This window comes from Amblyomma mixtum, chromosome 9 (genome assembly GCF_055824585.1).
Source record: "Amblyomma mixtum isolate Tamu chromosome 9, ASM5582458v1, whole genome shotgun sequence".
Taxonomy (NCBI): domain Eukaryota; kingdom Metazoa; phylum Arthropoda; class Arachnida; order Ixodida; family Ixodidae; genus Amblyomma; species Amblyomma mixtum.
Genome location: NC_143020.1, coordinates 69,210,403 through 69,282,034, shown reverse-complemented (window position 1 = coordinate 69,282,034; position 71,632 = coordinate 69,210,403). Strand labels below are relative to the sequence as shown.

General features: G+C 48.5%; 2 protein-coding genes across 2 annotated transcripts; both read left to right on the top strand.

Moving 5' to 3' along the window:
• Positions 1 to 10,229: 10,229 nt before the first annotated feature.
• Positions 10,230 to 15,382, top strand: LOC149329569 (uncharacterized). The gene is made up of 2 exons (XM_089562299.1): positions 10,230 to 10,729; positions 14,150 to 15,382. Exons 1-2 carry the CDS (start codon positions 10,397 to 10,399, stop codon positions 15,212 to 15,214), a joined length of 1,398 nt encoding a protein of 465 aa, XP_089418425.1. The 5' UTR covers positions 10,230 to 10,396; the 3' UTR covers positions 15,215 to 15,382.
• Positions 15,383 to 28,284: 12,902 nt separating this feature from the next.
• On the top strand, positions 28,285 to 49,204 carry LOC149329568 (TNF receptor-associated factor 6-like). The gene is made up of 2 exons (XM_089560312.1): positions 28,285 to 28,594; positions 46,447 to 49,204. The coding sequence occupies exons 1-2, from the start codon at positions 28,307 to 28,309 to the stop codon at positions 47,554 to 47,556; spliced, it is 1,398 nt and encodes a 465-aa protein (XP_089416438.1). The 5' UTR covers positions 28,285 to 28,306; the 3' UTR covers positions 47,557 to 49,204.
• The last annotated feature ends 22,428 nt before the right edge of the window (positions 49,205 to 71,632 follow it).

Here is a 71,632-nt window from a genome sequence, read left to right as displayed (position 1 = left end):
CTGGCAGAGAAGGTGCTTGCATGAATTAGATGTATTCAAGGTGGAAACGAAAGAGCGTTTGATTGCAATTGGGGATATTATGCCGCGGATTTTAGGCCCCATAGATAGACTGCATAAACAGGAAGATGAGGTGGTGAAGGCAATGAGAGCGAACTTTGAGAAATTTCCCAGATTTCACGTAGCATCGAAGAGTCTAAGGAAGAAATGAAAGAAGGTAAAAAGACAGTTGATTACATGGGAAAAAATACTAAGGCAGACAGGACAGCCTGTATCGATGTGCGAGTTTCTTGTGACTGATGTGAGCTTACAGCGAGAGAAAGCTCTTCAACTTGGCTTGACTGTGTACGAAGGTGACAGAGCATATCTACGCGGATATTGCATGTCCCCTGGAGTCTACCTCAAAAAGGAAGATGGATTGGATTGGATTGGAAAACGTTTATTGTCAGCACTGAGCCCTAGTGGGCATTAAACAAGGTGGCTTCGAGCCCATGGCTCTTGGCGACCTTGTGAGCCCACTCAGTGGCCCCGACTTGCGTCAACGGGTCTGAGCTGGCCAGTATAGCCTCCCACCGCTCTAGAGAAGGGACTGGTAGTAGGTCCGCCGGTGGCGGCGCCTTTCTGCAGCTCCATAAAATGTGGTCATATCCGGCTATCTCGCCGCATTGTTTGCAAGTAGCGTTGTATTGTGTTGGATACATGTGTGCTAGTCTCGACGGGCTAAAGAAGGCTCGCGTGTGGAGCCGACGCCACGTTACCACCTGGCTTTTGTCGAGCTTTTTGTCTGGTGGCGGATAGATCCTCATTTCCAGTTTAAACTGATTGGTGTATTCGTGAAATGATATGAATGCATCTCTCGTGAAATTTGGGGACTCAACCCGGCTCACCGCTCGGCTGACATAACCTCGAGCTATAATGTGAGCCAACTCGTTTTCCCTGTTCCCCGAGTGTGCCGGCACCCATATTAGTTCCACCTCTCTTTGGTCCCAGTCTTTATCTCTTAGGATTCGTTCTGCCTCCTGGGAGATCATACCCCGCGCAAAATTGTTGATAGCCACCTTGGAGTCGCTAATTATGGTGACTGCTTTGGTGCTGGCCATTGCCATGGCGATAGCCGCCTCCTCCGCTGTCCCTGAGTTTTTTGTTTCGACCGAACCGGCCGTTAATGTTTCACCCGAGTCGTTCACGGCCACGACCACGAAGGAGTCGCCTCCTTCGTATTCCGCCGCGTCTACATAGATTGTGTATTCCGAGCCTTCGAGCTTGGCTTCAAGGGCGTTTGCTCTGGCTCTCCTCCTGCCTTCGTGAAAAGCAGGGTGCATGTTTTTTGGAAGTGGTTTAATAGTGAGTAATTTTCTAACTTTGGTCTGTAATTTTGCCTGCGCGTTTCTTTCCGGAATTCTATAATGTAATCCTAGGTTGCTCAGGATCTTTCTCCCCAGGGGTGAGGTCGCAAGCCTCCTGAATTGCGCAAATATATGTGCCTCGCATAGTTCCGTGGTGGTGTTGTAGATCCCCAGTTTAAGAAGTCTTTCCGTAGGAGTGCAGTGGGGCAGCACCAATGCTGCTTTATATGCCTGCCTTATGATCCCATCTATTTTGTTCTTTTCCGCCAGCCCTAGCTTGAGGTAGGGAACGGCGTAAACTATTCGGCTTATCACGAAAGCCTGAACCATTCGGCAGAGATCTTTCTCTTTGACTCCCCGTCTTTTGTTAGCTATTCGCCTTATGAGCCTGGCTGTCATGTTAATTGTGGACTTAAGCCTGTTTATTGTCTCTGTGTTCTTTCTATTGTCCTGTATTATAAGTCCTAGGACCCTGATTTTGTCAACTCTGGCTACCGGAGTCTCATTTACCAATACGTGAATGTCTCCTGCGTTGGTATCGCGTTTCCTAGCCCCCCGGATCACCAGAAGTTCGGATTTGCTTGGCGAGCATTTTAGTCCTGCCCATTCCGCGTAATCCTGGACAATATCGATCGCGTGTTGGAGATTTTGTTCTATTTCCCCATCGTTTCCTGTATGCGTCCATATTGTTATGTCATCCGCATATAGCGTATGGTTTATACCTTCGACAGTCTTCAATAGCGGCGGTAGGTTCTTCAACGCCAGGTTGAATAAGAAAGGAGAGAGCACTGAGCCCTGCGGAGTTCCCTTGTCTCCCAGCTTAATAGTTTCTGACTGGATGTCTCCTAGATTTATTGCTGCGGTTCTGCCGGTTAGAAAGTCCCTTACGTAATCGTAGCTCCGCTTTCCAGGGGCAATCTCCGCCACATTAGTTAGTATGACCTCGTGTTTGACGTTATCGAAGGCTTTATGTAGGTCTAGGCCCAGTATTGTTTTGGCGCCCCCTTTGTTCGGCGGGTCTATGATGTCTGCTCTGAGCTGGAGCATGACGTCCTGCGTGGACAACTTGCTCCTGAAGCCTAGCATCGTTTCAGGAAATGCCTCCCTTTCCTCTGCGTATTCCTGGAGTCTGTTTAATATGACATGTTCCATCAGCTTCCCCAGGCAGGACGTTAGCGATATCGGCCTGAGGTTGCACACTTCAAGTTTCTTCCCGGGTTTTGGAATAAAGATTACTTTGGCATGTTTCCATTGTGAAGGTAGACTACCTCGTTTCCATATCTCATTTAGGTAATCTGTGACTGCCGTGACCGAGACTAGATCTAGGTTCCTTAGCATTTTGTTGGTTACCCCATCTGCCCCCGTTGCCGACGTGGTTCTTAGTTGACTCATTGCTCTCCATACCTCCGCTATCGAGATGTCCTCATCTAGCTGTGTGTTCTCTGCTCCTTGGTAAGCTGGAGATGAACCCCCTTTGTCTGTGTTAAGGTACCTGCTCTTCAGTTCCTCTATTAGGTCCGCGGCTGTTCCCTGTTATTTGTGAATCAATCGTTTAAGCTGCCCTTGTGCCGCCGACTTTGTTTGTCCTGGGTCTAGTAAGTGGCGAAGAAGATGCCATCTGTTCTTGCACCCTAGCTTTCCATTCATTTCATCGCAAATTTGTCCCCAGTGTTGACGCTGAAGCTCGTTTGTGTAGTCTTCTATCTGTTTTTCGAGTGTCGATATTCTCTTCTTTAGCATTCTATTGTGTTTCTGTTTTTTCCACCTCTTCAAGAGGCTCTCGTGGGCTTCCCACATGTGGGCCAGCCTCGAGTCTGTGATGTCATGTTCGGTGGTTGGGGTCTGTCTAGTGTGACTGTTTACGTCTCTTTTGAGTGTCTCAACCCATTGATTTAGATCCGATATCTCCCTCGGAGCGGTTCTGTCCCGGACTTTTCGGAGGGTGTCCCAGTCTGTCAGCTTCGTTTAGCGCAGCTTCCCCTTCATCGGCCTGGTTTGTGTTTCAATCTCTATGATGTAGTGATCGCTACCCAAGGTGTGTCCTGTGTTTGACCATCTTTCACCCTCGAGGTCTTTGCCTAGCGTCAAGTCTGGGGACGTGTCTACGCTGACGCTATTGCCTATCCTCGTGGGGTCTTGCGGGTTGTTTAGTAGCGTCAGCCTTAAGTTTTGGATTTCTGTCCATAGTTTGTTTCCCTTAGGGGAGGCCGTTCGATATCCCCATGCCGGATGCGGGGCGTTGAAGTCCCCCGTGATTACTAATCCCTTCTTATAAGATAGTCTAATGGCTTTACGTAATAGGTCCGCCAGCCCTGTGCCCCGGTTTTTCGGTGAGTTGTATATATTCAGAATAAAGAGACTGTTGTCCCCTTTTCTGTTTGGGATTATTTCTAACATCACGTAGTCCTCGCTTGTGTTTTCGAGTGCGTGTTGCGTTGCCGTTAGATTTCTTTGCACTAGCGTGGCCGTGAACGACTTGGGTTTGTGCTCTTTTTGCACTTCTAGCGGGGTGTACGCGGCGTAGCCATTTAATTTGACCATGCCGCTTGCCTCCTGCAGCGTGATTACGTCCGGTGTGGTTATTTTTTTAATGTATGCCTGCAGGTTCCATCTTTTGGACTGGAAGCCTCTGCAGTTCCACTGCCAGGTTCTAATTTGTTGGCGAGGGGCCATGATGTCCTATAGAGGCTGCTGCTGCGGTTGCAGCGAGGGGAGGGTGTTGCCGGCAACAGGGCCGGCAACAGGGCCTGGCTTCTATGTTTGCTAGTTGTTCCAGAATTTGCTGGAAGCAACCCATGGTTCGTTCCCTGAACATGACGAATTCCGCCGTCAGATTGTCAGCACGTTCGGCTATTTTGTCTACCCTAGCGGTAAGGGCATCAATTCTAGCGTCTTGAGCGTCAACCTGCTTCAAGAGTGTGTTCATGTCTGACCTAACCTTGATGTGGGTTTTAGCCGATGCGTCCTCGTTAGGACTTTCTGCCGCCTTTTTGGGAGTACTGTCGTTTGTGTTTCCCTCTCTGGGTAGAGGTCTTTTCAAGGGGACTCTAGTGTCTGTGTCCATTGTGTTTTGAATGTCTCCCCCTTCATATGTGTCACGCGGGGGCGCCTGACTCGCGTTTTGTGATTGTTTCAAAGGTGGTTTTTCGACCACCTTCGGCTGTTTTGTGTTAGCGTTAATGAGTTTCCTCAGCTCCGCCATCTCCTTCTTTATGGTGTCTAGCTCTCTGTCTCTCTTAGCGAGCTGCTCTACCAGTTCCTTCTCCCGAGCGGTTTCCCAAGAAGAGGCCTTATCTGGCCAGCTCACCTTTTTGCCCGCGTCTCTGTCCTTGCTTGAGCCTCTTCCTCTGCTCGAGCTGCTCTCTCTGTCAGGACCCGAGCTGGCGCCTCCGGTCCCCGGTAATGGTGGGAAGGAGCTCGATCTGCTTCTCCCCCGGTGGCCTTGGCGGGTGCCGCTGTGGTCCCTGGTCTTCGGTCTTGGTTGGTGTGCGGAGTCAAGTTGCCCTAGGTCGTTCTTGGCTTTATAAGGTTCTTTCTTTGCCAGCCGATACTTGCAATTCCGGCTGCCGGTGTTGTGTGGCCCCCCGCATACGATGCATTCGGGCTTGCATGTCGGCAGTTCTCCCTCCGGTGGGTCCGGATGGTCTTCGCAGCATCTGCGGCAACGCTTTACCCATGGCTTATAGCACACATCCGTCCTGTGTCCCGTCTTCCTGCAGTTGTAGCAGGTCTCTACCCGCTCTCGGTACGGGTAGACGATGAACACTGATCCCCAGTAGAAGACTTGTCTGGGAAGCTTTTTCTCTCCAAAGGTGATGAGAATAGATCTCGACTTGCCAATTCTTCTGGCGTTGAGTACTACCAGGACAGCAGCTTGGGCATGTTGGTTATTCATTCTAGATGGAACAGCGCAAAACATCGGGACAAGAGACAAGCGCTGCGACATCGTGCATGCAGCGCTTGTCTCTTGTCCCGATGTTTTGCGCTGTTCCATCAAGTTGAGTACTACGATGTCCGGGTTGCGTTTGATGAATCCTTGGCGGACGTCTTCCGGTGTTCCGATATCATCGGCGTTGTATACCACACCCTTAATTGCGTCGTCGGGAGCCGCGACGTAGGGTGCCATGGCGAGGGTCTTCTCCTCGATAACTATCGTCGTTATCCTCGCGTAGGTGCTCGCGCGTTGACGATTCGGTGTGCTGATCGTGTACGTGTTGTTCACGCAGTTGATTCTTGAAGTGTCTTCGTCCAGGACATCTCCGTATGGTAGTTGCGCGGCCGCGCAGGTGGCCTGCAGTAGGTGACGTGGCACGTAATCGTTCAAGTTCCAGCCTCTGGGCCTGAAGATTATTTTATAGTCGCTCCCCGGGAGCTTCGGCATTGGTTCCCTTTTTCGGATGTTCGGGTCTTGCCTCTTTTTCTGAGTGGCAGTCGATTTCTTCTCCCCGGCGCCGTGATCGCCAGCGTTCCCGCCGAAATTCGCGGCGGCGTTCGTGCCAGCGTTTCCGCTGGCGTTTCCAGGCTTCCCGCCTTTTTTCATCATGCGGTCGTGCATGCTGAGAACGGTCTCCCACTCACCGTTCTCAAATTCCGAGGGTGCCAGTTCATCTCCGTCGACGGCGTTGATCATCGTGGTGGTCACGGGGCCGCCCCAGGGGCCGGCTCCCGTCGATGCACGGGTAGCTACGCTAGGTCTGGGCGTTAGGCCTAGCTAGCTCTCACGCGTCCGAGAGGTGAAAAGTGCCATGAAATGTGAAATAGTCCACCGTTTGCCCGAACTCCAGTGTCCCCTTGCACGGAGGGAGAATCTGGATCTGTTCGCGGTAGTTTCCGGCCCGCAGGCCCAAGTTGAACGCCGAAAAACAGCTGCTTGGCGGGAGCGCATGGAAGAGTTATGCTGCGTGCAAATTTCCGTCTGCACAAATGAGAGATGAATGATGTTGTTCAGTGGCCATTCAGTCAAACAATTAAACTGCATGTTCTTCATCCCAAAGGATGTTTAGAACGCGAGCTCAAAGAAAGCACACGTACATCTCTTGGTCCTTGTGCAAGGCCGAAGGTGTCAAGCAACAAAGAGTCGTTTGGTAGTAATGCCTCACTCAGTCTTGATGACCTAATCAGAGATGGCTACGTGCAAGACGACAAGCTCAGTGTGATGTTCCAGGTTCTACGGTGATTGAAGTCTGAAGGACAGCAGAGGCCCGGAGAGCCATCCAGCACGCATACACATTACTTCTTGATTTATTTTTATATGTGTTATCTGGGGATATGTTGAAGGCCTGACGGCATTTACTCCTCTTAACTTGCCTCGGAGACTGTTTCTTCGTAGCAGTGTTTGCCCATATATATGAACTCTGAACGGCGGGCAAAACTGGAAGTAGTGATACTCGGATAAAACAAGAATCCTTCCATTCTGGCCACTGTGTGTGCGTGTGCTTGTGCGTGCGCGTGCGCGTGCGCGCGTTTGGTTTGTGTGCTTGATTTATGGGTTCGGTTTATGGGGTTTTAACGTCCCAAAGCAACTGTGAGGGACGCCGTAGTTAAGAGCTCCGGAAATTTCTACCAACTGGGGTTCTTTAGCACTGACATCGCATAGTACAAGCACTGTAAGCAAAAATATACCCAAAAGGGAGTAAAAATGGTGGCGGCCACCCATTTTACTCCATTTGTGAAAACATTTACTCCATGAGTGGGGAGTAAAAAGGTGGACTGTCCTCCATTTTAATCCCATGAGGGAATAATGGAGTTTAAATGAGGATTTACCAGAATTTACTCCAGTCTAGAAAGGGAGTTAATTGCGCCAAATACTCCACCAGTGCCGAAATGGAGTAAAAAAACACCATTTTGTGCAATCCGCCCCGCCACCTAGCGCCTCGTCTGCTTCTGGTCAGTCATCTGATAATGGCGGTGAGTGAAGACCGCTTTGTTACCATCGTCGCTGGATCTCTGCTCACTTCTGCTCCTTTATGGACGCCTGCCGCGGTACAAGATATCGGCTTGTCGCCGTTTTCCGCTACAGTACGGTACATAATTGAATTGCTCCTTTGAAGCTTCCAGTGCTCTAACCATACCTAACTTTCCTTTGTTTGTGTCGCCACCCAGATACAGCCTTCGCTTAGGCCTAATTCTCACAGGCTTTTTTCAGTGTGGTCCTCGCAGTGTATTGCAGCAGATTATGTGGTTCATGAACGCGGAACTGTGATAGAACATAGTGTCAACCCTGAGCTCTTGATTGAGCTCATGAGGCTACATTTTTCCTCAGTCATATTGAAAAGCCAAGCCTTAATGAAGTGAATATGGAAGCAAACACTGCCATTCCAAACTACCATCAGGGATGTTTTCAACTTTTCTGCTCTGCTTTTTAGTCAAATACAGCGTGGTGCATGACCGTGAAAACTGCCCAGCGACTCCTTCTCAGTTTGGAACTGTTGATTATAATGTTACAGCCCTTTAACTACAAACACGGCCAACCAAACGAGCTCGTACAGCAAAGGGAGACGACAACCAGACGACTCCTGCCGCCTACGCCGCCGCTGGGCTTGCAGACAGCGAATAGAATGCGGGACGCGGAGTTACATTAGGGCAGCGCAGTTTCCCAAGTTGGGTTGCCGGCGGCCCGCAGAGCTACTGCCCGTTTCCACCGCTGTCACTGTAAGAGTGAGCCTGAATGAGGATATATAAACTATAAATATCGCGCCATTTTCGGGATCCATTTCTATAAGGGAGTAAAAAATTTACTCCCTTTTCACTCCTTAATAACTCCCTCATATAAGGGAAAAAATAAAAAACTCCATACATATGGAGTAAAAAAAACCTCCTTCAAACCTCCTTCAAAAGGAATCAAATCGCTCGAAACAGATGCGCTGGAATGCGCCTCTTCGGTCTACTGGAGCGAGCAGGTATACCTGTGTGGCTACTGCATGTCACCTGGGCGAAAGTTCGTAAAGAATGGCGCTTGTGTGCACATGATGGTGGCGCTCTTGATTAGGAAGGGTCACAATGACGACGCTGTTCTGTGGCCATTCCCGCTCAAGATACGGGTGGGCATAATACACCCACAAGAAAAGATGCCATCTGCCGTTGAAGGCAAGCCAGCATTCATTGGGACGCCATGCAAAAACCTAAAAACTCCAGTAACACAGGAATGAATTTCCTTCATCCGCTAATTAATATTAGCGCTCTACAGAAGTACGGCTTCGTATTGGAGGACAACCTTCGAATTATGTGGGAAGTGCTTCCATGAGTCGCACTTGCACAAAGCGTTGATCGAAAGCCATTTCCTTGTTCTGGCATCTTTTTGAGCACTTTGTTTTTAATGCTTAGGCTGCGCAGTATTCCGGAACTTATCCGCCTCGGCAATTTTTACTACAACTGCATTCACTATACACTTTTGTTCTTATATACTTGGGTTTAACTTGAAAAAATTGCCTTACTAGCAAGAAAAAGATGTACCGTAATATCCTAAGCACATGGTCTTTTTCCCCACCTTCATTGTTTCATTTGGTCAAGTTTGGGTAACTAGACATCTGAACTTGTCCGTGTGTCATCCATACCAGACCGCAAACAAGGAAACATTTGCCGAGGCTGACTATGAGGTCAGTAAGCATATTGCTGTGGGCAATGGTGTTATATTAAGCGGCTGTGGTGCTTCAAAACACGGCCTTTAGCTTAGGGTGGAAACTGGAGGAAGTAAACAGGTAATAAAAAGTAAGGTACCATTGTGTTATTTATTTTTTCACTGATTCGTGTACAGCCAATTTCAACGTCAAGTGAAGAAAAAAGCGCCATAGACAAGGACGTGACACGGCAACAAAGACATTGAACTAACAACTAGGGTTTATTGTCAGACAAGAATTGTTTATAGGTCACACAAAAAAGAGCAAAAGTGCGTCAGTCGGGCTACTATTAGCTGCGAAAGAACATAAAAGGTAACTTTGATGAGTCAGATGGCATATGAAAACGCCATCTGCCAAGTAAAAACAGTGAGCGAAAATAAAATTGACATTCATATCTAAAAAAGGGCGACCAACGAACAATGGCGAATCATGTTGCACACTAATAGTGCCGGAAGGGAATGAAAAATTGCCGCAGGCCTGGCTGCAAGTAATTGGAGGGCTTGGAGTCTTGAACAGTTTCACAAGGAACAAACAGTTTCCCAAGGAACAAACAAAGTTCATGGGTAACTTTCTTTAAATACCAGCAGAATGCCTGAAGGATTTTGTGAAATGTGTGGGGGAATACCCGAAGGCGAAGTAGATTTGAAAAATTGGAGTAATTATTCATTGACGTACAGCCAAGCGAAGCCATACGGCAACAAAATAAAGCTGCACAGCTTTCTCAGGAACGTCTTGGTTAAAGAAGAATGAAATAAATCCAAGAGGATTTATCAGGCGCTAGGTCCTAAACCAAGAAAAGCGTCGTAGCGCCGAAAAGAAACACACACTAAGTGAGATGGAAAAGGCGCTACAACCCTTTTCTGGAAATACGCACCAACTAGCCGCCCGACAAGTGTTACTCCTAAACCAAGGCTGTCGGTTTCTGAGTCGTTCGTTGGTGAAGGACACTATAAGAAACTGTTCCTAACACTAGTTTTTCAACGCAAACCGGGGTAGTTTTGCAAGGAAAGTTTGAGCTTCCGCTGGCGTCGAAACTCCGGCACGGACGGGATGCAAACCGCTAATCTCGAACGCGCGCAGCTCGGCGGCAATGTTGTAACCGTGAAATATTACTATTGAGTGTTACAACGCCATGACCACTCAGCGCCTGCAGCAATTCACATCGAGTATTCTCATTTTGTAAAGTGTTTCAAACTTTCAATTCTGCCATTAGGCAGGGAACAGAAATATATTATTCGCTTGATCCCTTCAGAAAGAAAGCCGCCTGAGTTAAAGCTACGTATTGGAGAGGTTGTAAATGCAGCCGAAGAGATAACGACAGCCAAACGGGAGCAGCAGGTAATACTTTTCGCGAGAGGTAGTGGATGCATGCCGCTCTGATAGTCGCCCTGACGACCAAACGAAATAGATAAGAGCCCGCACGGAGAGGGCGGAAAAATGCAGTTTTTCAGGCGGCGGGGCAGCGAGCGCACGCGAAGAGTGATGCCTCCTGCCGCTACCCAATATACCCTGGTCGGCTTCAGCCCGGACCTCGACTGGAGACCTCTGAATTTCGTGAAGACCATTCCGACGAACAGGGTGTGCAGTGCCTGCGGGCTGGTGCGCAAGAGGACCGCCTTGCTGTCCTGCATGCACGTGCTGTGCGACTGGTGCTACGAGCAATGCGCCCAGGAAGACATGCACGTCTGTCCGCTGGACGGCCACGAGTGGCACGACGAAGACGACGTCGAGTGGAGGGACTTTCCTCTAGATCAGCTGCTGAGGCGAGAGGTTAGTCACTCAACTTCCGCCTCCCCTCCTCCTTTTCTTTTAAAGCTAAAAACTATACTCCATTCCCCCTTAGCCTGAAGCTCAATTGGGTCTTTGATTTGACCTCTAATGGGAGGCGCGCCGCATGTCGAAAATCGCGAGCGGCCGGGGCCTCGATCTTCTTCTTCATCGTCGCCATAGCTTCGCGCTTGGCAGTCACGTCCACCGCGGCGCAGGCCGCTGCTCTGCCGCTCATTCTCCCCTGTGGCCGCACGTGAGAGTCACCTGACTCGCTCTTGAGCTTGGCGGTCACGTCCACCGCTGCCCCGACCGCCGCTCTGGACGCTTGATCTTGCACTTGTGGCACGTGGTTTGCGCTCGCTGAAGTCCTGAAAAAATACAGGTGAACCAAAGCTGGACAGTGTATAACCATGCTTAGGAACTCTCGCTCAGTTTATGCTGCCTGAGGTGAGTTGCGCCACAGCCACTTTTTGTCTGGAGCTGTCGATAACCTTCATTTGTTCCGGAAAAAAGCCTTCTACAAAAGAAATCAAAATGCAACACGCGGAACAAGAAGTGGACAGACGGAACCACTCGCTCTGACTGCTTAACAAAAAGTTGCACTCGGTTGTATTAGAACGCTCTATATCGGTATACCATTGCAGCCCGTGTCTTCGTGTGTTATTTTCTTCGGCCGTGTACTGCGCTTTGAATTGCCTGAGTACCAGCCTTAACTAACGATGCCAACGTCATTAAATAACCGTGCAATGAATAGAAACCAGTTTACGACAGGATGGTTTGCGGGATCATTCAAACGCGTATACCTCGGAATGATTTAAGTATGTCGTAACCTTAATACAACCGGAAGCAAGAAAGCGTCTGGAAATCTTCGCCACGAAGAAAGTCGTCGTGGTCTTTAATCAGGGATAGTTATGCCCCAAGTTAATCCTTTGTTTTCACTTCCACGCGAAACAATCCATTTTTTTGCCCTGTTTACCAACTTTGCCTACTCTTTATTATTCCTGCAAGCTCTGTTTCTCGTTCAGTGCGTTGGTATTTTTTTATGGTCTTTGTTGTTTGTGAGGAAAGCAGGTTTCGAAGAAAAGAAATCTTGCCACATCATGCAATAAGCCAGCGGTGATAAGCATTCTTAATTTCATCCGCCAACCTAACTTTCTGCCGCCCCCTGCTACGCTTGCTTTCTGTTGGAATCCACTCCGTTATCCTTAAGGACCAGCGGGTATCTTGCTTTGCATTAAATGCCTTGCCTAAGCCCATTCTTTCCTCTTGATTTCGACTAGGATGTCATTGACCCGCGTTTGAGGGTTGATGACTTCCAAATTAATGGTGGTTAATAAGAGAAGTTTACGTTGATGCAGCGGCCGCAGCTTGCAAAGGACAGGGGTTAATTGGAGAGACATGGGAGAGGTCTTTGCCTTGCAGTGGGCGCTGTTAGGCTGATGATGATGATAATCATTCGGAGTCTTGTATGCTTTCACTGTCCGATGACGCCGACAGTAGTAGTGGCGGGGCTTTGGGTGCATGTGTGAAGAGCTGTGAAGATGAGGCTGCCTAAAGCAACAGCTGATAAGACGCTGATGAACTTACTGTTCGACAGTGGCCGATACCGTTAACAATGGCTCTCTGACCTTGCATGCTCCTATGGGAATGTGTGTATGAATGCTGCTGTTATTTCCCGGGTATTTTGAATGCTGGATAAGCAGGATACACTAAAGAAGCAGTACTATGGAGCCGCACAGACGACTCAGATGTCTCGAAGCTTTTAAGAAAAGGACACGTATTTGTGCATTACTGAAGGCACTCTTAAATATGGGCCGAGTTCCCCCTTAATACTCTCGCATTCTGTCCGGCTCTCTGGATGTATGAGTAATGAAGACTGTGCGAAAAAAATATATTTAGCAGTTAAAGGTGATCGTCGTGCGTAGTGTTTTATCATATGTCATGGTATTTTGTATTGTTCCAAAAGAGAAAAAAAGCTATTGTTAATAAACATTCTTATCCGCGGAGGTTCCAGAGGCACCGAAGCAGCGCAGCTAATATGCCAAATATTATTGGCAAGGGTTGCTCCTACAACGGACCAAAATTAAACCATCCATTTCCAACGTTGGGCCGATTGATTATGTTGCTTGTGTGTAGTGTTATGCGATACCTTAATTGACAGTCACAGCTCGCTAATCTTAACAATTTCAATGCTAGATGAGGTAAAATAGACCGTGGACAACAAGCTCTTTCAGTCAGGTGCGCTCATGACTGAAAGGAAAGACCTCTATTCCTGCTTTTTCGCGACGAGGAGAGGCTTCAGTTTTTTTCATCTTTTTGCGGTCGTGGTCCACCGCAATACGGTACTGTGCGCAGTAGAGTGCGCCTTTTTGGCAAGAAACCAAAGCGACTCGCTTAGCGTGTCGCCGCTGCTGTCGCAAGCACGGTTTTGGTCATTCAACGCTTGTCTTTGAACAGCAACTGCCACTGCAGCTGAACAATTTCCCCAACAGTGGTATTTCTTTTGGTCCTAAGCGAAGGCAGATGAGCTGAACAGAACTAGCCGCGATATTTTTGCATAAGATTCAAAACTCGTATCTGACGCCGGGTTTCTCAAATAGTTAACATTCTTTATTGCTTCAAAGTATGAAAATCATTTCTTTTCCTTTTTCATGTATCGTATTCCGTGACCAACACGTAGTGCATTTAGCATGCGTAGCGAATGTCAAAGTTTATTTTTCAGAACACTAGCGTAAAAACCCTTGTTTTTCATGGTTTACTATTTATCATAAACTGACGTCTGGTGATCCAGTACGATGGCATGTTTATATAGAATTAACTACAATCAGTCATTCCTTCATGCGTTAGGAATTTCGACGTTGCGTTTCTCTGACTGCAGTTTCAAAATGTCCAGCTGCTTTACTATGTTGTCTCCGTCTACCACCCATCCAACAATTGCTACCCAGATTAACTGGAGAGCACGATATCCTATGATCCTACCTTGTCTGAACGCGGCCATAATGCGGCATGCGCACAAATTAACATAGGTGCTGTTTATTGTCGTTCTCTGCTGCTGCTTACTGCAATGTACGTCTGTACGTACGCAGGTGGTCGAAAATGAGGGCGCATGGGGAGAACTAAAATCGTGACAACGGGTACAGGAAGGTATACATATAACACTGTAATTTAGTTCACGTATTACACTAATATGAGTCAGAGTGAGGTTAGTGCAGAAGTGAAAATAGCACAGTGTCTTTGCACTTCATGTGTTGCAGGTATTTTGAAGAACAAACCTGTATAGCATCCTACTCTCCGTGTGCTCAACCAAGTGGTGACGTGAATTAACCGCAGGAATTAACCTAAAAACAAAAATTGAAAAAAAAATCCATCGTTGGAGAGGTAATAGGGATTTCAATAGATATACCCTTGTTCGCCTTGCAGGTCAAGTGCTGGAATGCCGAACGGGGTTGCCAGCACGTGACGCCTGCTTCCACGATCGCCCACCATTTCCAGCGGGAATGTCTGCACCATTCTACTTGCTGTCCAAAGTGTTCGATGAACGTCCTCTGCAGCGAAGTGTGCGCCCACCTCAGATCGGGAACTTGCGGCTCGTTGACTGACGCCTCGTTGGAATCCCAAAGCAATTGCGACCCCAAGAATGGCAATGCGTCTTTTGCTACTTTCAGCCAAGCATTTCAAAAGCAGGCGGATGAAATGAAGGGCTATCTCGAAAGAATCACTGCTGATAATAGCACGCACGGTGAATGGTTGAATGAAATTTCTCATGATATCAACGCATTCAAAGAAGCCTTAAGACAAGAAATCCTAGCGTCGAACGAGGAAATTAAAGAATATATGACCACACGCAGCGACGCCGTAAACAATCTTTCTGCAGGGGTAAACCGATTAGAAACAGCACTGACAGATCAGTTGGGTAATATGACAACGGCAACTGCAGGAATTATTTCCCAAATCACAGCTGCCCTGGAGCAAGCCACAACAGATGGGAGGGAGAATGGTCAGAAGACGTTGGAGCGCATCACAAAAGTGCACACACTGGCTCAGCTGCAAGCAACGCGGTGCGAGTTTTTTGTACAGGGTGTGAAACCCCTCGAAGAGAAAGCGCTGAAGGAAGGCTTTGCTAGCTATTACAACGAGAGGGTGTACTTGCGTGGTTACTGCATGTCACCAGGCCTATATTTCAGGAAAACAGGCGACTCCGTTACTGTGCATGCTTGCTTAACGCTGCACAAAGGCGACCTGGACGACGATGTTCTGTGGCCATTCGAGCAAAGAATCAAGCTGAGCGTCGTGCACCCGAAGGGAGGCGCCGAACGTAAGGTCGAGGTTAAAACAGTACGTTCTGAGAAGTATTACCAAAAGCCCGAAACTTCAAGCAATGTTGGTGTTTGTCTCCTGAAGACTTCGTTTCTCCTAGCGGATCTCCTGAATGACGGCTTTGTTGAGGACGACAAGCTTCGAGTCAAGTGGGAGCTCCTGCCTTGATTTCCTCTTCTAACGGCACAGGGACAGGGAAGTGGCGCGTGTGCACGGCGGGAACAAACTTTTTTTCGTGAGAACTTCTGGAGAATTAAAATTTGAAAAAAACCTCGTGGGCATTGCAATGTTTAATCTTTTTTGTTCAAAATAAATTCGCAGTTTAACTGCAATTTATTAAGGTTTGTTTTCGACGGCATTGCTGTTTTGCCCTACCAAACACTGCTTTTTAGCATCTTACAATTTCCGTTACCACACTCGCAAATTTTGTTTGGAAATGAAAGCTTTCACATCTGCTCATACCCAGCTTCACATCGATAGCTGCATATGTAATATTTCCGGGAATAAAAAAGCCTCCGTGTTCGTAATATTTTCCAAAAGAATACTGCGACGCTCATGTCAGAATAACCCCCCCCCCCCCCCCCCCACACACACACACACAATAACCCCGAATTCCCTCAAGAGCTGCAAAACATTCTGAACGAACTTACAAAACACCCTTACGCACTCGTGCTCCTTTTCGGAGATTTTAACTATCCTGACATCGATTGCAATTACCCTTATCAGCATATTTTTAGAGAGCATGAATCACAGGAGTTTGTGGACGTGTGCTTAAATTTTAATCTTACTCAATTAGTAACCCAGCCTGCACGCATCGCCGAGATACCGCTAACATTCTTGACGTTATACTATCGAGCCACCGCGAATGCCTCAACTCCATTACTTATCTCCGGGAAATTAGTGATCACAAAGTCATCCACGCGTCCTTTACCTTCACTCCAACACTAAAAGAAACTTCCAGAAGAACAATCACCCTTTATAACAAAGGTAACTATGAGGCTATAAACAGGGCGTTGGAAGCTTACTTCCCAGCTTTTAAGAACTCTTTCCTATAACAAACCATCCACGAAAATTGGTGGATGTTTATTCATAAAATGAACGAACCTACTAACAAATATATTCCCAAATGCAGCGTCCGCGCAACCAAACAGAAACCATGGTTTACCAAGGCTCTAGGAAGATTGGAAAAGAAAAAGAAACGTTTGTTCCGCAGTACCAAACGGACTGGAAATGACTGCGCATGGGAAAAATATTACACCGCCGAAAAGACATACCTGGCCGCAGTAAAAAATGCTAAAGGCTAATTTTATCATACTGACCTACCCAACATACTTAAGGGTAATCCGACTAAATTCTGGCAGCTTTTAAACCCGCCATCGATACGCACTATTACCTTCACTGATGATTCCGGGCGTGTTGTTTCCGATGTCGAGTGTGCTAGCATATCTAATTCTGCTTTCGCATCTGTATTCACTCATGAACAGGAAACCCCCCCCCCCCCCCCCTCATGACAGTAAATGACCGAAGATGTTTAATGCAAGCCGTTACTTTCTCTGAAGCCGGCATATAATGTCTTATAGATAAACTAAAACTGTCATCATCTGCCGGCTTTGACGAAATCAACACCAAGGCACTAAAAAACGTTAACCACACGTCTGCCAAGTTTTTATGCCTGCTGTTTTCACAATCTTTTTCTACAGGTGTCATACCCCATGACTGGAAAGTGGGGAAGGTCGTTCGGGGCCACAAGTCGGGTAAGAACGATTCACCACTTAATTACCGACCCATATCACTCACCAGCATATCATCTAAACTCATGGAACACGTCATTTACTCTTTAACGACGCATTTTCTGGATTTAAATAATTTTTTTCACTCATCGCAGCACGTATTTCGCAAATAATACTGTTTTGAAAGTAAGCTGGCACTTTTCATTAATGACTTGCATGCCAACCTTGATGCTAACCTCCAAACTGACGCAAGTTTTCTCGACTTCGCTAAGGCATTTGATAAGGTACCTCATAACCGTTTTTTTCTGAAAGTCTCTCGCCTAAACTTGCATCCCGACATACTAGCATGGATAAAATAATTCTTAACTCACCGCTTCAAATCAGTCATTGTCAATAACCAAATGTCTAACCTTTTACCAGTCTCCTCAGGCGTGCCCCAAGGATCCGTCTTTGGGCCACTCTTGTTTCTAATTTATACTAACGACCTACCTGAGAAATTAGATTGCCATATTCGGATGTTTGCTGACGATTGTGTTATTTACAGAACAGTAACTAACATCTTCGGCCAACAATCTCTTCAAAATAATTTAACTCACGTGGATTGCTGGTGCAGTGAATGGCTGATGACACTTAACAGAAGTAAATGCAAATATATGTCGTTCCATCGTTGCCGTTACCCTCTTCTGTTTCAATACAGCATATCTAACGTTCCTCTCGATCTTGTCCAATCATACAAATACCTTGGTGTTCATCTTTGTCAGGATCTTACATGGAATACGCATATTTCAAACATCGTATCATCCGCTAACAGAACACTAGGATTCTTAAAGCGTCCCCTACGCTCTGCACCTCAGCATATCAAGCTCCTCACATACAAATCATCAGTGTGATCAAAATTTGAATACGCATCTCCCATCTGGTATCCAAGGCAAGCATATTTCTGTAATTCAATTCAAGCAGTTCAAAACCGATCAACTAGATTCATTCATTCATTCATCGTATTCCTTTGATATCAGCATATCATCCCTCCAATCACAGTCCAGCCTACCTACCCTTGCTCATCGCCGCTACATTGCTGGTTTATGTTTGTTTTGACAAGTTTTTTTACTCTGAGCTACGACAGGAACCCTACATCTGCGCACCACCACCACGCATCTCCCTCCGCACCGGCCATCAGCAGCTAGTGTCACGACCTCGCGCCCGCACCAGTACATTTTCTTCATCATTCTTCCCCCGGACTGCGAACGACTGGAACGGCCTTCCCCGAGAACTTGCTGCTATCACATGCCAATCTTTGTTCCTGGAAAGAATAACGCGTGCACTTGCTGAGTGAAAATCTTATATTTATATAACTCACAAATTATCTGTTACTTATTCTCTTTTTCATTTCTGTGTGCCCCACCCCTTATGTAATACCCTCTAACGAGGGTCTTTAAGGTAATAAAGTGAAGTGAAGTGAAGTAAAATGTGTTAACTGAAGGGAAAACTATCCTTGTGCCATGTCTAGTCTCGTATAGGCAAAATCAAATCATTTTATACAAGTGTGCTTTAGACCTGCGGACAGCCATTACTCTCATCAAGTGAGGGTGGTTGAAATGAGCTGTGCATGCGTAAGGTTTTGCGCGCCGCTGCTTCTGTAGAGCCGCCGTGGTGGCTCAGTGGATATAGCACTCTGCAGCTGACTCGAAAGACGCGGATTTGATCCCGGCCGCAGCGGTTGAATTTGGATGGAGATGAAATTCTAGACGTCCATGTACTATGGGACCTCAGTGTTAAAGAATGGTTTGGTTTGGTTTATGGGGTTTAACGTCCCAAAGCGACTAAGGCTATGAGAGACGCCGTAGTGGAGGGCTCCGGAAATTTCGACCACCTGGGGTTCTTTAACGTGCACTGACATCGCAAAGCACACGGGCCTCTAGAATTTCCCCTCCAAAGAAATTCTAGCCGCCGCGGCCAGGATCGAACCCGCGTCTTTCAGGACAGCAATCGAGCACCGTAACCGCTGAGCCACCGCGGCGGCCGTTAAAGAATCCCAGGTGGCCGAAATTTTCCCCGTCTTTCAGGGAACTATGGCGTCCCTCATGGCCTGAGTCACTTTGGGACGATAAACCCGGATAAACCAAATCACCTTTTGCAAAGGAGCCGTGGTCAAATTGTGAGAAAATGTCTTAGGAAGATGAGTGTGGACCTCCACGGTGCAATCATAGAGTTTAGTTAATTTCTGCAGGAAACGAGGCTTCTTTCTCTCTGTGACCGTTCTTTAGTACCATTTTAGCCTGTCTTAACCATGGGACAGGAGGCGTGTAAAAATTTGCATTGCCGCAAGTCGAGTTTCATACCCAGTAAAAATGCGTCAGGTACTGGGAAAGCTGATGTAGCACCCTCTCCCTTGAAATCCCTTGGAGGTTTCTGAATATTGTCTGGGAATTACTTCGGGAACTATTCGACCGGTGTGACGTTGCAGATGTTTGATGTTTTCTGGCAAACCTCATCAGTGAAATGCAGGTATTTTCTTGGGCTGTCTCCTCGCACACGTTCATCAAAATGGATCTTCTTTGTGTCGGGCGGTGTGCGCTGTCCAGGTGTTGTGCTTATCACTGCAATGTCGCAGCTTTTCGCATGATCGCGGCCGAGAGCTTCCATTGCTCCGCCTATGTACTGTCAGCAGCAAAAGTTTGCGGGATCTCCAGCGCGTGGCGGAGCGACGCAAAACTGCATTCCAGCACCATCGGCCGCTTCCAAGCATGTTGTCGATACTCACGGAAATTGGGTTTGAAGCACGCTTAGCGCATGGCTATCCTTTCTTCGCTATCAAGCATGCCTTGACGCTTGCTTCCCCGTGACGCGCTTATCTGACTCACGGGGGCCGCTCAGGCGCTGTGTGACGTTCGCAGCCAGTCCTACTTCTGCTCGCGCGAGCGATGGGAGCATTGTTTACCATCGCAGCAGCCGAAAGAGACGCGCAATGATGGTGACACACTGATTCATTGCCAATGGCGAGTGACAAAAGCGGATCCCGGCGAAGACTCGATGAGACATGCGTGATAACAAAGAAAGGACAGGCATGCACAAATAATGGTTAACGCGGAAGTGCTGTGAGCCTCGACATCGGGTGTAATCCCGGCAGGTGGCGCTAGAATGCAGTTTTGAGTTTCTCCGCCACGGGCTGGAGTTCCCGCAAACACTTGCTGCTGGCAGTATATGTAACACAGCATTATTTTTAATGGTCATGTTAGGAAATCAAAGGGCCAACCAACATGATTTATTGACCAATGTGAGAATGATTGGCTTGGTTTTGTTCATGGCGTTTAACGTCCCAAAGCGACTAGGCCATGAGAGACGCCGTAGTGAAGGGCTGCGGAAATTTCGACCACCCGGGATTCTATAAAATGCACTGACATCGCACAGCACACAGGCCTCTAGAATTTCGCTTGCATCGAAATTCAACCGCCATGGCCGGGATCAAACCCGCCTCTTTCGGGTCAGCAGCCGAGAAATATAAATAACCACTGAGCCACTGCGGCGGATGTGAGAATGAAATTTTGATTCTGTGTCCCATGCTCAGAGGAGCGGACGCATCTATGAATGCGTCAACGGCATCCATGCAAAGAAGGCGAGCTATAATATTACCATGAGCATCATTACAATCAGCCTAACAACGCCTACTGCAGGGCAAAAGCCTCTTTCATGTCTCTGCAATTAACCCTGTCTTTTTGAGCTGCGTACACCGTATCCCTGCAGATTTCATAATTTAATACACCGAGAAAACTTTCTGCCGCCCCGAGCTGCGCTCGCCACCACTAGGAATCCGTTCGTTGACCCAAAAAACGAGCGGCTATCTTGCCTTCACATTACAACCTCTGCCCAAGCCCAATTCTTCGGGTCGATTTCGACTACGATGGCATTAACTCACGTTTGTTCCCTCATCCATATTGCCCGCCTTCGGTCTCTTAACGTTACATCCTATCATTTTTCTTTCAACAGCCTGCTGCATTGTGCTCAACTTAAGCCCAACCCTTTTCGTTAGCCTCCACGTTTCTGCCCCATAGGTGAGTCCAGGTAAGATACAGCTGCTGTATACTTTTCACATGAGGGAATTGACAGACTGCCATTCGTGATCTGAGAGAACGTGCCATATGCGCTCCACCCCATTCTTATTCTTCAAGTCGTTCCCCTCTCACGATCCGGATTAGCGGCCACTACCTGACCTAAGTAGACATATTTCTTTGTCATTCGTTAACCAATTGTAAACTGGTATTCCCTTGCGAGACTGTTGATCATCACTTTAGTTCTCTGCATTTTAATTTTAAGGCCTACCATTCTGCTATGCCTGTTTAACTGATTGATCGTGCTTAGCAGCTCACCTCCTGAGTTCGCAAGGGAATGTCATCAGCGAATCGCAATTTACTTAGGATATTCTTCACTAACTCTTATCCTTAATGCAGGCCTTGGGACACCTCCTGAAAACAAGCGGTGAATACCATTGGCGAGATTGGGTTTCCCTGCCTGAAACACTTCCTTATTGAAATTTAATTGCTGACATTATAAAGGACTCTTGTAACTCTGCAGTCGTTACAAATATCTTTCAGTATTTTGACATAAGAGTCATAAATACCCCGATTGCGCAATGCCTGCGCTGAGTAAAATTATTTCTCGTAATCACCGAAGGCTATATATAGGGGTTGGTTACATTTTAAGCATTTCTCTATCTTGTGATTAATAGTGTTAACATGGTCTATTATCGAGTACGCTTTACGAAAGCCTGCCTGACAATTTGGTTTATTTAATTAAGTCCAAAGTTGTCTGGATTGTTTTTGCGGTCACCATAGGAAATACCTTTTAGGCAACGGACAGTAAGCTGATAGGTCTAATTTTTCGAGTCCTTGACGTCTCGTTTGTTATGAATTATGATAATGTTAGCTTTCTTCCTAGCTTCTGGTGCTCGCGATGGTAATGCATTGTTGTGTATAGGGTGGCTAGCTTTTCAAACACAATCTCCACTGGTTCCTTCAAGAGATCTGCTGCTGCTGATCCTGACCACCTGCTTTCCCTCTTAATATTGCTTCAAAGCCTTTCTTTACCTACTCTTTTGTTATCGGAGGATGTGTCATTGCTGTGCACTAACGCCTGTCTCACGGACGTTCTGTTACATTGGATACTGAATAGATTTTTGTGGAACACTCCGGCTGCTTTACTTTAGCTATCTTATCCATATTTCCAGTGACACTGCCCTCTTTGACTCTTTGCACATACATCTGGTCTTGACCTATGTCTAGTTTACTCTTCACTGCTTTTACGCTACCTCCGTTCTCCATAGTATGCCCAATTTTCTTCATATTAAACTTCCTTATGTCTGCTACCTTGCATTGTTTATTAATTTGGATACATATACCAGTCCAATTCTGTCCGCAGGGTTACACGCTTTCATGCTTTCATGCTTCATGGGTCGTGTCTTAAAGAGGTTTTTCATCTCCTGACAAAGCTAGTGTGCCAAAATGCGCTTAAGAGTCTTCACTGTTAATTGGTTTCTACTATATTGGTTTTAGTGTTGTCGATGTTCTTTCTTTGTCTTTGAGAAAACAAGCGTAGCCGGGAGCGGGTGGAACAAAGAACGGAGGATGAAATTACGAAGTTTTGCGGCAATAACAAGGCTAAAGATAGCACAAGACAGGATTAATCGGCAGTGTACCGGATATACTTTTGTCGCGCTGTGGACGTAATAGTGTGATGATGATAAGCCGATATAGATATAAGCTGAAAATTCACGTTTTTGTGGCTGTAAAAAAGCAATATACTTGCGAGATTTCGTCATCCTCATCAGCCTAACTGCGCCCACTGCAGGGAATGACCTCTCCCATGTCTCTGTAATTAACCCTGTTCTTTGTCCATTGCAGCCGCCGTACCCCCGCAGACTTCGTAATCTCATCCGCCCACCTAACTCTTTCCCGACCACTGAAACGCTTGTTTTTTGTTTTTTTTTTTGAAATCTACTCCGTTACACTTAAGGACCATCGACTATCTTTCCCTCGCTTTACATGCCCTGCCCAAGCGCAGTTCTTCGCCTTGATTTCAACTAGGATATCATGAACCAGCGACTGTTCCTTCAACCACTCCGGTCGCTTCCGATCTCTTAATGTCACAGCTATCATTTTTCATTCCATAGCTCACTGCGTTGTCCTGAACTTCAGCTTAACCCTCTTTGTTAGCCTCCACGTTTCTCCCCGTAGGTGAGTAACGCTATGTTACAGCTGCTGTGTACGTTTCTCTTGAGTCGTATTGGTAAACTGCAATTCATGATCTGAGAGAACCTGCTATAAACGCTCCACCAAATTCTTATTCTTCTGGTTATTTCGCTCTCATGATTCGAATCAGGTGTAACTACCTGCGCTAAGTAGACATGTTCTCTTACTGCTTCCAGTATCTCGCTACCAATTGCTAAATGCTGTTCCCTTGCTAGACTGTTGAACATTGCTTTTTTTTTCTGCATGGTAATTTTTAGCCCCACTTTCCTGCTCTGCCTGTCTAACTTATTGATCATACTTTGCAGTTCATGTCCCGAGTGACTTAGCAAGGCAATATCATCAGCGAGTCGCAGATTACTTAGGTATCCTCCATTAACTCTTGTCCCCAAATGTTCCCATTTCAGGCCCCTGAATAACTGCTGTAAACAGGCGGCGAATAGCATTGGAGAGATCTTGTCTCCCTGCCTGACACCTTTCCTTATTGAAATTCTTTGTTCGGTGCCATCGCCCTTTAAACCCATGCGGAGTGTTGCAGTTTTAGAGTTCAGTGCCGAGGACAATGCAATCAAACGGCTTGCATAATACGGAAGGGACGTTGCAACCAGTGCTGATATATTTTATTCCGCCAAGGAATATTGCGCACATTTCAGTGAAGTCATTAGTTTCCATTTTCCACTGTTTAGTACTCATCTTGTGTCGTTGTGAATTCAGAAACAAGTACTTTGCGAAATGTGGATTGTGAGGATTTAACGTCCCCAAGCAACACAGTGGCTATGAGGGAGGCCACAGTGAGGGGCTCCGGGTTACTTTTGGTTTCTTTTTTCGGAGGAAGGGAAATGACGCAGTAACTGTCTCGCATACCTGGGTGGACACCCGAACTACGCCGTAAGGCAAGGGAGGAAGGTGGGAGTGAAAGAAGAAAGCAAGAGATGCGGTAGTGGAGGTGTCGGGAATAACTTCGACCACTTGGGGTGCACTGATATCGCACAGCGCACGGCCTCCATCGAAACGCGGCTGCTGCGGCCAGGTTCGAACCCGGGTCATCCGGCTTAGTAGAGGGCAACCGCAAGTGGTGTTAATCAACCACTCTCCTCCTCGGCGGATAAAGACGTAGTGAAGTTCATACATCACCAAACAGGAATTAACTGAATCTGCAAAGTTTCCAGTTATATTTATCAGAAATATAAGCATAATTAAGATACGTGATGTGCTCGTGACATAAAATGTTTTCAGTTTTTTAATGGGAATTATATTTTATAGGCCACTTCAAGTGAATTGAATGACGCCGTTGGAAGTGTGAAACGATCGCAATCAAGCAATTTTATTCAGAGGCCACACTAAGGTGAAATATGACTCATACTTGCCTTTTTTATTTACACAAGCGGAGAGAAATACGAAGCCTTTGAGTGCCAGGAGAAAGTTAAAAAAAAACAAAACAGCCTTCAACAGGTTCATTGTATGTACTGAACTTTTGTGCTGAACAAAAATTCAGAGGTGTAAGTACTTCGAAGACTAGAACGTTAGAAGCATGCACTTGTAACACCGTAGAGTAGGCTGCATGTTTCGCGGCCCCTTGCCTCAGGCATGCATTGCAGTGAATACCGAGCACGGAGCAGAGGTGCATTGAACTTCTACATTACTTTTCGACTAAAACAAAAAGTGCTCAAGTTTATTTATTTGCCTGCTTGAATTCGCTGTACTTTACATCTTTACTAGGGTCACCAAAATATGCCATTTGCGGCTAAGTATACGGCTAGAAGGGTATTTAGAGTAGCTTAGAATTTACTTTTTTCCATAATTTCTCTTCGTCTTGGTCCTAAACACTTGATCACATTTTTGACGTTCTGAAAAGCTTGGGCAAGTAAATGTATCTACTACATATATATATATATATATATATATATATATATATATATATATATATATATATATATATATATATATATATATATATTGAAAAAGTCAGTCCTTGAGAAGTTCTAGTTTTTCAAAAATTTTTTATTCATATCTAAATGCACGGATTTGGTGCGAGCTTCTGATCTTTGAAAGGAGAAATGTCGTTCAGTTAGTTGGAATTTCATAAGTCAAATGCGTAAAACATACATTTCCATAAATTAATTTCTTGCACTTTCATTTGCTTAGTAGGGCAATTACGGCGAGAAAATATTGTTGTCTCCAAAAACAGGAAAATTGCTCCTATTGCCGCCATCTGAGGTGCTTTAGTGCAGAGTCAGGGCCACCCTGCCTTCTTGTGGAGAGTCGCAGCTACGAACGCAACGTGACGGCTTGCACTACAGTCCTGTTCCTACGTACTCGGGGGCAGAACATCGATGGCTAAATGCGTTGAGTTTTTGCTGGTATAGCGCGCCGTACACAGCGAGGATCTCTTGAGTGGCACAAAAAACAAAACAGCGATAACTTCTGCTTCAGCGCCTCCGGGAACCGTGCGTAAGAGACGCGCATATCGGGTGAGAGAGGTTAACGGCTTCGGAAAACATTTCATCATTTTCTTTATTTTTCATAGCACGACTGATTGGCGCTGACGCTGGTCTTCCTGTCGAATGGCAGCTCCACAGACGCTCCCTTCTTGTGTTCAGTTGCCGCGGCATCCACTGACGAGGAGGGAGTAACTTTAGTCTGAGGACGGTGGTCGGTAGACAGCCTGTAGGAAAAAATCTAAAGAATACAAATTGAGTACGACTTAACTTTGGGGGTCACAAGTTATCATTGGTCACTAAATATAATGTCAGTGGAACATTCACATTTAGCGAAACTTTCACTTTGAGAGCACGAGATATTTGCATTAAAACAAGACCCATCATGTAGCGGTTAAATAATTTCTACTACATAACTACAGGTTTATGGTTTAGGGGGTTTAACATCCCAAAGCGACTCAGGCTATGACGGGAACGGTAGCGAAGGGCTGCGGAAATTTCGACCACCGGGTACCTTTAACGTGCCCCTACATCGCGCAGTACATGGGGCTCTAGATTTTCGCCTCCATCGAAATATGACTGCCGCTGCCGGGATCGAACCCGCGTCTGTTGGGCCTGCAACTGAGCGTAACAACCACTGAGCCACCGCGGCGGGCTACAGAACTACAGGAACGATGCACACAAAGGCTCGGGAGTACGAATACTAGCAAGCGCTACAGCTTCATATCCTAGTTGTTGCATGGACCCTCTTTATTTTCAGTGGTTCATGTAGCCTTCTTAGTGTTCTTTATCGATCGGATTTGTAGTGCATTCCAGCGTTAAAACAGTTCTTGTAGTGTAACCACATTGGAACGACTCTCAAAGCAGCAAATTGCCCCGAAATTTCCTTTCTACTCGCCGGCGCTTTTGAGACGACCAAGTATTTCTTTCTGACTCTGCGCTGATTCCTGCTGAGTTTCGATAGTCTTTAAAGGCAGACACGTGTCGAAGTAGAGCAAACCATTTAGCTGTGTGTTAAGGGGGCAATAAGGACAACTGCGTCCAGTACTTTCTTTTCCGAAAATCGATTGTATTGCTCTTTGTAGAGAGGCAGATCGATGTCGGCGGCAAAAGACGGATTTTTTCCTGGGGTAACTGGTTTCAAAGATAGAGCAATCTTACACATTCCCCCCCCCTATTAGACCCAAGCCCGGCTCGGTTCCGCAGCTTTAAGCCCGAGCCCGGCCCGGGCCCGCAACTTCAGGGCCGGGCCCGGCACGGCAACACAGATCATGCCCCGGCCCAGCCCGGCCCTCGGGCAGGGCCGGGTCCGGGCTTTCGGGCCGGCCCGAAACCGTGCAGTGCACTAGGCCCAGCGGCGTCTGACTATAGAGGGTCTCGCTTCGGCCAACGTGACGTGAAAGTGCCGCGCAATTTGCGTCGGAGTATAACAGAGCCTAATAGGGACAGAAGTAAATGAAGAAATGAAATGTTGTCTCCTTGTCTTTTGCGCTGTTTCCTTCACTTGACTTCATGCACCAGCACGACCGCCAAAAAGCCGTATTCAATATCAACGTCTGTAAGAAACCCAATATAAGCAGCTTCGACTTGATTTTCTGCTGTTAGTGCACGAAGCGGCGGGTGTTCTGATGCTGTACCCGTACCGACTGCCCGTAGCCTCCTGGGTAGTGGCGCAAATAAAAAATTACGCAACAAAATGAACACTTCATTAATTTCTTCACGTTGTATTTGGGGATGAGCATTTGCCAGAGGCGTTTCAGAGAACGCGAACATTCATGCCAGAGGAAACTCCAAATCTTCTACGTGTTACACACAGCACCTAATTTTCACACCAATCCGCAGTTTCTCAATGTGGTTAGTTCAATCATGAAACTTCCAGCACGGGAGCCTTTTTATCGCATTGCTGTAGGCATGGCTGCAAGTAATTTAGTGCTTCGAGCGCTTAACAGTTTCACAAAGAACAAACTGTTTCGCAAGGAGCAAACAATTCATAAAAAAGACCATAAAAATACCATAAAAATTCATAAAAATACCAGCAGGATGCTTTAAGAGAGAGAGAGAAAAGGACGGAAAGGCAGGGAGGTTAACCAGGCGATGCCCAGTTGGCTACCCTGCACTTGGGGAGGAGATTCCATCAAGGTGAAGTAGATTAGTAAGAATTGAGTAATTACTCACTGATGTCCAGCCGAGCGCAGCCATACGGCTACAAAGAAAACCTGCACAGCTTTCTAAGAAACATTGTAGTTAAAAAAAATAAATCCTGAAGGATATATCAGCCATGAAGTCCTAAACCAATTCTGTCGGTTTTTTATTCGTGTAGGGCACTGCGAGACGCCGATCATAACACTTGTTTTTCAACGCAAAGCGGGATAGTTTTGCAAGAAAAGTTGGAGCTTTCGCTGGAGTCGAAACACCGGCACAGACGGGCTGGAACCCGCGAATCTCGAACGCGCGCACCTCGGCGGACAAGTTTTAACAGTGAAACATTACCATTCGATGTTACAATGACATAGCCACTCAGCGCCTGGAGCGATTCATATCGAGTACCTCATTTTCTAATGCGCTGCGAAATTTAATTTCGGCCATTAGCCACGGAACAGAAATCATTATTCGCTCGAACCCTTCCGAAAGAAAGCCCCCTGGGTTAAAGCTACGTATAGAAGAGCTTGTGAATGCAGCTCGAGAGATAACGACAGCGAAACGGGCGCAGCAGACAATACTTTTCGCGAGAGGCAGCGGATGCCGCTCTGATAGTCGCCCCGACGACAAAAGGAAATAGATAAGAGCCCGCACGGCGAGAGCGGAAAAATCCACTTTTTCAGGCGGCGTCGAAGCGAGCGCACGTGAAGAGTGATGCCTCCTGCAGCTACGCAATATACGCTCGTCGGCTTCAGCCCAGACCTCGACTGGAGGCCTCTGAGTTTCGTGAAGACCATTCCGACGAACAGGGTGTGCAGTGCCTGCGGTCTGGTGCGTAAGAGGACCGCACTGCTGTCCTGCATGCACGTGCTGTGCGACTCGTGCTACGAGCAGTGCGTCCACGAAGGCTTGCACGTTTGTCCTCTCGATGGCTACGAGTGGCACGACGAAGAGGACGTCGACTGGAGGGACTTTCCTCTAGATGAGTTGCAGAGACGAGAGGTTAGTCACTAAACTTCCGCCCTTTTCTTTGTCTTGTACTATCGTTCCCCGTTTCTTTTTGGCAAGAAAACGCCCTTGTAAAGTTTGCAATAGAAGTTGTACTGCTACACGCGGGCAAGAAATGGACAGACGGAACCCCTCGCCCTGAGTGCTTACCAAAAAGTTTCCCTCCTTTGTTGTACAGGGGCGCGATTGCGAGTCGCTAAAAAAACGCCTCAATCGGATAGTGCCTCAAACAGTGTCTCATTTGCTCCGTTCCTATTGGTCGGCCGTGACCAGCGGCCATATTAATTTTTTGCGTCACCGGGTGACGTAGTAAACGTGCAGAAGTGTTGACGTTGCTTACCTAATTATGCGAGCCGACTGAGACGATTTTGTGCAGCTGAAACGAGTGGTCTCAAACCGTTTGGCGCCGCGGTGGCTCAGTGGTTATGGTGCTAGGCTGCTGGCCCGAAAGACGCGGGTTCGATCCCGGCCGCGGCGGTTGAATTTCTTTGGAGGAGAAATTGCAGAGGCCCGTGTACTGTGCGATGTCAGTGCACGTTAAAGAACCCCAGGTGGTCGAAATTTCCGGAGCCGTTCACTACCGCGTCTCTCATAGCCTTAGTTGCTTTCGGACGTTAAACCCCATAAACCAAACCAAACCGTTTGAGACATTAAAAATGGCGGGTGCTTACATCGCCGGTGGCCGCGCGAGCAAAGGTGCAGGAGGGTGCGTGAAGACGGTTTGGACTTGCGGGACTTGTTTCGACGTTTTGACATAGGAAGGAGACTGCACAATGGCTGTGCGATGAACTCTCCGTTGAACTTGGAGGTGTGCGGGTGAGTGCGCGGTCAGTGCAGCGGCAAGCGCTGTGCGCGCTGTGCTTATTCGCCGCCGATGGGTTTCAAGGCACCGTAGGAAATGAAGTAAACGTCGGCGTAGCCCAACCGACTGTGAGCAAGTGTTTGCGGCGGGTTGCGGAGACCACTGTCAAATTTCATCGCAGAAGGCGCACGCTTTCCGACAAGACCCCCAGGACAAGGCGACGGCGGAGGAGGGCTTCCTTCGCATAAACTTTCGCCACCGCAGTATCCCAGGCGGCGTCATCCGAGCATCATCCGAACGGAACGGTGTCACCCACACTTCGCGCACTTTTACGTGGGAAGCTCCCAGACACCCTTAGAGCGTGTGGGGGCAGCGGTCTCGGACTCAAAGGAGATGCCCTCGACTCAGCGTGGCAAACTCAGCGGAGACCAGCCACCAAGTGACAAGAGGTTTTTGGGCGTTCAGTGCCCAGCTTTCGCCGGTCGCAAGCCAGAGAATGGGTCGGAGCCAAAGGTTCACAAACAAAACAAAGTTTATATAGCAACGAGACGATACAGAGGATTACACAATCACTAGTTCAAGCACATACAAAGTGATTAACAGAACAATGCAACGCGTGCAAGTTAAACTCGAGAGAGAATACAGTACAAGGGCAATATTGCACCTAAAGTGCACTAACGCACGAGAGAGAGGTAAACAAACAAAACACAATTTGCTCACCGGGCACTGCGGCAGTCCGACGACCAGATTTCCACGACGATGCCGTCCCGCAGACTGGCGAACGTTGCCTCGTTGGTCCGTGGCTGGCCGAGTGGTGTTTTCCCCGGGAGTCGAACGGGCGCGCTTCTCCGAAGCTTAAATGGCGGTCCGGTCTGACTGATAGCGGCCAACGCCTTCTTTTACAGGCTCGCTTCCACGTCTGTTTGTTCTACGCGCCAAAGTAGGTGCGCACATACGCTTAGCATCTCCCGTGCTGTTTCCCTTCCTTTCTCTCGCCGGCCGCGCGTCCTCATTGGTTAAAGTCAGGAGTTGTTTCGCGAAGGTTCCAGCGTGTTCTAGCGTGGCGCCGTCGTGGCGGCGTAGCCGACGTCCGAGTGCAGAGGAGGGGGACATGTCTTAGCGCACGCAAGGCTTCCCCCTATTCTGTAGAAGCGACTCGGATGTTCCAGAGAAATCTTCGTGCATGACTCATTCCCTCGGTGCACGCCGTGGCGGTGAGCGGTGGTGGAGGAGAGAGAGAGCACACGCACACAGGCTAGGCGCTCCGCGGGGGGTTTCCTCCTCCCCTGTTCGAGACGCGTCCGCGCGGCGCTGTTTTTCTTTGTTTGCTTCAAAAATGCGCCGCATTTTGTGACAAACGGCAACAACACCGACATCAAGTGCTTAGCCCCAAGCGGGCGGCAGTGGTTACGAGGCAGAGAGCGATTGTTGCCACAGTGACCGGGCGTGCCGGCTCTCATTTCTCGCAATGAGATTGCAAGCTCCCAGCAGCTGCACCGGTCTGCCCCCGTATATCGGCAGTTGCTGCAGTGTGATTATTCATGGTCGCCTGGTATTTTCTCAACGGAGTGTCTAGCGTTCCGTCCAGACTGAACATTTGCTGCTGCTGCAGTTCCGTCCAGACGGAATATTTACCGCAGCTAGAGTTCCGTCCATACAATAGACAGTTTTAGTTTCACGTACACAGAAGGTTCACGTAAGTAGTGCACTTACGGGTCAGCAGTGCGCATGCGCAGAACGTGAAGTGTCTGTGTGGGCCGCACGGACGTACGTGAGATTCAGATCTTTGCGTTGCGGTCTTCACGTTGCTTGCGTACGTGGCGTTGGCAAGATGGCGGGGCCGTGCCCGCCCGCTTCACAACGATAACAGCTTCGTCGCTAATACCTCGACGTGGTATCGTGCTGCAAGCTGCTGTATTTGCCTTCAGTTGGTCCATTCTTGCTCTCGCATGACGTTTTAGGTGAGAACTAGCTTTTGTTTCCCAGATAGAAATCCATTTAAGCAGCTTCTAAGCCTGACGGAGAAGCGTTTGTGGTCGTCATAGCAACGAGTGTGCCGACGGTCTCGCGAGACCACGCGAAGCTCAAAACCTAGCGGGATATCGCGGGACCCTCGGCACAGTCAGCGAGAAAAGCAAAACGGTGCACGTTGTGGGTTCCTAAGTGGACACAGGCCACCACCCACCGCGGGTTCGAGCTTCGCGCGAGCCAAGGGCCCCGATCAGCCGTCACCACACACACACTGGGACACCGATGCGGCGCACTCAACCTCCGCTGGGAGGAGAGCGATTCGCCGCAAAGAAATAGGCCTCCTAGTTCACAAAGGAGACGTTTATTCACGTCGTCCTCCAGCAGATACACACACACTCAATCGTCACCCCGTCCCGGGGCGCGCGAGGAGCAAGGCTCCGCTGCGCGCACGAAGCGACTCGAGTAATGCGCGCCGCTAGCACGCCGCTGCAGGAGAATGTCCCCGCGGCAGTGCTGTGATCTCGCTCTCGTGTCGGCCGTTGGGCCGGTTGCGAGAGAGAGTGGGCAAACAACGCAAGGTACGCCTGTCGGAGGTCGCTGGACCCCGCTAGACAGGCTCGAGCCGCTGCAGGTCAGAGGACACGTGCGGGCGAGCTCGAGTATGCACTGGTCCGAACGGCAGAGGCCGGCACGGACAAACACAGTAACGTACGCACCTTACGCTGTCTCGGAGAGATCTCTCTCTGGGCCCCGCTCGGACGGTCGCGCCGTGCGCGGCCGCCCGTAGCGGGTCCCGATTTCCCGCCAAAAGGCGCCAATGGCAAAGGCCGTTGGGGAGCCGGGGCGGAGCTGTGGCCAAATGACAGTGATTAGTCACCTAGCCGCCTCTCCACCGCCTGAGGCGGGAGCAAGGGAAAGAGGAGAAACAACGCAGGAAGCCGGCACAGCCGCGCAAAGGCAACGGCGGAAAGCCAGGATTCCCACATCCCCCTCCCCTTAAATGCCCTCCTACCCATCGGCAAAGCACGCGGCCAAAATAAAGAAATCAATACAGAAAAAAAATAAGCTACACTTCAGTTCCAAAATAAAGAAATGAATACACACACACAAAAAAAACTACCTACACTTCAGTTCCAAAATAAAGAAATGAATACACAAAAAAAACTAGCTACACTTCAGTTCCAGCCAGAACAACGTAAGGAAACAAAGGGAAAAACAAGGCAAACAAACAAACACTGGCATACGCTTCAGTAAATCAAAACAGCTTGCAGATTATATACACGGTACACAAGAAGATGTGAATTAAACTGTACAACTATGTTACAGGTGGATGTCAGCCCCAAAGTTCGATGGCGCGGCCTAGTGGGCCTGTCGGCGACTCACTGCTCGCAGACTTCAAGTTGAACGGGTTGGGAGGGCCGACGATTGATGGTGGTCTTCTTTCCGTTGATGACGACGGGGCCGCGGCAGAGCACTAACCTCACGCCCTTGGGCACGACATCACGTTCGGGCACAGGACAATTAGTGCACCCCTTTCACGCCGGCTGAAACGGGCGAGGTCGTTCGGCGGCGTCCTGATGTGCAACCTTGGCCACAGCGAGGGGTCCTTCTCATCCTCGCGCTCACGCAGAAGAACACAACGGCACAACTCACAGGCGTCGCCTTGGATCATGGTTACGCGCGCACAGAGTCACAGCCACACATACACCGGCACGTGCGCGGACGCTGGTCGGCGACAACGATCCCCTCATCAGAAGCGTCCAGAGGCGCCGCGGCGATGGTCAAAAAGTGCACTTTCCGCCCCCCATCGCAACCCATCGCCCCAAACGCCCCGCCAACTTCCCCTCCATACGGGCCGCACAAAACTCGCACCGCGACACACGGCTCCTTAACGAGCCAGCCACCCACAGTCGGGCCGGAAATGAGAAAATGCGCGCTGTACAAACGACACCCATCTTTTTCTTCTTGAAGATAAGAGCAAGCACGAGCTGGCTGAAGTTTCCTATGTACATCTCAGTACGTTAGAACAAAAACAGACGTACAAGCAGAAAACGAAAGTGGCTAGAAACATACTCAAGCAAACAAATAAGTAAACTGATAAACACACAAGGCTGGAACTGATCATGCTGCCAAAACAACAACAGAAAAAAAAACACACCGTGCTTCACCTGGGTAGGGCCTGACAAGAAAGCTCGCCAGCTAGCTGAGGCTGCGTGCCTTCGGTTGCGGAAAAGTCCGCCGTCCGGCATCAATCACACCGGTGACCGTCGCCTCAGATTGTACCGGTGCTCCGTACGCTTGCGTTCCGCAGCACCAGTTGTGCTTTTGCGCTTGCCTTTGATACCAATGGGTACCGGCGCAAGCTCGTCAGACCGTGACGCGTAGGCCTTCAGGTCAATGAACCCCTGCTTGCTCCTGGGGAAAGGCCCCATCAAATCGCAGGTGGCCATCTGCCACGGACGCACACTGTCAATCGGTTTCATCATTCCAGGCGGCTTGCCACCCCGTGACTTCACCGCTTGACAGACATGGCAGGAACGGCAATAGCGGATAATGTCACGCTTCATGCCGGGCCACGTCACCGATTGACTCAGTTTTGCAAAAAACTCTGGAGTCACTCAGATGACCGGCCAGTGGTTCGTCATGAGAGAATCGCAAAAGTGCGCCTCTTAGACTTTTGGGGATAACCACCTAGAACGGGTCGATGGACTCGTCATCGGTGGCTATGTACTTCAGCACGAGCCCGTCATGGTCCAGCAAATATGACTCCCCGGGGTTCGCCGCGACACACGCTGGCTTCTGCCCCCCTGCGCCCGCTACAATACAAGTAGCGTCACGGCGCTCCGTCTCCCTGAGACCGTCGCTCACCTCGCGACAAAACGGGTCATTTTCCTGGGCTTTCAGTAGCTCTTACGGCTGAAAACGATTCCAGTCATCCCAGAGGGGAGCGTGGTCTCGTCGCCACTCAGGTTTGCAGCCAAAATTTCCGTTCGCGTCGGCACCTCCGAGGCGCTCACGAAGAGCTTTGCCTCTCGTCCGCTTTGCGAAGCGCTGCTCGCCTGGTTAGCGGAATGGGTTAACCCGTTTGCGGGTTCCCCCTGCTTGCCGCCCGGCGGCTCGTCCGCTGTTTCGCCCCCTCCGCCTACAGGCGTCAAGGCGCCGCTGGCGAGTGGGGCACGGGATAGCGCGTCAGCTACCACGTTTGTGCTCCCCTTTCGACACTGCACGGAAAAGTCGTAATGCTGTATCAGGAGAGCTCAGCGCGCCAGCCGACCCGCAGGCTCGCGGAGCCGCATCAGCCAACTGAGCGCACTGCACCCCTGCCTCAGTGGAGGCTTGGGCGGGCTGCACGAACGAGGGAGGCAAGGCTCCTAGTTCGATGAGCGGCGTGGTTTCCACAGGGAACCGGGCCAGCGCCTCGCCGTTCCCAGAGCAGAATTGACTGCTCGCGGGGCACGGCTGCTGCTGTTCGAAACTGCCGGTTGCGGCAGCGTGACACGAACTGCCTTCGCACTGGACGGAAAGCTTGCACAGCTGAGGCATGTGACCAGCGGATGCACCGCAGGGTGCTCCCGGTACAGCTCCAATGGGAGCCGCGTGGTCGACATTTTGGGTTGTGCCGCAGTAAACCCCAACGGGGGCCGCGGCCAACCACGGTGTCTGGCTATTCGAAGGAACAGCAGGTAGCGGATCAAACGACGCTACAACTCCGTAGGGAGCCGACATGTAGCTACTGAGTGCCCCGCTGGGGGTAGACATGGTGCGCAAGCGTGATCGGCAAGGCGACCTGCTCGGCTAATGTGTCATCAAAGGCGTAAGCGCCAATGACTTATCACGTTGGGCGCCAGTTGTGGGTTCCTAAGTGGACACAGGCCACCACCCACCGCGGGTTCGAGCTTCGCGCGAGCCAAGGGCCCCGATCAGCCGTCACCACACACACACTGGGACACCGATGCGGCGCACTCAACCTCCGCTGGGAGGAGAGCGATTCGCCGCAAAGAAATAGGCCTCCTAGTTCACAAAGGAGACGTTTATTCACGTCGTCCTCCAGCAGATACACACACACTCAATCGTCACCCCGTCCCGGGGCGCGCGAGGAGCAAGGCTCCGCTGCGCGCACGAAGCGACTCGAGTAATGCGCGCCGCTAGCACGCCGCTGCAGGAGAATGTCCCCGCGGCAGTGCTGTGATCTCGCTCTCGTGTCGGCCGTTGGGCCGGTTGCGAGAGAGAGTGGGCAAACAACGCAAGGTACGCCTGTCGGAGGTCGCTGGACCCCGCTAGACAGGCTCGAGCCGCTGCAGGTCAGAGGACACGTGCGGGCGAGCTCGAGTATGCACTGGTCCGAACGGCAGAGGCCGGCACGGACAAACACAGTAACGTACGCACCTTACGCTGTCTCGGAGAGATCTCTCTCTGGGCCCCGCTCGGACGGTCGCGCCGTGCGCGGCCGCCCGTAGCGGGTCCCGATTTCCCGCCAAAAGGCGCCAATGGCAAAGGCCGTTGGGGAGCCGGGGCGGAGCTGTGGCCAAATGACAGTGATTAGTCACCTAGCCGCCTCTCCACCGCCTGAGGCGGGAGCAAGGGAAAGAGGAGAAACAACGCAGGAAGCCGGCACAGCCGCGCAAAGGCAACGGCGGAAAGCCAGGATTCCCACAACGTTTTGGCTTGTGGGTTCCTAAGTGGACACAGGCCACCACCCACCGCGGGTTCGAGCTTCGCGCGAGCCAAGGGCCCCGATCAGCCGTCACCACACACACACACACTGGGACACCGATGCGGTGCACTCAACCTCCGCTGGGAGGAGAGCGATTCGCCGCAAAGAAATAAGCCTCCAAGTTCACAAAGGAGACGTTTATTCACGTCGTCCTTCAGCAGGTACACACGCACTCAATAGTCACCCCGTCCCGGGGGCGCGCAAGGAGCAAGGCTCCGCTGCGCGCACGAAGCGACTCGAGCAAAATGTGCGCCTCTAGCACGCCGCTGCAGGAGAATGTCCCCGCGGCAGTGCTGTGATCTCTCTCTCGTGTCGACCGTTGGGCCGGTTGCGAGAGAGAGTGGGCATTCAACGCAAGGTACGCCTGTCAGAGGTCGCTGGACCCCGCTGGACAGGCTCGAGCCGCTGCAGGTCAGAGGACACGTGCGGGCGAGCTCGAGTAAGCACTGGTCCGAGCGGCAAAGCCGGCACGGACAAACAGTAGCGTACGCACCTTACGCTGTCTGAGGGATCTCTCTCTCTGGGCCCCGCTCGGACGGTCGCGCAGCGCGCGGCCGCCCAAAGCGGGTCCCAAATTCCCGCCAACAGGCGCCAATGGCAAAGGCCCTTGGGGAGCCGGGGCGGAGCTGTGGCTAAATGACAGTGATTAGTCACCCAGCCGCCTCTCCACCGCCTGAGGCGGGAGCAAGGGAAAGAGGAGAAACAACGCGGGAGGCCGGCAGAGCCGCGCAAAGGCGACGGCGGAAAGCCAGGTTTCCCACATCCCCCTCTCCTTAAATGCCCTCCTACCCATCGGCAAAGCACGCGGCCAAAATAAAGAAATGAATACACACACACAAAAAAACTAGCTACACTTCAGTTCCAGCCAGAACAACGTAAGAAAACAAAGGAAAACAAGGCAAACATACAAACACTGCCTTACGTACGTTTGAGTAAATCAAAACAGCTTGCAGATTATATACACGGTTCACAAGAAGATGTGAATACAACTGTACAGCTATGTTACAGGTGGATGCCAGCCTCAAAGTTCGATGGCGCGGCCCAGTGGGCCGGTCGGCGACTCACCGCTAGCATACTTCAAGTTGAACGGGCTGGGATGGCCGACGACTGATGGCGGTCTTCTTTCCGTTGATGTAGGGTGCGTTGATGACGACGGGGCCGCGGTAGAGCACTGACCTCGCGCCCTTGGACACGACATCACGTTCGGCACAAGAGAGTTAGTGCACCCCCTTCACGCCGGCTGAAACGGGTGAGGACGTTCGGCGGCGTCCAGATGTGTAACCTTGTCCACAGCGAGGGGTCCTTCTCATCCTCGCGCTCACGCAGAAGGACACAACGGCACAACTCACAGGCGTCGCCTTGGCTCATGGCTACGCGCGCACACAGCCACAGCCACAAACAGGCATACACCGGCACGTGCGCGGACGCTGGTCGGCGACAACGACCCCCCCATCAGAAGCGTCCAGAGGCGCCGCGGCGAGGGTCAAAGGGTGCACTTTCCGCCCCCCATCGCCCCAAACGCCCCGCCAACTTCCCCTCCATACGGGCCGCACAAAACTCGCGCCGCGACACACGGCTCCTTAACGAGCCAACCACCCACAGTCGGGCCGGAAATGACAAAAGGCGCCCCGTACAAACGACACCTAATCTATTCCTTCTAGCAGATAAGAGCAAGCACGAGCGGGCTGAAGTTTGCCTATGTACAAATCTGGTAAAAAAAAACTGAACGCCAAGACAAACGCATGTTACCTATGTACATTTCGGTACGTTAGAACGAAAACAGACTTACAAGCAGGAAACGAAAGTGGCTGGAAACTGACTCAAGAAAACAAATAAATAAACAGATAAACACACAAGGCTGGAACTGATCATGCTGCAAAACAAAAAAAAACAAAAAAAAATAACACACCGTGCTTCGCCTGGGTAGGGCCTGACGAGAAAGCTCGCCAGCTAGCTGAGGCTGCGTGCCTTCGGTTGCGGAAGAGTCCGCCGTCCGGCATCAATCACGCCGGTGACCGTCGCCTCAGATTGTACCGGTGCTCCGTACGCTTGCGTTCCGCAGCACCAGTTGTGCCTTTGCGCTTGCCTTTGATACCAATGGGTACCGGCGCAAGCTCGTCAGACCGTGACGCGTAGGCCTTCAGGTCTATGAACCCCTGCTTGCTCCTGGGGAAAGGCCCCATCAAATCGCAGGTGGCCATCTGCCACGGACGCACACTGTCAATCGGTTTCATCATTCCAGGCGGCTTGCCGCCCCGTGACTTCACCGCTTGACAGACATGGCAGGAACGGCAATAGCGGAAAATGTCACGCTTCATGCCGGGCCACGTCACCGAATGACTCAGTTGTGCAAAAACTTTGGAGCCACTCAGATGACCGGCCAGTGGTTCGTCATGAGAGAATCTCAACAGTGCACCTCTCAGACTTTTGGGGATAACCACCTCGAACGGGTCGATGGACTCGTCATCGGTGGCTATGTACTTCAGCACGAGCCCGTCATGGTCCAGCAAATATGAACCCCCGGGGTTCGCCGCGACACACGCTGGCTTCTGCCCCCCTGCGCCCGCTACAATACCAGTAGCGTCACGGCGCTCCGTCTCCCTGAGACCGTCGCTCATTACGCGACAAAAGGGGTCATTTTGCTGGGCTTTCAGTAGCTCTTTACGGCTGAAAACGATTCCAGTCATCCCAGAGGGGAGCGTGGTCTCGTCGCCACTCAGGTTTGCAGCCAAAATTTCCGTTCGCGTCTGCAACTCCGAGGCGCTCACGAAGAGCTTCGCCTCTCGTCCTCTTTGCGAAGCGCTGCTTGCCTGGTTAGCGGAATGGGTTAACCCGTTCGCGGGCTCTCCCTCCTTGCCGCCCGACGGCTCGTCCGCTGTTTCGCCCCCTCCGCCTACAGGCGTCAAGGTGCCGCTGGCGAGTGGGGCACGGGATAGCGCGTCAGCTACCACGTTTGTGCTCCCCTTTCGATACTGCACCGAAAAGTCGTAATGCTGTATCAGGAGAGCCCAGCGCGCCAGCCGACCCGCAGGCTCGCGGAGCCGCATCAGCCAACTGAGCGCACTGTGGTCTGTCTGCACTACGAATTGCGTTCTATCAAGGTAGACGTCGAATTTGCGCAGTGCAAACACGATGGCGAGGCACTCCTTCTCGGTCACGGAATCATTCCTCTCCGAGGGCAGCAAGGAGCGGCTGGCAAAGGCCAGCGGTTGCAGCACGCCATCGAATTCCTGTAGGAGAACTGCTCCTAAACCCAGATCGCTCGCGTGAGTCTGGACTACGGACTGTCTGGTCAGGTTGGGTAGCCTGAGCTGCGCTGTCTCGACAATGGCACTAGACAGGAGGCGAAAGGATCGCTCTTGCTCGGGCTCCCATCGCCACGCGGCAGTCTTTCCCAAGAGCTAGGTCAAGGGTGCCTGCACGCGGGCACAGGACGATAAAAGTGGCCATTCCCACACAACGGCGCAGGGCGCGTACGTCCTTGGGCGCGGGAAATTCTAGTATGGCTCGAAGTTTCTCCGCATCTGGCTCAATGGAGCCCCGGCCTCAGCGACTGCGCCCCTGCCTCAGTGGAGGCTTGGGCGGGCTACACGAACGAGGGAGGCAAGGCTCCTAGTTCGATGAGCGGCGCGGTTTCCGCAGGGAACCGGGCCAGCGCCTCGCCGTTCCCAGAGCAGAATTGACTGCTCGCGGGGCACGGCTGCTGCTGTTCGAAACTGCCGGTTGCGGCAGCGTGACACGAACTGCTTTCGCACTGGGCGGAAAGCGTGCACAGCTGAGGCATGTGAACAGCGGATGCACCGCAGGGTGCTCCCGGTACAGCTCCAATGGGAGCCGCGTGGTCGACATTTTGGGTTGTGTCGCCGTAAACCCCCATGGGGGCCGCGGCAAACCACGGTGTCTAGCTATTCGAAGGAACAGCAGCCAGCGGATCAAACGACGCTACAACTCCGTAGGGAGCCGACATGTAGCTGCCGGGTGCCCCGCTGGGGGTGGTAGACACGGTGCGCAAGCGTGATCGTCAAGGCGACCTGCTCGGCTAATGTGCCATCAAAGGCGTAAGCGCCAATGACTTAGCACGTTGGGCGCCAGTTGTGGGTTCCTAAGTGGACACAGGCCACCACCCACCCCGGGTTCGAGCTTCGCGCGAGCCAAGGGCCCCGATCAGCCGTCACCACACACACACACACTGGGACACCGATGCGGTGCACTCAACCTCCGCTGGGAGGAGAGCGATTCGCCGCAAAGAAATAAGCCTCCAAGTTCACAAAGGAGACGTTTATTCACATCGTCCTCCAGCTGATACACACACACTCAATAGTCACCCCGTCCCGGGGGCGCGCGAGGAGCAAGGCTCCGCTGCGCGCACGAAGCGACTCGAGTAATGCGCACCGCTAGCACGCCGCTGCAGGAGAATGTCCCCGCGGCAGTGCTGTGATCTCTCTCTCGTGTCGACCGTTGGGCCGGTTGCGAGAGAGAGTGGGCATTCAACGCAAGGTACGCCTGTCAGAGGTCGCTGGACCCCGCTGGACAGGCTCGAGCCGCTGCAGGTCAGAGGACACGTGCGGGCGAGCTCGAGTAAGCACTGGTCCGAACGGCAAAGGCCGGCACGGACAAACAGTAACGTACGCACCTTACGCTGTCTCGGAGGGATCTCTCTCTCTCTGGGCCCCGCTCGGACGGTCGCGCGGCGCGCGGCCGCCCAAAGCGGGGTCCCGAATTCCCGCCAAAAGGCGCCAATGGCAAATGCCCTTGGGGAGCCGGGGCGGAGCTGTGGCTAAATGACAGTGATTAGTCACCCAGCCGCCTCTCCACCGCCTGAGGCGGGAGCAAGGGAAAGAGGAGAAACAACGCGGGCGGCCTTCACAGCCGCGCAAAGGCGACGGCGGAAAGCCAGGATTCCCACATCCCCCTCTCCTTAAATGCTCTCCTACCCATCGGCAAAGCACGCGGCCAAAAATAAAGAAATCAATACACAAAAAAAACTACACTTCAGTTCCAAAATAAAGAAATGAATAAAAAAAAGAAAAAACTAGCGTTCCTAAGTGGACACAGGCCACCACCCACCGCGGGTTCGAGCTTCGCGCGAGCCAAGGGCCCCGATCAGCCGTCACCACACACCACTGGGACACCGATGCGGCGCACTCAACCTCCGCTGGGAGGAGAGCGATTCGCCGCAAAGAAATAAGCCTCCAAGTTCACAAAGGAGACGTTTATTCACGTCGTCCTTCAGCAGGTACACACGCACTCAATAGTCACCCCGTCCCGGGGGCGCGCGAGGAGCAAGGCTCCGCTGCGCGCACGAAGCGACTCGAGCAAAATGTGCGCCGCTAGCACGCCGCTGCAGGAGAATGTCCCCGCGGCAGTGCTGTGATCTCTCTCTCGTGTCGACCGTTGGGCCGGTTGCGAGAGAGAGTGGGCATTCAACGCAAGGTACGCCTGTCAGAGGTCGCTGGACCCCGCTGGACAGGCTCGAGCCGCTGCAGGTCAGAGGACACGTGCGGGCGAGCTCGAGTAAGCACTGGTCCGAGCGGCAAAGCCGGCACGGACAAACAGTAGCTTACGCACCTTACGCTGTCTCGGAGGGATCTCTCTCTCTGGGCCCCGCTCGGACGGTCGCGCAGCGCGCGGCCGCCCAAAGCGGGTCCCAAATTCCCGCCAACAGGCGCCAATGGCAAAGGCCCTTGGGGAGCCGGGGCGGAGCTGTGGCTAAATGACAGTGATTAGTCACCCAGCCGCCTCTCCACCGCCTGAGGCGGGAGCAAGGGACAGAGGAGAAACAACGCGGGAGGCCGGCAGAGCCGCGCAAAGGCGACGGCGGAAAGCCAGGTTTCCCACAGGCTCCATACGCAGACGTCGTCAACATGAGTGGGACACGAGCGCGCTTTCGCTTCTCGAAAAGCGATGATTTAAATATGATGCGGGGCGTGAAAGAATGTAGTCCCTTTGAAGATAACATGCAACATACAGTTCGCTGGAATAAAATCGCTCAACGTTTGTCAGAAGACAGGGGGAAAGTGTTTACCGCTTGCACTGCGGCTTCGCCTGGCTCCGCTCCAAGCAGCTCGACTAAGCAAAATTAGTTTTTTTTTATCTGTACTAGATGGCGCGGCTCAACATGATAGTGCCTTTTTTAGGTTCTATGGCAAATCTACACAGTTTGCGTCCCGCACGTATAGCTAAACTGTACGAAGTGACACGAGCATACGCTACGTAGACTGCTCACTTTTACGTGCGTTAAGGTTCTACGTACGTAAAACTAAAACTGTCTAATGTCCGTACGGCCCATACTATTCAAAATGGGTTATTTCTACCCACATAAAGCATTCCTTTGCGTCTGGAACAACCAGTTGACCAAGCTGTATGCAGATATTCTCTCTACGCATGTATACGGCACCAAAATATCTGTCCGCGTACTGCGTTTAGTTACATCCTCGAAGGTATAATTTCCGTGCATGCATCCAGGATCGGGAAAATGACACTGTTAGAAGCAAAGTTTAGAAATTCTTCGCGAAGTGATGTGAAGCCCTGTCGCTATTTGTGCTGCAAGATGACGCAGCGCGAAAAAGACTAAGACGTACACAAACGGTCAACAAGCATCATGCAAACGCACCAACTAACCCAAGCCAAAACTCGATCTATTGCCATTTCTCACTGACTGCTTGGAAAATAAAATGATGCTGCAGAATATCCTGTCACACATTAGGCGGAACAGGATTGCCACTTTTTTAAATGGACATGCAAAACTCTGCAAGCAAACTGGTTTCCCAATCCCTAACGCGAGCTTTAATTCCATCTTGACACAACTCTTGTGGCAGATAATGCTGGACGGAACTGTATGGTGTCAGATACAGTTCCGTCTGGACGGACCCCCATCCCTACATGTAGTTCCGTCTAGACGGAACTCTAGCGCAAATTGTAGTTCCGTCTGGACGGAACTCTAGCCACAGCGTTTTCTCAACAAAATAAATAGAACCACCCATCGCCCTTACACACATTTGCCATGGATACGACTGAGAGCACAGACTAGGCGGGTTCACACTGGCGAGCCGGCTGGGGGGGGGGGGGGGGGGGGGGGTCGCGCGACAGGTTTAAATCGATATTTTACGCTCCCTCCGCGCTTTACAAGTGTTTCAGAAACCGTAACTAATTGACTGAAATCGGTCGCGTGACGTTTCCGACTCGCTAGTGCGATCTTGCCTTAAAGCTGCCTTCGTCGGTTTTCGAGCCGAGAGCTCCTTGCTAATTGATCTCGGCAGACGTGTAGCAGTCACTGCCTTCAAACAAATTTTTCCGCGCACTTAAGACGTCCGCACAGTACCTTGATTCCACATAATGTGTAAACAAAAAGAGGACAGCCGTCGAATCAGCTGATTTTTTTCTGGCTGCCATGTTTTCCATGGCTGAGTATGTGGGCGATGTGGTTGGACGGATAAGGTTGAAAATCCTTTGAATCGGGCGGCAGCTCACGCCACCTAGCCGACGCTTCTCCAAAATCAGCGTACCCTCGCGGCAGCTAAAGTGACTGAAGAGCAAATTTAATTGCAAAACTGAGGACGCTTCTTGTTTTGCTTCATGTCGTTGAGTTTGAAACATAGTTTGCTAGCAAAATAAAACCTTGTTCATTTTATTAACGGCGTGTTTACAGCAAAACGTTAGCATACGATCCCTTATTGTGCATAAAAAATGCTTCCGGGGTTGAGCCCTGCTACTAGCCATCGCAACCTCGCTGCTAATTGGTTGAGTCCGCGGTCAGCGTCTCGAGGTGTCGTCATTTTGACGTCACAGTCTCAAAATTGACAAAAATTGAGCGCGACTCGTAATCGCACCCCAGGTGCCCCAAAAGTAATACGGAGCACTCGAGCGGTGGCCGAAATGGGAAAAAACAGCATGCCAGCGCGCTCTATCAGCAGATGCGCGGAAAAGAGCGAAGGGGCGTCGGCACATCCGGCTGACCCATCTCGATAACTTGGTGATCTTGTTATCGCCTCAACGAGCGAAGCTGCGCTGCTACCATCTCTTCCCGCCAGGGGCGCTTTCAATACCTCATGGTTTGTTGTTCGTCCGGGCCATGAAGAAATGTTTGCCATCGGCACCGTGCGCTTGATGCTTCGTCAGGAACTGCATTATCTTTGTCTGCGGAACAGCCGAGGTTTGCGCTACATATGGCGGCGAGTTGTGCGCTGACGAGTACAAGCACTCGAGCAACGTTTTGGCAAATGGGGTGAAATCTTCGCTTCGCTCTAGAGAACGCATGACAAAAGAAAAAAACAATAGCATGCATGTGCTGCCTGTCATAAAAATAGGTGCAAGTGGGATAATAATTCAAGAGCAATTTCTTCAACACAAATTCACATTCTTACACTGGAGAACAACCTCGTCATTGCGTTTCTCTGACTGCAGTTCCAAGAGGCGCAGCTGTTCTACTATGCCGCCTTCTCCGTCTACCACCTCTAAAACGTTTGCTACCCAGATTAACATGAGAGAGCACGATACCCTATGTTGCTAGCTTGTCTGAACGCGGCCAGATATGCAGCTTATGCGCGCAATTAAACATGGGTGCTGTTTAGTGTGTTTCTGTGCTGCTTCTTACTGCGATGTACGTCTGTACCAGGCTGCCAACCTCATGAGCCAGTTCTCCCCAAATTTGCAAACAAAAAATCCTTAGATTTCCCTAGACACAAAAATAGTGTTCAATTGTGAAAAAATGTATATTTATGCGTAGTTCAGTAACAAGTTTTATCATGCAGCTACCCTGTTACCAGACGTTGGTAAGCAAGTTAGCGCTGTAAATTTGAAATGATCTGAAATGAAGAACTTCTAAATGAAGCTACAAGATAAACCGTAGCGCTCCTTGGAAATTGCAAATGAAACGCTCTATATCGTGTATGTTATTTTTTCACTGTACACGAGATATTAGTAAACATGCATCGGCATGTGGAATTAGATGAATTTTTTTCCCCTCATATTGAGTTGGTTTAGACTTCAGCCGAAGGATACCACGTACAAAATGCCTGGAGGTCGCTTGAGGAGTCTGCAGAAACTGCGACATAAAAGCTGCTTGTTCATTTGCTGCGATTTCTCTAGAGGGTGGCTGATGTAAGTTTGATTGGTTTGGTTTATTGTTGTTTAACGTTCCAAAGCGACTCAGGCTATGAGGGACGCCGTAGTAAAGGGCTCCGGAAATTTCGACCACCTAGGGTGTTTTGACATGCACTGACATCGCGCAGTCTACGGGCCTCTAGAATTTCTCCTCCCTCCATCGAAATTCGACCGCCGAGGCCGGGATCGAAGCCCCGTCTTTCAGGTCAGCAGGCGAGCGCCATAACCGCCGTGCCACCGCGGCGGGTGAACTGGGAATTGTTCCCTTAGTTAGACTAGCTAAGATTTTTTACCCGGCGCTCCTTTATCAAAGAAATGGCACCCTTGTTCTTTCCTAATTATTAATATAAACATGCATATATGCTTACTAAATAGGAATTTGACGTCGTGCAGTGAGCTCCAAATACAGCGTGAGTAAGGGGCGTGCGTGTTGAGGGAAGGCGGTGGCACGCCAGATCACAGTGGGTGCCACTGGCCACGCCAGGGACCATACAGATCCGACTACGTGCGTGTAAAGGCTGGTTCACATGCATGCAAGCGACTCAGAATTGAGCTGCGCAGCGCGGCGAAAAATTTTAACTCGTTGGAATATCGCCGCTCTGACTGCTGAGCCACCGCGATGGCTCTAAAAAGCTTTTGCGCTGCAGCAACAAAGCGTTTTCACTTGCATGTGAAACAGGCTTTAATCGAGCGCGCGGCAGTGTGGTGCGGGCCTCCGTCAGTTGTAGAGCAAAAACAACGAAAAGCTGGTACTGTGTTCCCAGTTTGAGAGAGAGAGAAAAAAAAGAACTCTTCGAGCAAATGAAATTTCCCCAGATTATACAAAAAAATTCCTTTGACCCTAAATGACGTCCAGTTTTTGTATAGCTAGGGAAAAATCCCTAGGGTTGGCAGCACTGGTTTGTACGTACGCAGGTGGTCCAAAATGAGGGCGCATGAGGAGAACTAAAATCGTGACAGCGGGTACAGGAAGATATATATATAACAGTGCAATTTAGTTCATGTATTACACTTCTATGAGTCAGAGTGAGGTTAGCGCAGAAGTGAAAATGCAACAGTGTCTTTGCACTTCATGTGTTTCAAATATATAATTGCAGATTTTCAAGAACAAATCTATAAGACCCTACTGCCCCTGTGCACAACCAAATGCTGACGTGAATTCACATAAGGAATTGACTTAAAAACAAAAATTTTAAAAAATCAATCGTTGGTGAGGTACTAGTGATTTCAATGGATACACTCTTGTTCTCCTTGCAGGTCAAGTGCTGGAATGCAGAACGGGGTTGCCAGCATGTGACGGCTGCTTCCACGATAGCCCACCATTTCCAGCGGGAATGTGTGCACCACTCTACTTGCTGCCCAAAGTGTTCGATCAGCGTCCACTGCAGTGAAGTGTGCGCCCACCTCAGATCGGGAACTTGCGGCTCGATGACTAACGCCTCGTTGAAAACCCACAGCAACTGCGTCGTCAAGGATGGAAACGCGTCTTTTACTACTTTCAGCCAAGCCAAGAAGGCGGAAGAAATCATGGGCTGTCTGGAAAGAATCGCTGCTGATAATAGCACACACGGTGACAGGTTGAATGAAATGTCTCATGATATCAACACATTCAAGGAAGCTTTAAGGCAAGAAGTGGCAGCTGCTGTACGAAATCCTCAAAACTTGAATGAAACATTGCGTGAAATTTTAGCGTCAAACGCGGAAATTAAGGAATGTCTGACGACACGCAGCGACGCCGTAAACAATCTTTCCGCAGGGGTGAACCGATTAGAAAAAGAACTGACAGATCAGTTGGGGAATGTGAGGACGGAAACTGCAGAAAGCATTTGCCAAATCACAGCTGCCCTGGAGCAAGCCAGAAGAGAAGGAAGGGAGAGTGGTCAGAAGACGTTGGAGCGCATCAACAAAGTGCACACACTCGCGGAGCTGCAAGCAACGCGGTGCGAGGTTTTTGTACAGGGTGTGAAATCCCTCGAAGAGAAAGCGCTGAATGAAGGCTGTGCTTGGCATTACAACGAGAGCGTGTACCTGCGTGGTTACTGCATATCACCGGGCCTAAAATTCACGAAAACAGGCGACTCGTTTACTGTGCATATTTGCTTCGTGCTGCACAAAGGCGACCTGGACGACGCTGTTCTGTGGCCATTCGAGCAAAGAATCAAGCTGAGCGTCGTGCACCCGCAAGGAGTCACCGAACGTGAGGCCGAGGTTAAAACATGGCGTTCTTTGAAGTACTACCAAAAGCCCGAAACTTCAAGAAATCAATGTGTTTGTTTCTCAGAGGCGCCGTTCGTCTTAGCGGATCTCCGGAAAGGCGGCTTTGTTGAAGACGACAAGCTTCGAGTCAAGTGGGAGCTCCTGCCTTGAGTTTCTCTTCCATCGGCACAGGGACAAGGATGTGGCGCATGTACACAGCAGGGATAAACTTTTTTTCTTGTTGATATTCAAACCAGGTTTGAAGAAAGCTTCATGACCACTGCAATATTAGCATTTTTTTTTTCAAGATAAAGTTTGCACTTTAAATGCCAGTTACTGATGTTTGTATTCGATATCACTGCTGTTTGGCCGTTCGTAAGACTTCCTTTAAACGTCGTATAGTCCGCGATGCCACCTGCAATATTGGTTGAGAAATGGGAGCTTCTACTTTAGCTGATACCCAATTTCGCAACCATAGCTATATATGCCATATTTCTGGGAATAAACTAAGCCTCCGTGTTTCCTCGTACTATGCCATAAAAAAATGCTCCTACGTTCATTTCCTAACTAAACAGAAAGCTATTCTTGGGCCGTATCTATTGGCGTATAGGCGAAGCCAATCCTTTCAAATAATGGCCTTGAAACTTGGGGACCACCAATACTGTCATCAAGTGAGGCCAGAGCCCCAATCTGGTTTAAAACGCGGAATAGGCGGAAAGAAAGCTCAGCCAAACGCATTCTTTTGAGAAGTCCTTAGTTCAGGCCGTCACTTAGGTTTTATACAATATACGGCGGTTGCAACCATGTTTGCGTGGAAAGTCTTTTACGCGCCCATTCTTTTGTAGGGGATCCGCGACAAAATTGTGAGATAAATGTCATAGGAAGATGAAAGCGGATCTGCATTGTGCAATTAACGCGTGATTTATTGAATTTGTACAGAGAACGCGGCTTCTTGAAATCACTCAGTGACCGTTCTTTAGTGCTATTTTAGCCTATCTTCTTCTTGGGACAGGAGCGTGTAAAAATTTACAGGGCCGCAAGTCGAGTGCAGTGTTGCATAAAAGTGCGTCAGGTACTGAGAAAAGCAGATGTAGGCCCTTTCCATTATAACAGCGTCTAGCTTAGAGACCATCGTCCGGAATATACTGACGAAATTTTTCGATTGCTTTGACGCTGCGGATGTTTAAAGTTTTCTGGCAAACATCATCAGCGAAACGGAGGTATTGTCTTCGGCCGTCTCCTCGCACACATTCATCGAAATGAGTCATCTTTGTGCCAGGCGCTGTGCGCAGCCCCGGTGTTGTGTTTATCAGTGGCAACGTCGCAGCTGCTCGCATGATCGCGGCCGAGAGCTTCCATTGCTTTACCTATGTACATGTGATATAGCATTTTTTTATTCTCCTGTTGCCAAAATAATGGGCCAACCAACATGGTTTATTGAAGAATTTAAGGGGTAAATGCTGGTCCTATGTCACATGCTCAGGGAAGTGGACGCTTCCACGAATGCGTCAGCGGTTCCAAGCAAAGCTTTAATTTCACGATCATCATCATCGTCATCTTCCTGACTACACCCACTGCAGGACAAAGACCTTTTCCATATCTCTTCAGTTAACACTGTCTTCTGCCAGCTGCGGCCACTGTATCCCTGAAAACTTCTTAATCTCAACCTCTCAATCTCAATCTCAATATTGTGCGTTTGATGGTCTTGATTCCACTAGACCAATGGTAGTTGCTCTGTTTTGTTCACGTGAGTGTGATGTATATATGTTTTCGTTTTTTTCAATAAAAAAATCAGTTTCGAGTCAGCGCTCGTCTTTGTGTCCTCTTCCTTTGTCCGTCGTTTTGTTTCGCGCTGTTCCCTCTCACGATTAATCTCAACCGCCCATCTAACTTTCTGCCGGCCCCTGCAACGCTTGCCTTCTCTTGGAATCCACATCGCTACCCTTCAGGACCAGCGGTTATCTTGCCCTGTCATTACACCCTCTGCCCATACCCAATTCTTCTTCTCGATTTTGACTGGGATGTCATTAACACGCATTTCTACCCTCACCCACTCTGTCCGCTTTCGGTCTGTTAACCTTAACGTATTATTTTGCTTTCCATAGCTGTCTGCGTTGTCCTTAACTTAACACGAGAACTTTTCGCTACCCAGCACATATTTTCCCCATAGGTGAGTACCGGTAAGATACACCTGTTGTATATTTTCCTCTTGAGGGATATTGGTAAAGTGCCACTCTTGACCTGAGAGAACCTACAATACGCGCTACACCCCATTCTTATTCATCTCTTTATTTCCCACTCGTGATCCGTATCAGCGACCACTGCCTTACCCTTAGCAATTCCGGCACCACGCTACCAATTGTGAACTGCTTCCTTATTGGAACCTTTCCTTATCGGAATTTTATTGCTGCTTTTATAAAGGACTGTCGTAGCTGTGCAGTCGTTATATCTTTCAGTATTTTCAAGCAAGACTCTTCCACACCCCGATTCCGCAATGTCTACATGACTCCTGAAGTTTCCACAGAGTGAAGTGCTTTCTCGTAATCAACGAAAGCTATATATTTCAGTGAAGTCACTGAGTGAAGTCACTAAGCATTTCAGTGAAGTCACTCGTTTCCATTTTCTACTGAGTAGTACCCGTACTGTGTTGTTTTGGCGAATTCAGCGCGAAGTACTTTGTAAAATGTGGATTGTGAGGATTTAACTTCGCGGAGTGGTACATAGGCTCTGAGGAAGGCCGTAGTGGAGGTCCTCGGAATAATTTCGACCACCTGGGGATCCATAACGTGCACTGACATCTACCAGCATGCGGGTGCCTTTTCTGTTTCGCCTCTATCTAAACGCGGCCGCCGGGGCCGGGTTTGAACCCGGGTATTCCGGATTAATTTACAGCACCTGGGGTTCTCTAACCTACGCTGACATTACACAGCACAGGGGTGCCATTTCTGTTTTGGCTCCGTCGAAATGCGGCCGCTGCGGTCGGATTCGAACCAGGGTCAGCCGGCTTGGTAGCCGAGCGGGCAACCGCTCTCCACCGCGGTGGATAAAAACGTAGTAGTGAAGTTAAAAACTCACCTCCCGAATATTAACTCAATCTGCATAGTTTACGATTGTATTTGTAATAAATATATGCATAAAGAAGATTCGTAAGTCACCACGACGTGAAGCGGTTTTCAATTTTTTTGGTAGAATTAAATGTTACTGCCACTCCACGTGCCAACAGTGAATTGAATGACGTTTTGGAAGTATGAACCAATCAGAAAGAAGAAACAGTATTCAGAGGCCACACTAATATGAACTAAGGCTCATATTTGCCTGTTTACAACGGCGGAGAGAAATATGAAGTCTTTGAGGGCCAGTAGAAATTTCTTAAAGAACAGCCCTCATCACGTTTATTGCATGTACGGGACCTTTTGCAGCCAATAATAAAGGGGTATTAGTAGTTCAAATATGGACTAACAGGCCCGGAGGATCCACTCGTAGCACCATAGAGCCGGCACCACGTGTGCTGCCCCTTGCCTGAGGCGTGCGTTGCAGTGAAGAACGTGTACGGAGCAGAGGCGGGCTTGGGTGTGGGCACTGAGATTCATTACTTTTCAACTAAAAGAAAGTGCTCAGTTTAACGAAGTTTATCGATTTGCCTGCTTGAATCCACTGTCTTACATGTATTTTCTAGGACCACCACAGTATGCTATCTGCGGCTAAGTATGCCGCAAGAAGGATATTTAGGGTAGTTTAGAATTGTATTTTTTTTCATGTTTTCTCGTCGTTTTATTCCGCAAAATTTAATCGCGTTTTTCACATTCTGGAAAGCTTGGGCAAGTAGATGGAAGTACTACAGTGCGAGAAAATATACATCTGGAAGTGAGAATCATAATTTTTCTTAGTTTTTGATTCATATCCAAATGCGGGAATCTGGTGTGAGCTGATGATCTTTGCCACAAGAAATGTCTTTCAGTTAGCTGGAAAAACTTGAGGCAAATACGTAAAGCATTTGACTTCTATAAATTAATTTCTTCCCCTATCCTTTGCTTATTATTACGTTGACGGCGAGAAAATACTTTTGTGTTCGAAAATAAAGAAATTTACCCTGTTGCCAGGATAGACCACGATATCTTTAACATAAATCTGAGGTGGTTTATATCAGAGTCAGGGCCACCCGACTTCTTAGTGGAGAGTCGCAGCTATGAACGCAACGCGAAGGCTTCCACTGTTGTCCTGTCTTCACGTGCTCGAGGGTAAACGTCGATCACTAGATGCGTTAAGTTTTTGCTGGCATAGCGTCCAGTACAGAGTGAGGAGGTTTTGAGTGGCACAAAAAAAAACAGCGAGAATTTCTGCTTCAGCGCCTGCGGGGACCATGGGTGTGAGACGAACATGTCGGGTGAGAGACGCTAATGGGGTTTGGAATGCATTTCACCATTTTCTTTATTTGGCACAGCACGACTGAATGGGCGCAGACGCTGGTCTTCTTCTCGAATGGCGGCTCTACAGACACTCGCTTCTTGTGTTTAGTAGCCGTGGCATCCGCCGATGAGGGGGGAGTCACTTTAGTCAAGGGACGGTTGCGGGTGCAGCATCCTGCACGAAAAATCTAAAGAATACAAACTGAGTACGACTTAACTTTCGGGGTCACGAGTTATCACATCTTACTAAATATAATGTCAGTGAAGCCAGCGATTGACATTGAGCAAAACTTTCTTTTTAAGATAAAAAAAATTTCGAATACAAAGAGACCTGCATGTACTTATAAATTAATTTCTAAGAAAGCACATAGCGAGGCACACAAGCGACCGGAAGTGGAAGTAGTAACAAGCGCTTTGACTTCAATTTCTAGCTGTTCTATGGGCCGTCCTTACTTTAAGTTCTACATGTACCTCTTTTTGTGTTCTTTATCGATACGTAGCAAATTCTTGCGTGAAAGCAGTTTCGTTCTTGTAAACTTATTGCAACGACTTCCAATATAAGCACTGTTATGCAGTTCCATTCCTACTTGCTGGCGCTTTATGGCAGCCTATGTATTTCATTCTGATTCTGCTTTTATTCCCGTTGAATTGCGATAGGCTTTGTGGGCATACACGGCAAACCATAGATTTGGGGGTTAAGGTGAAAATGAGGACGACTTGCGTCCAATACTTTTTTTTTTGTGAAAATCGATCATGCCCAACATTCTCGGAAAAAATTTTTTGAAAATTGAGAAATTGGAGGATGCTTTTGTGTATTTATTCAAGATAATGGCCGTTCTTTTGATATGTGAGAAAATCTTTTTTCTTTTATAGCGTTTCCATCGATCGCATCGAAGTGTTAATACTGCCTCGGAAATCCAATGGGGAATGCTTCTGATGATAGAAAAAAGGTTGATAGCAAAAAAATTCAAGACTGCCGTCGGGAAATGTGCTGATATATTGAGTGTTATAGTGAAATCTTACATTATGGGAAAAAATTGCATCAATAAAGGTTTCCCGTCCTAAAATGCTTTTGTCGAGAATTGCTGGGTATGTGTATTGCTCTTTCTGAAAATGCTTATTACTGTCGGCGGCAAAACACGCAACATTTTTTTCCTAGGACAACTAGTTTCAAAGACGGCCTATCCTTTTCACGCAAACCGATTGGTCTTGTGCCCTCAAGGTTGTTTCAAAAGAGAGCAGGTAGTAGCGTTTAGAAGCGGCCATTGCTAGAGCTTAGGCTCAGGGAACCGGGTTACAAAAACTGCCTCCACGTCACTGCTGTTTACTTGTGAAAACGCCAAGCGGTTGTAATTTCTGTATAATATTTAGGACCATTTAAGATAAAAAAGATCCGTCTTTAGTGGACACAGCCTCGTCGTCATCACCAAGCGGTGATCTGTCCCTACAAGTAAACTTCACATCGCGGTCACGATCTCTTTGAGCGGAATGCAGCTAGCTCCTCTAGAAAATCCACAGCTAGTTGTGAACGGCAATTTCGGCTTGTGAATTGGCTCTTCTCCTGGTTAAGCTACTCAGTCGAGCTCTTCCTTGCTTCGGTAGTTCTTGCAAGGTCGTTATGATTAGTTTTGACAGCAATAGTTGTTAGGTCGCAGATTGTCCTCTCTGTAAAAATTTCGCGAAAGTTAGAGGTAATAATTGCCGACAGCCTCATTAGAAAAGTATGGTTATGTTGTGCAATTTCAAGCAGCACTTTGCCAAATTAGGCGGAAGCATCCTTATGTACCCACGGGTGAAACAACGGGCAGAAGCTTTGCCCTGGCTTTCGACTGGCCCTTGTTTCCCAGACCTAGGTCAACCGTAGGCGTTATCACAATTCACCAATAAAGTTTGCCGTCTGTCTTCCCTTGCGTGGTGCTCGTCTTATTCTTGGTGAAATAATCAGGAGATGGCGCTTTGACCCCACCATGTGTAGACGAAGACACTGTCTGTAAACTGGCCGCAGATGCTCTTGCGCCATAAAACCATCATCATCATCATCGTCGTTAAAATCAGCCAAAAAAAAAACAAGTAAGTCATTACAGTGCCAGGTGTGTGAAAGCTGACGTAGGTCATTTGAAGACTTTGCATGTGCCCACGACATTCTAACTTGTCGGTGACAACGTACACAAATTTATCACCTGAAATATTTTGTTATCCACACTGATAGAACTCAGTGTCGCAGCTTGCACCGCACAAATTTGATTTTGACATCAATTTCACACGGTACAGACTAGATGTGTGCAAATCCTTTATTTTCTTAAATACCACCGGAATGCCAGAAGGATTTATTGCTCTTAATATCCTGATCTAAGAGTGTCGGTTTTTAAGTCGTGCCTTGGTGGCGAACACTGTAGCAATCCGATCATACCACTACTCTTTCAACATATGTATATTGGGACAGTTCTGAACGGAAAGTTTGTCCTTTCGGTGGCATCGAAATTCCTGCATGGGCGAGATGCAAACTGCGAAAATCAAACCCGCGCATTTCGGCGGCAAAGTTGCAACCACGAAATATTACTATTCAGTGTTACAACGCCATGGCCCATCAGCGCCAGCTGCAATACACATCGAGCATCTTCATGTTGTAATATGTTGCAAAATTTTATTTCCGAAATTAGTCAGGGAACAGAAATTTGTTACTCGATTGATCCCTTCCGAAAGAAAGCCGCCTGAGTAAAAGGTACGTATAAAGGATGTTGTGGATGCAGCTCGAGAGATAACGAACGCCAATCCGGCGCAGCAGGCGATACGTTCCGCAAGAGGCAGCGGATACCGCTCTGCTAGTTGCCCCAGCGACCGCCTACAAAACAAAATAGACAAGAGCCTGCACGGCGAGGGCGAAAAAATTGCAGTTTTTCAGGCGGCGGGGCAGCGAGCGCACGCGAAGAGTGATGCCTCCTGCCACTACCCAATATACGCTCGTCGGCTTCAGCCCGGACCTCGACTGGAGGCCTCTGAGTTTCGTGAAGACCATTGCGGCGAACAGGGTGTGCAGTGCTTGCGGACTGGTGCGCAAGAGGACCGCGTTGCTGCCCTGCATGCACGTGCTGTGCGACTCGTGCTACGGGCAGTGCGCCCAGGAAGAGATGCACGTCTGTCTGCTCGATGGCTACGAGTGGCACGACGAAGAGGACGTCGACTGGAGGGACTTTCCTCTAGATGAGTTGCAGAGACGAGAGGTTAGTCACGGAACTTACGCCCTTTTTTTTATCTTGTACTATCGTTCCCTGTTTCTATCTGGCATGAAAAAAGTATCATAATGTTTGCAAAAGAAGTAGCAGTGCCACACGCGGGACAAGAAATAGGCAGACGGAACCACTCGCTCTGACTGCTTACCTAAAAGTTTCGCTCCATTTTCGTACAGCGCAGTATTGCGGTGTGCCATGGTAGCGCATTCTTTCGTCTGTTATTTTCTTCTCCGGTGTGCTCCGCTTTGAATTCCCGAGAGTACTTGCCTTAACTCCCGTTGTCCACGTCAAAATGTATCCATGCTATGAATAGAAACCAGCCCCCGACAGGAGAGTTTGCGGGATCATTCAAACGAGGACACCGCGGAACGATTTATGTGTATCCTAACCTTAACACGGCCCGCACCAAGACACCGTATGGAAATCTTTACCACGCAAAATGTGTTCCGTGATCTTTAAATCGGGATCGTCACTCCAGAAGTTAACCTTTGTTTTTCATTTTCACGCAAAACAATCAAGTTATTTGCCTTATTTGCAAATTTCGCTTTCGTTTTATTCTTTCTGCAAGCTCCGTTTTTCGTTCAGTGCTTTGTTCTTTTCTTTTCTTTGATGTTTGCGGGGAATGCGTGTTGCGGACAAAAAAATACTGCCACATCATGCAGTAAGCGAGCAGCGATAACCACTCGCAGTCGCGTGTGCTTTCGCTGTCCGATGACGACGGCACCAATGGTGACGGGGGTTATGGGTGAATGTGGGAAGAGCCGGGCAGAGGAGACTATTTGAAGCAGCAGCTTTCACCGCTTCGCCTAATCTCGCTGATTTCGCCGCTGTGTGCGGCGATGAGGCGGTGTTGAACTGTCTTTTCGACAGTGCCCGATACAGTTATAAATGGCTGGTTAACTTGCATGGCGCTGTGGAAATGGTTGAATGAATGCTGCTCTCATTTGCTGATTATTTTGTACGCTGAATAGATAGGATATACTATAGAAGCCGTACTACAGAGCCGCAGAGATTACTCGTACGTCTCGAAGCTTTGAAGGAAAGGACACGTCATCATCATCATAATCAGCCTGACTACACCCACTGCAGGGCAAATGGCTCTCCCATGCCCCTCCGATTAACCCTGTCCTTTGCCAGTGGCGGCAATAGTATCACTGCCAACTTCTTAATCTCATTAGCCCACCTAACTGTTACGTTTGCCTTCTCTTGGAATCCACTCCGTTACCCTTAAGGTCCCTTAAGGTCCCTTAAGGTTATCTTGCCTTCGCATCACATGCCCTGCCCAAGCCCGTTTCTTCATCTTGATTTCAACTAGGATATGGTTAACCCGCGTTTGTTCCTTCACCCACTCCGCCCTCTTCCGATATCTTAACGTCACGTCACAGGGACAGGTATTTCTGCAATATTTAAGGCACTGTAAGGTATGGACCGAGTTTCGCCGAACACGCTCGCAATCTTTCTGGTTCTGCGGGTTTGTGAGTGATCAAAAGTGTGTGAAAAAAAAGTATTTAGCAGTTAAAGGTGATCATTGTGCGTAATATTTTTCCTTACGTCGCGCTAAAAGACAAAAAAAAAAGCTATGGTTATGAGCCTTCATATCCGCGAAGGTCCGAGAGGTACCCAAGCAGCGCAGGTAATTGACCCAATATTAGAAATGTATTGAAAAAGGGTTCGGTCCTACAGAGAACCAGAACGAAACCATCCATTTCCAATATTGGGCCGATTGATTATGCTGTTGGGTATAGTTTTATGCTGTGCCTCAATTGACAGCCACAGCCCGCTACTCTGAACGTTTGTAATGCTAGATGAGGTAAAAAAAACCATGGACAACAATCCCTGTCAGTCAGGTGCGCTGACGACTAGAGGGTGAAAAAGTCCCTATTTCTGCTTTTTCGCGACGAAAAGACCCCTCTGTTTTCATCTTTCTGCTGTCGTGGTCCAGCGCAATGGAGTACTGTATGCAGTAGAGTGCACCTTTTTCGTAAGAAATCAAAGTGACTGGGTAAGCGTGTTGCCGCTAATGTCGCAAGCACGTTTTTGAATCATATCACAGTTGTCTGTCAAGAGGAACTGCCATTGCAGCTGAATTATTTCTCTAACAGTGGGAATGGTTTCTGTCCGGATCGAAGGCACATAAACAAAACGGATTAAGCCACGATATTTTTGCCTACGGGTTTACAACACACATCTGTCGCAGGGTTGGTCAAATAGTTTGAATTCATTAATGCTTCAAAAGATGAAAATCTTTTCTTTTCCCTTTTCGTGTATCGTATCCTGTGATCAACACATAATACATTTAGGAGGTAATGTGATTGTCGAAGTTTACTTTTCAGAACCCTACCATACAAAGCGTTGTTTTCTACTCCTCATAATGAATTGACGTCTGGTGATCAAGTACGGTTGTAGGTTTACATCGAATAAAAGGCAATCAGGCATTCCGGCATGCGGTAGGAATCTCGTCGTTGCGTTTCTCTGACTGATGTTCCAAGAGGCGTAGGTGTTAAGCTGTCTTCTTGGTCTACCACCTTTTGAACGCTTTCTACCCGGCTTACCTGGACAGCACGGTATCTCATGATCCTACCTGTGCGACCATATATACAGCGCGCACATACAAGGCTGGGCCCATGCTACGAATTGGCGAACACCTAATTTCCTGTATCATATCTATGCCAGATTTGCTAATCCTTCCAAGTCCACCTCAAGAACAATATTCCTCCTCGCGCATATGTACCCACTATTAAACAATTTGCTCAATACGTGGTCTGTGTAGAATGTAGGCTTCATATTGCATCGGTACTCTCCTGATGTTTAGGTCTGTTTGAGCCTGCATTTCTATCCAGGTTAAGCGGCGGGCTCCCACAGAAGAATAGGCTTTATGTTCGCGATAAGCTTTGTTTCTTACCTGTAACTTTTTTGTTTCCTGCCGAGAGCAGGCGGACCACATGGATATCCTGTACTAGGATTTACGCTGCTGTGTATGCACGGTGCGCAATGTGTGATCATCAAACTAGTCTGGGCTTATAAATACGTGGGTGATATTGTTACGCAGGTCGATGTTCTATTGTAATTGAGGTCCCTCTGTGGACAGACGGACAAAATTACCGCAGGTTAATCGTTGCTGCCCATTGCATTGGAGTACTGCAGGAAATGCAGCGAGGCATTTGCATGTGCAGTAAGGTACATTTTCATGGCGCCAGTTCTCCGAGGGCTTCCATAGAGGCTAGTGTATCATTGGAGGAAATCGTCCTAGTCCAAAATTCTTTTCCCTTCTTATTCGAAGCTCACAAAGATATCGTAAAAAGCCAAGCCTTCTCAGAACGCTGCCATATATGCAGCATGTGCGCAAATAGAAATAGATGGTGTCTACTGTTGTTCGCTACTGCTACTTACTGCTATGTACGTCAGTCGCCAGGCAGAAGGACCTAAATCAGGGCGCATAGGGAGTACTAAAATCGTGATATAGGGGACAGGAGTGTGTAAATATAAAACTATAATTTAGTTTATGAATTACACTACTAGGAGTCGGAGTGAGTGGACGCGTAGAAGTGAAAGCGCAACTGTGTCTTTGCCATTCATGTGTTGCAGCTATAAAATTGTAGATTTTGAAGAGCAACGCTGCAAGATCCTGCTGCTCCTGCTCCCAACCAAGAGCTGACGTGAAATCACAGCAGGAATCACCTTAAAAACAAATTAAGAAATCAATAGTTGGAGACGTAATAGTGATTTCAATGAAAATACTCTTGTTCGCCTTGCAGGTCAAGTGCTGGAATGCAGAACAAGGTTGCCAGCATGTGACAACTGCTTCCATGATCGCCCACCATTTCCAACGGGAATGTGTGCACCATTCTACTCGCTGCCCGAAGTGTTCGAACAGCGTCCTCTGCAACGAAGTGTGCGCGCACCTCAGGTCGGGAACTTGCGGCTCGTTGACGGACGCCTCTTTGGAATCCCAAACCAATTGCGACCCCAAGGATGGAAATGCGTCTTTTGCTACTTTCAGCCAAGCATTTCAAAAGCAGGCGGATGAAATAAAGGGCTATCTCGAAGGAATAACTGCTGATAATAGCTCGCACGGTGAAAGCTTGAATGAAATTTCTCATGATATCAACGCATTCAAAGAAGCCTTAAGACAAGAAATCCTAGCGTCGAACGAGGAAATTAAAGAATATTTGACCACACGCAGCGACACCGTAAACAATATTTCCGCAGGGGTAAACCGTCTAGAAAGAGCACTCACAGATCAGTTGGGTAATATGACAAAGGAAACTGCAGGAAGTATTTCTCAAATCACAGCTGCTTTGGATCAAGCCAGAACAGAAGGGAGGGAGAGTGGTCAGAAGACGTTGCAGCGCATCACGAAAGTGCACACACTCGCTCGGCTGCAAGCAGCTCGGTGCGAGTTTTTGTACAGGGTGTGAAATCCCTCGCAGAGAAAGCGCTGAAGGAAGGCGCTGCTTGGTATTACAACGAGAGGGTGTACCTGCGTGGTTACTGTATGTCACCTGGCCTATACTTCTGGAATAGAGGTGACTCGGTTACTGTGCATGTTTGCTTGCAGCTGCACGAGGGCGACCTGGACGACGTTGTTCTCTGGCCATTCGAGCAAAGAATCAAGCTGAGCGTCGTGCACCCGCAGGGAGGCGTCGAACGTGTGGTCGAGGTTAAAACAAGGCGTTTTATGAAGGACTACCAAAAGCCCGAAACTTCAAGCAATGGTGGCGTTGGAATCCCGACGTCGTCGTTTTCCCTAGATCTCCTGAAAGGCGGCTTTGTTGAAGACGACGAGCTTCGAGTCAAGTGGGAGCTCCTGCCTTGAGTTTCTCTTCCATCGGCACAGGGACAAGGAAGTGGCGCATGTGCACGGCTGGAATTAACTTTTTTTCTTGTTGATATTCAAATCAGGTTTGAAGAAAGCTTGGTGACCACGGCAATATTAGCATTTTTTTCGAAATAAATTTGAAGTTTAAATGCCAGTTACTGATGTCTGTATTCGATATCACTGCCGTTTGCTCCTTCGTAAGAGTGCCTTTAAGCGTCGTATATTCTGCGATGCCACTCCCAATATTGGTTGAGAAATGGGAGCTTCTACTTTAGCTCGTACCCAATTTCGCAACATTAGCTATATATGCCATATTTCTGGGATAAACTAAGCCTCCGTGTTTCGTCGTGCTATGCCATAGAAAAATGCTCCCACGTTTATTTCCTAACTAAAGGGAAAGCTATTCTTGTGCCGTATCTACTGGCGTATAGGCCAAGCCAATCCTTTCAAATAATGCCCTTGAAACTTGGGGACCATCAATAATGTCGTCAAATGAGGGCAGAGCCCCAATATGGTTTACAACGCGGAATAGGTGGAAAGAAAACTCCGCCGAAAGCATTCCTTTGGAAAGTCCTTAGTTCAGGCCGTCACTTAGGTTTCATAAAATATACGGCGGTTGCAACCATGTTTAGGTGGAAAGGCTTTTACGCGCCTCTTCCTTTGCAAGGGAGCCGCGAAAAAATTGTGAGATAAATGTCATAGGAAGATAAGCGCGGATCTGCACTGTGCAATCAACGCGTGGTTTAGTGAATTTGTACAGAGAACGAGGCTTCCTCCAGTCCCTGAGTGACCGTTCTTTAGTATTATTTTAGCCTGACTTCTTGGGACCGGAGTGTACAAAAATTTGCACAGCCGCAAGTCGAGTGCAATGTCGCATAAAAGTGCGTCAGGTATTGGGAAAAGCAGATGCAGGCCCTTTCCGTTATAACAGCGTCTAGTTTTCAGACCATCGTCCGGAAATTACTGCCGAAATTGTTCCATTGGTTTGTCTGTGCGGATGTTTAGCGTTTTCTGGCAAACATCATCAGTGAAACGGAGGTATTGTCCTCAGTAGTCTCCTCGCACACATTCATCGAAATGAACTATCTTTGCGCCAGGCGCTGTGTGCCGCCCCGGTGTTGCGTTTATCACTATTACGTCGCAGCTGCTCGCATGATCGCGGCCGAGAGCTTCCATTGCTATACCTAAGTACATGTGATATAGCATTTTTTTATTCTCCTGTTGCCAAAATAATGGCTCAACCAACATGGTTTATTGAAAAATGTGAGAGTTAAATGCTGGTCCTATGTCCCATGCTCAGGGAAGTGGACGCTTCCAGAAAGGCGTCAGCGATACCAAGCAAAGCTTTAATATCATGATCATCATCATCGTCATCTTCCTGACTACACCCACTGCAGGACAAAGACCTTTCCCATATCTCTTCAGTTAACCGTGTCTTCTGCCAGCTGCGGCCACTGTATCCCTGAAAACTTTTTAATCTCAACCGCCCACCTAAGTTTCTGCCGCCCCCTGCAACGCGTGCCTTCTCTTGGAATCCACACCGCTACCCTTGAGGACCAGCGGTTTTCTTCCCTTGGCACTACACCTTCTACTCATACCCAATTCTTCTTCTTGATTTTGTCTGGGATGTCATTAACTCGCATTTGTACCCTGACCCACTCTGTCTGTTTACGGTCTGTTAACCTTAACGTATTATGTTTCTTTTCATAGCTTTCTGCATTGTCCTTAACTTAACCCGATCACTTTTCGCTACCCTCCACATATTTTCCCCATAGGTGAGTACCACTGCTTTTCGCTTGAGCGATATTGGTAAACTGCCACTTATGACCTGAGAGAACCTGCCATACGCGCTACACCCTATTCTTATTTTTCTGTTTATTTCCCACTCGTGATCTGTATCAGCGAGCACTGCCTTCCCCTTAGCAATTCCGGCACCTCGCTACCAATTGTGAACTGCTTCCTTATTGGAATTTTATTGCTGATTTTATAAAGGACTATCGTAGCTGTGCAGGCGTTATAATATCTTCCAGTATTTTCACACAACACTCTTCTACACCTCGATTACTCAATGCCTACATGACTCCTGAAGTTTCCACTGAGTGAAGTGCTTTCTCGTAATCAACGAAAGCTATATATTTCAGTGAAGTCACTGAGCATTTCAGTGAAGTGACTCGTTTCCATTTTCTACTGAGTAGTACCCGTACTGTGTTCTTTTGGTGAATTCAGCGCCAAGTACTTTGTGAAATGTGGATTGTGAGGATTTAACGCCGCGGAGCGGTACATAGGCTATGAGGGAGGCCGTAGTGGAGGTCCCCGGAATAATTTCGACCACCTGGGGATCCTTAACGTGCACTGAGATCTCACAGCACGCGGGCGCCTTTTCTGTTTCGCCTTCATCCAAACGCGGCCGCCGGCTGCGGGTTTGAACCCGGGTATTTCCGATTAATTTACACCACCTAGGGTTCTCTAACCTACGCTGACATCACACAGCACAGGGGTGCCATTTCTGTTTTCTCTCCGTCGAAATGCGGCCGCCGCGGTTTGATTCGAACCAGGGTCATCCGGCTTGGTAGCCGAGCGGGCAACCGCTCTCCACCGCGGTGGATAAAAGCGTAGTAGTGAAGTTAAAAACTCACCTCCCGAATATTAACTCAATCTGCATAGCTTACGATTGTATTTGTAATAAATATATGCATAAATAAAATTCCTAAGTCACCATGGCTGTGAAGGGGTATTTATTTTTTTTTGGTAGAATTAAATGTTACTGCCACTCCACGTGCCAACAGTGAATTGAATGACGTGTTGGAAGTGTGAACCGATCAGAAAGAAGAATCAGTATTCAGAGGCCACACTAATATGAAATAAGGCTTATATTTGCCTTTTTACTTTGGCGGAGAGAAATATGAAGACTTGCCGCCGCGGTGGCTCAGCGGTTATGGTGCTCGGCTGCTGACCCAAAAGACGCGGGTTCGATCCCGGCCGCGGCGGCTAGAATTTCTTTGGAGGAGAAATTCTAGAGGCCCGTGGACTGTGCGATGTCAGTTCACGTTAAAGAACCCCAGGTGGTCGAAATTTCCGGAGCCCGTCACTACGGCGTCTCTCATAGCCTTAGTCGCTTTGGGACGTTAAACCCCATAAACCATAAATATGAAGTCTTTGAGGGCCAGTAGAAATTTCTTAAAGAACAGCCTTCATCACGTTTATTGCATGTACTGGACCTTTTGCAGCTAATAATAAAGGGGCAATAGTAGTTCAAATATGGACTAACAGGCAAGGAGGATCCACTCGTAGCACCATAGAGCCGTCAGCACGTGTGCTGCCCCTTGCCTGAGGCGTGCGTTGCAGTGAAGATCGTGTACGGAGCATAGCCGGGCTTGGGTGTGGGCACTGAGCTTCAACATTACTTTTCAACTAAAAGAAAAAGTGCTCAATTTAACGAAGTTTATCGCTTTGCCTGCTTGAATCCACTGTCTTACATGTATTTTCTAGGACCACCACAGTATGCTACCTGCGCCTAAGTATGCCGCTAGAAGGATATTTAGGGTAGTTTAGAATTGTATTTTTTTTGCATGTTTTCCCGTCGTTTTATTCCCCAACATTTAATCGCGTTTTTGACATTCTGGAAAGCTTGGGCAAGTAGATGGAAATACTACAGTGCGAGAAAATATACATCTGGAAATGCGAATCATAATTTTTCTTAGTTTTTCATTCATATCCAAATGCGGGAATCTGGTGTGAGCTGATGATCTTTGTCACAAGATATGTCTTTCAGTTAGCTGGAAAAACTTGAGGAAAATACGTAAAACATTTGATTTGTATAAATTAATTTCTTCCACTATCCTTTGCTTATTATGGCGTTGACGGTGAGAAAATACTTTTGTGTTTGAGAACAAGAAAATTTACCCTGTTGCCAGGATAGACGACGATATCTTTAACATAAATCTGAGGTGGTTTATATCAGAGTCAGGGCCATCCGACTTCTTAGTGGAGAGTAGCAGCTTTGAACGCAGCGTGAAGGCTTCCACTGTTGTCCTGTCTTTGCTTGCATGTCCTGTTTTTGCTTGCATAGCGTCCAGTACAGAGTGAGGAGGTTTTGAGTGCCACAAAAAAGAATACAGAGAGAACTTCTGCTTCAGCGCCTGCGGGGACCATGAGTGTGAGACGAACATATCAGATGAGAGAGGCTAATGGGGTTTGGAATGCATTTCATGATTTTCTTTATTTGGCATAGCACGACTGAATGTGCGCTGACGCGTGTCTTCTTCTCGAATGGCGGCTCCACAGACACTCACTCCTTGTGTTTAGTTCCTGTGCCATCCGCCGACGAAGGGGGGAGCCACTTTAGTCTGAGGACGGTGGTCGGTAGACAGCCTGTAGGAAAAATCTAAAGAATACAAACTGAGTACGACTTAACTTTCGGGGTCACGAGTTATCACATCTTACTAATTATAATGTCAGCGAAGCCAGCGATTGACATTGAGTAAAACTTTCTTTTCGAGATGAAAAAATCTTTCCATTACAAAGAGACCTGTCATGTACTTATAAATTAATTTCTAAGGAAGCACATGACGAGGCACAGAAGCGACCGGAAGTGGAACTAGTAACAAGCGCTTTAATTTCAATTTCTAGCTGTTCTATGGGCCGTCCTTACTTTAAGTTCTTCATGTGCCTCTTTTTGTGTTCTTTATCGATACGTAGCATATTCTTGCGTGAAAGTAGTTTCGTTCTTGTAAATTTATTGGAACGACTTCCAATATAGCACTGTTATGCAATTCCATACCTACTTGCTGGCGATTTTTGGCAGACTATGCATTTCATTCTGATTCTGCTTTTATTCCCGTTGAATTGCGATAGGCTTTGAGGGCATACACGGCAAACCATAGATTTGGGGGTTAAGGTGAAAATGAGGGCGACTTGCGTCCAATACTTTTTTTTTGCAAAAATCGATCATGGCCACATTCCCGGAAAAAAATTTTGAAAATTGGGAAATTGTAGGATGCTTTTCTGTATATTTATTCAAGGTAATGGCCGTTCTTTTGATATGTGAGAAAATCTTTCTTTCTTTTATAGCGTTTCTATCGATGGCATCGAAGTGTTAATACTGCGTTAGAAATCCAATGGGGAATGCTTCTGATGATAGAAAAACAGGTTGATATAAAAAAATTCAAGACTGCCGTCAGGAAATGTGCTGATATATTGATTGTTATAGTCAAATCTTACCTTATGCGAAAAAATTGCATCAATAAAGGTTTCCCGTCCTAAAATGCTTTTGTCGAGAATTGCTGGGTATGTGCATTGCTCTTTCTGAAGATGCTGATGACTGTCGGCGGCAAAACACGCCACATTTTTTTCCTAGGACAACTGGTTTCAAAGACGGCCTATCCTTTTCACGCAAACCGATTGGTCTTGTGCCCTCAAGGCTGTTTGAAAAGAGCGCACGTAGTAGCGTTTAGAAGCGGCCATTGCTAGAGCTTAGGCTCAGGGAACCGGGTGCCAAAACTGCCTCCACGTCACTGCTGTTTACTTGCGAAAACGCCAAGCGGTTGCAATTTCTGTATAATATTTAGGACCATTAAAGGTAGAAAAAGCTCCCTCTTTAGTGGACACAGCCTCGTCGTCATCACGAAGCGGTGATCTGTCCCTACAAGTAAACTTCACATCGCGGTCACGATCTCTTTAAGCGGAATGCAGCTAGCGCCTCTAGAAAATCCACAGCTAGTTGTGAACGGCAATTTCGGCTTGTGAATTGGCTCTTCTCCTGGTTAAGCTACTCAGTCGAGCTCTTCCTTGTCTCGGTAGTTCTTGCAAGGTCGTTATGATTAGTTTTGACAGCAATAGTTGTTAGGTCGCAGATTGTCCTGTCTAAAAATTTCGCGAAATTAGAGGTAATGATTGCCGACCGCCTCATTAGAAATGTATTGTTATGTTGTACAATTTCAAGCACTACTTTGTCAAATTAGGCGGAAGCGGCCTTATGTACCGACGGACGAAACAAAGGCGCAGAAGCTTTGCCCTCGCTTTCGACTGGCCCTTGTTTCCCAGACCTAGGTCAGCCGTAGGCGTTATCACAATGCACCAATAAAGTTTGCTGTCTGTCTTCCCTTGCGTGGTGCTCGTCTTGTTCTTGGTGAAATGATCAGGAAATGGCGCTTTGACCCCACCTCGTATAGACAAAGACACTGTCTGTAAATTGGCAGCAGATGCTCTTGCGCCATAAAACCATCATCATCATCATCGTCGTTAAAATAAGCCAAAAAACGCCAAGTAAGTCATTACAGTGCCAGGTGTGTGAAAGCTGACGTAGGTCATTTGAAGACTTTGCATGTGCCCCCGACATTATAACGTGTCGGTGACAACGTACCCAAATTTATCACCTGAAATATTTTGTTATCCACACTGATAGAATTCTGTGTCGCAGCTTGCACCGCACAAATTTGATTTTGACATCAATTTCACAAGGTACATACTAGATGTGTGCAAATCTTTTATTTTTCTTAAATACCACCGGAATGCCAGAAGGATTTGATTTATTGCTCTTAATATTCTGATCTAAGACTGTCGGTTTTTAAGTCGTGCCTTGGTGGCGAACACTGTAGCAATGCGATCATACCACTACTCTTTCAACATATGTATATTGGGACAGTTCTGAACGGAAAGTTTGTCCTTTCGCTGGCATCGAAATTCCTGCATGGACGAAATGCAAACCGCGAAAAACAAACCCGCGCACCTCGGCGGCAAAGTTGCAGCCCCGAAATATTACTATTCAGTGTTACAACGCCACGGCCCATCAGCGCCAACTGCAATACACATCGAGCATCTTCATGTTGTAATATGTTGCAAAATTTTATTTCCGAAATTAGTCAGGGAACAGAATTTGTTACTCGATTGATCCCTTCCGAAAGAAAGCCGCCTGAGTAAAAGGTACGTATAAAGGATGTTGTGGATGCAGCTCGAAAGATAACGAACGCCAATCCGGCGCAGCAGGCGATACGTTCCGCAAGAGGCAGCGGATACCGCTCTGCTAGTTGCCCCAGCGACCGCCTACAAAACAAAATAGATAAGAGCCTGCACGGCGAGGGCGAAAAAATTGCAGTTTTTCAGGCGGCGGGGCAGCGAGCGCACGCGAAGAGTGATGCCTCCTGCCACTACCCAATATACGCTCGTCGGCTTCAGCCCGGACCTCGACTGGAGGCCTCTGAGTTTCGTGAAGACCATTCCGGCGAACAGGGTGTGCAGAGCTTGCGGACTGGTGCGCAAGAGGACCGCGTTGCTGCCTTGCATGCACGTGCTGTGCGACTCGTGCTACGGGCAGTGCGCCCAGGAAGAGATGCACATCTGTCCGCTCGATGGCTACGAGTGGCACGACGAAGAGGACGTCGACTGGAGGGACTTTCCTCTAGATGAGTTGCAGAGACGAGAGGTTAGTCACGGAGCTTACGCCCTTCTTTTTATCTTGTACTATCGTTCCCTGTTTCTATCTGGCATGAAAAAAGTATCATAATGTTTGCAAAAGAAGTAGCAGTGCCACACGCGGGACAAGAAATAGGCGGACGGAACCACTCGCTCTGACTGCTTACCTAAAAGTTTCGCTTCATTTTTGTACAGCGCAGTATTGCGGTGTGCCATGGTAGCGCATTCTTTCGTCTGTTATTTTCTTCTCCGGTGTGCTCCGCTTTGAATTCCCGAGAGTACTTGCCTTAACTCCCGTTGTCCACGTCAAAATGTATCCATGCTATGAATAGAAACCAGCCCCCGACAGGAGAGTTTGCGGAACGATTTATGTGTATCCTAAGATTAACACGGCCCGCACCACGACACCGTATGGAAATCTTTACCACGCAAAATGTGTTCCGTGATCTTTAATTCGGGATCGTCACTCCAGAAGTTAACCTTTGTTTTTTATTTTCACGCAAAACAATCAAGTTATTTGCCTTATTTGCCAATTTCGCTTTCATTTTATTCTTTCTGCAAGCTCCATTTTTCGTTCAGTGCGTTGCTCTTTTCTTTTCTTTGATGTTTGCGGGGAATACGTGTTGCGGACAAAAAAATACTGCCACATCATGCAGTAAGCGAGCAGCGATAACCACTCGCAGTCGCGTGTGCTTTCGCGGTCCGATGACGACGGCACCAATGGTGACGGCGGTTATGGGTGCATGTGGGAAGAGCCGGGCAGAGGAGACTATTTGAAGCAGCAGCTTTCACCGCTTCGCCTAATCTCGCTGATTTCGCCGCTGTGTGCGGCGATGAGGCGGTGTTGAACTGGCTTTTCTACAGTGCCCGATACAGTTAAAAATGTCTGGTTAACTTGCATGGCGCTGTGGAAATGGTTGAATGAATGCTGTTCTCATTTGCTGATTATTTTGTACGCTGAATAGATAGGATATACTATAGAAGCCGTACTACAGAGCCGCAGAGATTACTCGGACGTCTCGAAGCTTTGAAGGAAAGGACACGTCATCATCATCATCATCAGCCTGACTACACCCACTGCAGGGCAAATGGCTCTCCCATGTCTCTCCGATTAACCCTGTCCTTTGCCAGTGGCGGCCATAGTATCATCGCCAGCTTCTTAATCTCATTCGCCCACCTAGCTGTTACGTTTGGCTTCTCTTGGAATCCACTCCGTTACCCTTAAGGTTCCTTAAGGTTATCTTGCCATCGCATCACATGCCCTGCCCAAGCCCGTTTCTTCCTCTTGATTTCAACTAGGATATGATTAACCCGCGTTTGTTCCTTCACCCACTCCGCCCTCTTCCGATATCTTAACGTCACGTCACAGGGACAGGTATTTCTGCAATATTTAAGGCACTGTAAGGTATGGACCGAGTTTCGCCGAACACGCTCGCAATCTTTCTGGTTCTGCGAGTTTGTGAGTGATCAAAAGTGTGTCAAAAAAAAGTATTTAGCAGTTAAAGGTGATCATTGTGCGTAATATTTTTCCTTACGTCGCGCTAAAAGACAAAAATAAAAGCTATGGTTATGAGCCTTCTTATCCGCGAAGGTCCGAGAGGTACCCAAGCAGCGCAGGTAATTGACCCAATATTAGAAATGTATTGAAAAAGGGTTCGGTCCTACAGAGAACTAGAACGAAACCATCCATTTCCAATATTGGGCCGATTGATTATGCGGTTGGGTATAGTTTTATGCTGTGCCACAATTGACAGCCACAGCCCGCTACTCTGAATGTTTGTAACGCTAGATGAGGTAAAAAAAACCATGGACAACAAGCCCTGTCAGTCAGGTGCGCTGACGACTAGAGGGTAAAAAAGTCCATATTTCTGCTTTTTCGCGACGAAAAGACCCCTCTGTTTTCATCTTTCTGCTGTCGTGGTCCAGCGCAATGCAGTACTGTATGCAGTAGAGTGCACCTTTTTCGTAAGAAATCAAAGCGACTGGGTAAGCGTGTTGCCGCTATTGTCGCAAGCACGTTTTTGAATCATATCACAGTTGTCTGTCAAGAGGAAATGCCATTGCAGCTGAATTATTTCTTTAACAGTGGGAATGGTTTAGGTCCCGATCGAAGGAACATAAACAAAACGGATTAAGCCACGATATTTTTGCCTACGGGTTTACAACACACATCTGTCGCAGGGTTGCTCAAATAGTTTGAATTCATTAATGCTTCAAAAGATGAAAATCTTTTCTTTTCCCTTTTCGTGTATCGTATCCCGTGATCAACACATAATACATTAGGAGGTAATGTGATTGTCGAAGTTTACTTTTCAGAACCCTACCATACAAAGCGTTGTTTTCTACTCGTCATAATGACTTGACGTCTGGTGATCAAGTACGGTTGTAGGTTTACATGGAATAAAAGGCAATCAGGCATTCCGTCATGCGGTAGGAATCTCGTCGTTGCGTTTCTCTGACTGATGTTCCAAGAGGCGTAGGTGTTTTTTAAGTTGTCTTCTTGGTCTACCACCTTTTCAACGCTTTCTACCCGGCTTACCTGGACAGCACGGTATCTCATGATCCTACCTGTGCGACCATATATACAGCGCGCACATACAAGGCTGGGCCCATGCTATGAATTGGCGAACACCTAATTTCCTGTATCATATCTATGCCAGATTTGCTAATCCTTCCAAGTCCACCTCAAGAACAATATTCCTCCTCGCGCATATGTACCCACTATTAAACAATTTGTTCAATACGTGGTCTGTGTAGAATGTAGGCTTCATACTGCATCGGTACTCTCCTGATGTTGAGGTCTGTTTGAGCCTGCATTTCTATCCAGGTGAAGCGGCGGGCTCCCACAGAAGAATAGGCTTTATCTTCGCGATAAGCTTTGTTTCTTACCTGTAACTTTTTTGTTTCCTGCCGAGAGCAGGCGGACCACATGGATATCGTGTACTAGGATTTACGCTGCTGTGTATGCACGGTGCGCAATATGTCATCATCAAACTAGTCTGGGCTTATAAATACGTGGGTGATATTTTTATGCAGGTCGATGTTCTATTGTAATTCAGGTCCCTCTGTGGACAGACGGACAAAATTACCGCAGGTTAATCGTTGATGCCCGTTGCATTGGAGTACTGCAGGAAATGCAGCGACGCATTTGCAAGTGCAGTAAGGTACATTTTCATGGCGCTAGTTCTCCGAGGGCTTCCATAGAGGCTAGTGTATCATTGGAGGAAATCGTCCTAGTCCAAAATTCCTTTCTCTTCTTATTCGAAGCTCACAAAGATATCGTAAAAAGCCAAGCCTTCTCTGAACGCTGCCATATATGCAGCATGCGCGCAAATAGAAATAGATGGTGTCTACTGTTGTTCGCTACTGCTACTTACTGCTATGTACGTCAGTCGCCAGGCAGAAGGAGCTAAATCAGGGCTCATAGGGAGGACTAAAATCGTGATATAGGGGACAGGAGTGTGTAAATATAAAACTATAATTTAGTTCATGAATTACACTACTAGGAGTCGGAGTGAGTGGACGCGTAGAAGTGAAAGCGCAACCGTGTCTTTGCTATTCCTGTGTTGCAGCTATAAAATTGTAGATTTTGAAGAGCAAAGCTTCAAGATCCTGCTGCCCCTGCGCCCAGCCAAGAGCTGACGTGAATTAACAAATGAAGAAATCAATAGTTGGAGACGTGATAGTGATTTCAATGAAAATACTCTTGTTCGCCGTGCAGGTCAAGTGCTGGAATGCAGAACAAGGTTGCCAGCATGTGACAACTGCTTCCATGATCGCCCACCATTTCCAGCGGGAATGTGTGCACCATTCTACTCGCTGCCCGAAGTGTTCGAAAAGCGTCCTCTGCAGCGAAGTGTGCGCGCACCTCAGGTCGGGAAATTGCGGCTCGTTGACTGACGCCTCTTTGGAATCCCAAAGCAAGTGCGACCACAAGGATGGAAATGCGTTCTTTGCTACTTTCAGCCAAGCATTTCAAAAGGAGGCGGATGAAATGAAGGGCTATCTCGAAAGAATCACTGCTGATAATAGCACGCACGATGACAGGTTTAATGAAATTTCTCATGATATCAACGCATTCAAAGAAGCATTAAGAGAAGAAATCCTAGCGTCGAACGCGGAAATTAAAGAATATCTGACGACACGCAGCGACACCGTGAACAATATTTCCGCAGGGGTAAACCGACTAGAGAGAGCACTGACAGATCAGTTAGGTAATATGACAACGGAAACTGCAGGAATTATTTCTCAAATCACAGCTTCCCTGGAGCAAGCCACCACAGAAGGGAGGGAGAATGGTCAGAAGACGTTGGAGCGCATCACAAAAGTGCACACACTGGCTCAGCTGCAAGCAACGCGGTGCGAGTTTTTTGTACAGGGTG

Bases quoted from the DNA above. Each gene is read 5' to 3' on its own strand.
- LOC149329568 (XM_089560312.1), top strand. From the start codon at position 28,307: ATGCCTCCTGCAGCTACGCAATATACGCTCGTCGGCTTCAGCCCAGAC. The intron at 28,595-46,446 runs GTTAGTCACTAA...TTCTCCTTGCAG, and splicing joins ATGAGTTGCAGAGACGAGAG to GTCAAGTGCTGGAATGCAGA.
- LOC149329569 (XM_089562299.1), top strand. From the start codon at position 10,397: ATGCAGTTTTTCAGGCGGCGGGGCAGCGAGCGCACGCGAAGAGTGATG. The intron at 10,730-14,149 runs GTTAGTCACTCA...TTCGCCTTGCAG, and splicing joins ATCAGCTGCTGAGGCGAGAG to GTCAAGTGCTGGAATGCCGA.